At 31.9% G+C, this 72,089-nt stretch overlaps 1 protein-coding gene across 1 annotated transcript; it reads left to right on the forward strand.

Annotated features, from left to right (window-relative positions):
• The first annotated feature begins 11,194 nt into the window (after window positions 1-11,194).
• mirr (iroquois-class homeodomain protein mirror) lies at window positions 11,195-47,771 on the forward strand. The gene is made up of 5 exons (XM_075305378.1): window positions 11,195-11,984; window positions 24,868-25,569; window positions 39,402-39,505; window positions 43,626-43,924; window positions 44,645-47,771. Exons 1-5 carry the CDS (start codon window positions 11,943-11,945, stop codon window positions 45,580-45,582), a joined length of 2,085 nt encoding a protein of 694 aa, XP_075161493.1. The 5' UTR covers window positions 11,195-11,942; the 3' UTR covers window positions 45,583-47,771.
• Window positions 47,772-72,089: the final 24,318 nt, after the last annotated feature.

The following is a 72,089-nucleotide window of genomic DNA, read 5'->3' on the forward strand; positions in this document are numbered from 1 at the left end:
TGGCAGTGTTCATTGCCATGTTCATAAAAAATAAACAGAAAATGTCGTCGGCTCAAGTTTAAAATATTTTTTGTGTATACGAAGCAAAACAACGTATTCGCATTTTAAGGACAAGAAATATTTGACCTCCCGGCAATATTTTTTTAGTGCGGACGAAAAAGACTGTTTTTCATATGTTTGGGTGTAAAAATTATATGTTTGGAACTCAAATTTTTTAACACAAAATTTTTAAGTGCAAGCATATAATGTTCATAAACTAGCATAATATGTTTGGACCATATATGTTAATATGATAGAAGATCTTATGTTTGGGACATAAAATGTTTGCAAAAATAATATGCTTGTATGCAAACATATATTATATAGAAATAGTCTATAAACATATATGTGTTTAGAAAGAGAAACCTTGAGAGTATGCTACAAGTAAACTAGTAGAAGTAACCAATTGGCTCCTTAAAAATATATATACACAAAGAAAATTTCATAAAATTTTTTTCTACCAGTGTATGTAGGTGAAACATAATATGTTTTAACAATACAAACAATTATTTGTTTGGACCAATCCTGAAAATATATATGCTTGAAGCAAAATGTGTTTGGGGCATATGTTACAGAAGCGATTTTTTTAGGGTGTATTTATGCGCTTCTAATTTAGTGTTATGTTGGAAAATCCGAACATACTAGTAGTACCCACTTTTCTCTAGTTCTAGTTAAATTGTGTTAGTTAAATTTTTTTTATTCTCATATGTGTACACTGAAAAAAATATTGACCTATATGAAAGATAATGCAACATAAATTTTAGGACACGTGTATTACAAAATTTTAAGGACAATTTTCTTTGAATAAAGAAACTTTAATTTTTTATATTAGTCCAAATCGATTACTTTACATATTATTAAAATTCTAATACGAGCTAATTGGACATGAATATTAAGGAATTGGTATTATTCAAAAGAAAATGCCAAATACCCATCTTACAAGCCTGATTATACATATGTTTCAGTGTTGGCTAATAGACATTTCCATAGTCTTCCATAGTAAGATCTGGCTGGGTGAGATGATTCAATTTGGACATTATATGTTAATTATGAAAATTACATACGAGAATCATTTCTCCAAAGTTGAACCATCTTTACACCACCTCTGTGCATCATCTTCTCATATAGCTGCAATCCCTTAATCTTATTGTTTTCCTTCCATTTTTAAATATTATACAATAAACTTCGAAATTTGCGTTCCTTTGTTAAAATCGTAGGTCTTTGAAGTAAGGTATATTTTCTTTAAAGTAAAGAAACCATTTTTGATTTAAAAAAATATTCTTTAAATTAAGTGAGCTATTAAATCTTAGAATTAAAAAAAAAAAAATAAAAAAACTTCAAATATAGGCTAATATTTATTTTTAGAATTTTGAATCTTTGGTTTTCGAAATTAAGAAAATATTTTTTTACTTTGAAGTATCTGTCATAATGTTGAGTTTTTCACTGACTTTTGGTTGTACATGAATAGTTTTGTTAAAAATAAATAGCAAAAAGTAAATAACAAGTATATACGGCCGTAAGTTCGGCCAGGCCGAATCTTATGTACCCTCCACCATGGATTGCGTAGAAACTTCTACGAAAGACTGTCATCCACAAATTTCAACTCACGTGGTTGTTAAATATCATATACTACCACCACTTACCAAATTTCAACCAGATCGGATGAATTTTGCTTCTCCAAAAGGCACCGGAGGTCAAATGTGGGGATCGGTTTATATGGGAGCTATATATAATTATGGACTGATATGAACTAATTCCTGCATGGTTGTTGGATACCATATACTAACATCACGTACCAAATTTCAACCGAATCGGATAGATTTTGCTCTTCCAAGGGGCTCCGGAGGTCAAATCTGGGGATCGGTTTATATGGTGCCTATATATAATTATGAACCGATATCGACCAATTTTTGCATGGGTGTTTGAGCCCATATATTAACATCACGTACCAAATTTCAACTGAATCAGATGAATTTTGGTCTTCCAAGAAGCTCCGGAGTTCAAATCTGGTGATGGTTTATATGGGGGCTATATATAATTATCGACCGATATGGACCAATTTTTGCATGGCCATTAGATACCATATACTTACATCATGTACCAAATTTCAGCCGGATCGGATGAAATTTGTTTCTCTTAGAGGCTTTGCAAGCCAAATCGGGGGATCGGTTTATAGGGGGCTATATATAATTATGGACCGATGTGGACCAATTTTTGCATGGTTGTTAGGGACCATATACTAACACCATGTACCAAATTTCAGCCGGATCGGATGAAATTTGCTTCTCTTAGATGCTCCGCAAGCCAAATCGGGGGATCGGTTTATATGGGGGCTATATATAATTATGGACCGATGTGGACCAATTTTTGCATGGTTGTTAGAGACCATATACTAACACCACGTACCAAATTTCAGCCGGATCGGATGAAATTTGCTTCTCTTAGAGGCATCGCAAGCCAAATTTGGGGGTCCGTTTATATGGGGGCTATACGTAAAAGTGGACCGATATGGCCCATTTGCAATACCGTCCGACCTACATCAATAACAACTACTTGTGCCAAGTTTCAAGTCGATAGCTTCGGAAGTTAGCGTGATTTCAACGGACGGACGGACGGACGGACATGCTCAGATTGACTCAGAATTTCACCACGACCCAGAATATATATACTTTATGGGGTCTTAGAGCAATATTTCGATGTGTTACAAACGGAATGACAAAGTTAATATACCCCCCATCCTATGGTGGAGGGTATAAAAATTATATAAATGATATTTTTATCATAATTGAAATTTTATGGAGCCTACACTGATAGAAAAAGTTTCATTATATTAACGAAATGTGTCATTAAAAGTGAGCCAATGAAACAAATTCGTTAATACAACGAACAATTTCGTTATTATAACGAATTTTCTGTTAATTAACGCAACGTTTCGTACTATTAACGAATATGTTCATTGTATTAATGAAAATGTTTCATAATATCAATTTAAAGTTTTCGTTGGCTCAATTTTAATGAAATTTTCTTTGTGTGTAGATTTTAAGCTAGCTAGCTTCCTAAAAATTGTCCTTATTTTAAAGAGGGAGGGACCAAATCTTGGGATCGAAGTAAACTCTTTTTTGAGTGTACCTATGTCACATTTGTTGTTAAGGTAAACTGTTTTATAGGAAAAATGAACTACCTCGTGAGTAAATTGAACTAAATTGCACACCACTTTTTGAGATTTCCACATTCTGTGGTTAAAATAAAGAAAAATTAATAACCTGGTATACCTTTTAACTTCAATTTACGAAAATTCGCCCTCTCATCGAAGGAAGGCGCTGCTTTAGTATTTGAACCAAAATATTGGTCTTTATTTTATAAATAATTGATAGTCAAACCATATCTACTTTCGTAGGAAGTAAAGCTAAAACGCGAGAGTGACAAAGTAATGATTTTTCTTTACTTTTAGTTAATTTTCATTGGTGCCAAATCAAGACCATTTTAAGCAGTCATTCTTCCTATTTTTGAGAATCGTACGAACATATTTTTCTAATTTAGTTTATGTTAATCTTACGTGCATGGTATTTGAACTTAATACCTATAGTTAGTTCATAAAATTGTTAAGACATACTTGGGATAAGAAAAATTGCATTGGCCTGTGGAAAATTCCGATAAAAAAAAATGAAATTGACAGTCTATTTCTGCTATCCGAATTCTAGTCTTCGTTCGCATACAAAACGAAAAACAGCTGATTTTGGTTTCTCTAAGGGGTATCTCAACGAAAATCGAAACGAAGGTCAATGCGAACAAAAACGTAACGTAATCTCTAAAATTGGGTTTCTCTAACTCGAGCCACCGTGGTGCAATGGTAAGCATGCCCGGCACTCAGTGATAAGAGAGAAATTCGCCAATATGGTTCACAATGGACTAAATAGTCTAAGTGAGCCTGATACATCGAGCTGCAACCTAACGTAACGTAACCGTAACTTGATTCATTCGCATTTTGTCGAACTGAATTGTCAAAACCACTCACTTGGTAAATACCTTTCGTTTTGTGGAAAAAAGCATATATAAATAAGGAAAAATTTAATAAATTGATAAATTGATTAAAGCTTTTTATGTAAATACGTGATAAAAGTGATTTACATCGATCTATGTTTTCTTTATAACCACCATAGAGACCGTTGAAGGGAAAGTCTAACACGAACAAACACATACATTTCGAATGAAACACTCATTAAAAGGAGAACTGATCTGTAATTATTGTAGAAATATGCAAACACAAATCCTTATCTCTCTACGCGGGCTAATTTGTTAAAAAAAGATTGAGCTAAACCAAATATCAGATTGAATTTTATGGAAAATAATTTTTAAAATGTATGGGCCTTTTTCAGGAAATTGAATTAATTGAGTTCTGGAATGCTAGCATTTGACAGTAACGTAAGCCATGCGAACGAACGAAAGGAAGTTAGAGAAACCCAAATCTAGAAGAAAGTGAGTGACTACCGTTCGTTCGCAATTGCTTTCGTTCGGATATCAGAAATAGGCTGTGAATTACAAACAAATACCCAGCAAACAAAAATTTGGAAGTTCTTCCAAAGGCACAACTTTACAAGCACTTCCAGAAGATGCACTCCCAATGATGTTCTTTATTTTAACTACCCAGGAAGTTCCTTTAATTCAATTTTTTATAACATGGTTTTTTTCATACTTTTAATGGATAATTTTACCTTCTTTTTGTTTCAAATAGGTTAAAAACAGTGTAAGAATTCATAAAATAAGACAAATCATTTAAATTTTGTCGAAAAAAATGCTAAATCCAATCTGAAACAAGTAAGGAAAATCTAAAGTCGGGCGGGCCGACTATATTATACCCTGCACCACTTTGTAGATCTAAATTTTCGATTTCATACACTGAAAAAACGGTGAACCCTTTTCCATTGCAAAATGAACTAACCTGTAGTAATATTGACCATGATTTAGCCCTTAAGATTTTTTTTCAACTTGTCTAGTTTATAATTTTCTTAAATTTTAGTTCATCTATAACATTGTAGTTTAGTTCATTTTTACAACACCATAAGATTTATATACCCCTACCAAGTTAAAAGGTCAGTATTATTTTGGTTTACTTGCTTATTTTGTGGGAAACCCGATAATAAAAGTTGGTTAACAGTCTCTTTAAAATGTCGACGACTAGACTATTTTTAAATCAATCATTCCACAGTACAGAGAAATTAAATAATTAAAGGAACAACAAACCGTTTTACTATTATGAGAATTTTCATACATTAAAATTAAACTATCTTTAAGCAAAAGTACTTTATTATAAAAACTTATGATGAAAGTTCTTAATACAATGTTTTTTGTGAATAAAAATTATGACCACATGGAGCAGAGAGTAGTTCATTTGAACTCGCTGTTTGGACATTTTGACTTATCCTTTTTTTATTCATCGTAGGTAGTTTTTTCACATATCTTGCTGGAAAAAATGGAAACAAAAATGAAAATTGTTAAAAATTAACACCATGTAATGAAATATAATTTTTAATTCTTCATTTTAGCTTGTAACTTACCATATTTGGGGCATTTTATCAAATGGTGTAAAGAATTCAACTTTTCTTTGGAAAACGTATCTCATAAAATGTGTACCTGAAACAATTAGAAAAATAATGAAGTATTCTATATAAACTCATAAAACTGTGTTGTTATCGATGTGAAGGATATAATAAAATAAATATTCTAGTTGAAAGAAAGCCAAAGTTTTAATATAAAACTTACCAATTCTCTATTAAATTGTACGCTGAGGGGAAATATAAAAAGTTGTCCAAATTTATTTGGGTTACTCTGAAATTAAATATTAAATAAAATTATTAAATAAGTTTTCAAAAAATCTAATGGAAAAAATAATAATATGCATTAAAAACCAAATATTCTTGATAACCCTAGACAGTCATCATTCGTCAAAATGACGACACGTAATTTAATTTTCGATTTAAAATGCATTTTAGTCTATTGGGAAATGGTGAATTTAAGTTATACTAATTCGACCGTTTTATGAATTTTTGTTTTATACTACTTAAAACCAAATTGAATAAGAAAATAAACTCAAGTTTGGTTCACTTTTTCGCTCACGATGAAAATTTTAGCGTCTTGAAATGAGCCGTAGTCAAAATGACAAAGTCTGACGTTAATGTACAAAAAATAAGGATGACTGCCCAGGGCTAAAAGAAAGTTAAAGAATCCTTACCAATTCACTTTTAAATTACAGGCAAAGCAGTACTAAAAATTTGTCCAAATTTTAAGGGGTTATTCTGAAATTAAATATTTATTTTTACATTAAAAATATTATATTAGTTTCCAAAAAAATTTGATTAAAGAAATACTAAAATAAGGTATTAAAAACCTGTAATTTTGATTATAAAAAGGTCATAAAAACGTAAATATTCTAGTTGAAAGAAAGCCAATTTTTAAAAGAAAACTTACCAATTCTCTATTTTTTAAATTTGTTCGAATCCATCTGGAGTTGCTCTGAAATTAAATATTGTTTTTACAACAAAGAAAAACATTAAACTGGTTTTCAAAAATAAAAAAAAATAATAATTAACAAATAATAATATACATAAAAAATATTCTTTTTAAAAGAAAGTCATATTAAAAAGATACTTACCAATTTATGAATAAACTATACGCTGAGATATAACAAACATTTTCCAAATTCATCTTGAATTGAATATTATTTTTTTACATAGAATAATAAAAATTTCAATACACTTTCAATTTCAACATATTTTCCTAAATATTCTTAATAACTTTTTTCTAAACTACCGATAAAATATTAATAATTTTCATTTAAAAGGTTTAATAAACAAACACCAATATATGTCTCAGAAATCCAAAATATTCCATGCCTTTATATTCCCTTGTTGCATACCTACTTAAAAGATGCAACATCCCACGCCAACTATACAACTGAAGCATGCCAAACAAAACCAAGCAAAGCCAAAACATTCCTACAACAACAAAAACACATGTGCCTTTATTGAAAACAACACCTCATCCAGCCAAAAACCATTAACGAATAACAAACACACACAAACCACTAAATGAACAAAAATAAAAACAACCCCACGCTCATGTATACACAACAAAACTCAAGTAACATCATCTTTACATTAATCACATTCAACTATTCCGATAAAGATCTCTGTACTATGCATTAGTTCATCGCATCTGCTGACAATTTACTCTAAGAATAATATTCGTAAAGACACACCAGTTTATGAACGATGAAACGTTTAACTTAAAATTTGCAAAATTTTCATGAAATGATATCTCCCATTTTTGACGAAAATATCTATAAATTTAATTACATGTGAACTAAAAATATTTCATTGTGTAATTTTTTACCAACAATTATTAACTATAGGAATTGTCAGTAAGAAATTTCTATCCACTTTCAAGTTCATTTTTCGTAAAAAAATATTTTCTCATACAAAAAAATCTTGTAGTAAATTGCACTTATTAGTTAGAAAATACTTTACATTTCACAAGTAGTTTTATAGCATGACAAACGAATTTTTAAATACCAGTTAAGAAATTTTTTGAGGAAATTTCCATCGTATTTTGTAGGCCATGAACTAAACGATTGCTACTTAGAATTTGTAAAATTTCCTTTCGAGTAGTTAATTTTCGTTCAAGACACGAAAAATGAACTAAAATTCTGGAAAATTCTTGTAATAAATTATTGTAAAAATCTTCTTAAATTTACGAGACACTTTTTTTCTGTGTATCACACGTCAAATGTGTTGGGGGCTATATATAAAGGTTTGTCCCAAATACATACATTTAAATATTACTCGATTTGGACAGAATTTGATAGACTTTTACAAAATCTATAGACTCAAAATTTAAGTCGGCTAATGCACTAGGGTGGAACACAACGTTAGTAAAAACAAATATGGGAAAATATTTAAATATGAAGCAATTTTAAGGAAACATCGCAAAAGTTTATTTATGATTTATCGCTCGATATATATGTATTAGAAGTTTAGGAAAATTAGAGTCATTTTTACAACTTTTCGACTAATCAGTGGCGATTTTACAAGGAAAATGTTGGTATTTTGACCAGTTTTGTCGAAATCAGAAAAACATATATATGGGAGCTAAATCTAAATTTGAACCGATGTCAACCAAATTTGGCACGCATAGCTACAATGCTAATTCTACTCCCTGTGCAAAATTTCAATTAAATCGGAGTAAAAGATTGGCCACTGTGGTCATATGAGTGTAAATCGGGCGAAAGCTATATATGGGAGCTATATTTAAAACTGAACCGATTTCAGCCAAATTTGGCACGTATAGCAACAATGCTAATTCTACTCCCTGTGCAAAATTTCAACTAAATCGGAGTTAAAAATTGGCCTCTGTGGTCATATGAGTGTAAATCGGGCGAAAGCTATATATGGGAGCTATATCTAAATCTGAACCGATTTCAACCAAATTTGGCATGCATAGCTACAATGCTAATTATACTCCCTGTGCAAAATTTCAACTAAATCGGAGCAAAAAATTGGCCTCAGTGAGCAAATGAGTGTAAATCGGGCGAAAGCTATATATGGGAGCTATATCTAAATCTGAAGCGATTTGGCTGATATTTTGCAAGTTTTGCGAGACTCATAAAATATTCGGATGTACGGAATTTGAGGAAGATCGGTTGATATACACGCCAATTATGACCAGATCGGTGAAAAATATATATGGCAGCTATATCTAAATCTGGACCGATTTTTTCCAAAATCAATAGGGATTGTCTTTGAGCCGAAGCAGGACTCTATACCAAATTTTAGGACAATCGGACTAAAACTGCGAACTGTACTTTGCACACAAAAATACATCAACAGACAGACAGACGGACAGACAGACGGACATCGCTAAATCGACTCAGAATTTAATTCTAAGATGATCGGTATACTAAACGATGGGTCTCAGACTTTTCCTTCTTGGCGTTACATACAAATGCACAAACTTATTATACCCTGTACCACAGTAGTGGTGAAGGGTATAAAAATTGTGAATTTTTGAAAACATTTGAGGTCAAACGTTTCCGACAAGCGTTAGAATCCATTAAAAATTATAAAAATTATTTTTTTATTATTTATTTGACAAAATATCACCAAATTTTTTAATTTACTTTTGGATGTAAATTGAATTCGGATCACACCTAAAGAAGTGATGCAAATTCAGTGCAACGGCTGTTGAAATTGAGGACTTCCGTCCTATGACAAGCCCACGTTAAATTCATCGCTTCTGCGTCAATTTTGCACCACTTCCGGATCCAAAAAGAACATTTTCAGTACTTTTTTGGCCGCCCTTATTTTGCTGGGTATGGTTTTATAATAAAAATAAGTTAAATTTTGCATTAGTTTAATTATGGACTTTTTCTATGCGCAAAAATATTCCTTTTATAAGAAGTAGCAGCAGGTTTTATAAAATTGTTTAATTCATGACCGTCCTACATTTCATATATAATATTTTTTTCTATATTGCCTATTGATTTTTTATATTAATCTATGCCCTGTTACTATTCATATGGAAATATTGTCGAATGTGATTTGTGAACCAACCAGCAAGTCAGACGACAAACCATCAAACCAACAAGAAAAAAGGCAAGCCAGCTAGTTCATTTTGACCAGCCGTCATCAGTTTGTGAACAACGAACGGTTGTCGTCGGCCGTTCAAATGGCACAAAAGGCGGCTGCAGTAAGAAGAACAACAAAAACAACCGTGATAAGACACTCATCATCCAACCAGCCAGTTAGCCAGCCAGCCATTGAGTTTTAAGCATGAATGAACTTTAATAAAACAAAACGTAACAACAACAAAACACATAAGGCACACAATACCACACACCCAAATAACAGCTTGATGTAGAGAGTAGTACGACGAGCTGTGAGTAGTTGATGGTGGCAATGCATGTTGTTGTTGTTCTTGGTACGACTGATTATTATTATCCGAGAAAGAAAAAAAAAATACGTCTAAGTATCTCACACAAATATTATGTTTATAGCTCGTGTGAGTTTGACTTATGTAGATGTATTTGTTAGCCTGTTAATACGATTGACTGTCTGTCTATCTAGCTGGCTGACTCTTTAATGGGAACATAACGAAGACGAACAGCAGTTGGAATGAAAGCAAAAACTAAAAGATACTTAAAACCACCACTTAATACCATACAAAACCTATCTACAAGATACAAATTGAATTGAAATTCAACCGAGAACAAGAAAAAGATGAACAAAATATAATAAAACTTGTTTAGCAACATGCATCGGCCGGCTCTCCCTCTCTCTTCGTATATTCAACATTTTTTGCAAGCAGTACTCACTCTCTCGCTCTCTACTCTCTGTCTCTTTTAAACCTGAAAAAGCATAAAGTATCTGAATCCCAGATACTTTGAGATTATTAGGTAAAATAAAGCGAAATAGTTAATCTATGGTTGTATTTCATATTTCTTCATAGTTGTTTCAACAAAAATTTTATTTAACAAACCATGTCAGCAACAAACCCAACATGTCTATGGTCATTATTAATTCACGAATTCACCATATGTGAGTATCTTGTTTTGGTATTGATCTCTCAGATAATCTTGCTCTCTGCATTGCCACCACTCATACAACACGGTGGCACTTTACTGTTTTGTACTATTGGAAAATTGGAGGGCTGGCCAGTTTGTTACTCATACCACAAATGGAGAAAGAGAGTAAGAGAGGAAATTTCATTCATTTCCCATTTAGCTATAATGCACAAGTAGTGTGTGTTTGTGTGTGAGGTGTTGTTGGCTTCGTTAACACTGTCGATAGACGGATGGATGGATGGATGGATGGGTGAATGGTGGTGGTGTTACTGTATGTTTTGTATACATGTTTGTATCCATGTCCCCTTGTTCATGTATACATTCATCGCATTGTATCTCCTCGAAGACCACTGTGTTGTAGTTGTTGTTGCTACTCTTTCTGATTGCTATACGTATGGCAATGATGATGACGACTACAACGACGACGACGACGACTACTATGTTGTTGTATATGTGTTGTGTGTCGTGTTTGTCGTGTAATTCCCATTTGTTGTACACCACCACTTTGTACATGCTCAAGTAACCCATGTTAGTCTACTTTTGACTGTTACGCAGATTGTTCGTTCGTGTCGTCCGTTTGTTTTCCGCACGCCGGGACACCGAGAAAAGAAAACTGGTAGTAGAAGTGCAAGAAAAAAATTTTCTCATATTCATGGAGGAAAAAAATTACCGTACCACACATTCACACAACGCACGTAAACCCGTGAGGAAATTAAAGCATACCGCCGTCGCCGTAGCTTTTTACTTTGTTAAGTGAAACGATGCAAAATTCGTAAAAAAAAATTCTACCGCTAAAACGGATTTTATTTTGAGCAAAAATATTGTGCAACACTTCTTTTTGGATTAACAGTTTAAAATTGAAGAAAATTTTTACCAAAGATTATAACAGCAATTGTGCATTACAAACTCGCAGAGAAGCCTACATTTAAAAGAAAACCTGCCTGAAGTTGTGAATTTACCGCCGGCAAACGGTTTTTCGTATTTTAATAACAAAGAAAAAACAAGTGATAAGAAAAGGGCAGAAGAAAATTATTATTGTGTTAAATAAAAAAATATAGTAATGCCCTGCAAAGGTTAATTTAAATAACCGAAATAATTGTTCGGCTTCAAAAAGTAAAAAAAGAAAGAAAAGAAGAAAACAAAAAAGTTTACATTTGCTATACAACAAAGTTTTTTTTTTATTTGCCGAAGGAAACAAAAATTTATTTTTTTGTTTGCTTTTGATTTTGTACTGCGATTATAATAGGAGTTTTGTGTGAAGTTTGGAAGAAAATCTCCATCCAATTAAATGACAGTGCACAGTAATGACAGTGGTGTGTGTTTAGTAATGGTGTGTATTCAAAAAATTTTCTTTTATTAATTTATTTATTCTATTGTGTCTATATGTAGATATAAAAAAATAAAAATAAAAAAATTATGGGACATAAGATTTAAGCTTTTAATCAGGATTTTTAAAGTTTTTTTTTTTTAATACCATAGAGGTAAAAAATTATGAAATCTTAATAAGATTCAAATTTATACTGAAAGAAACTACCGAAATATTATTTTTGCATCCGGAAAGGCAAAATTTAGTCCTGAATTCATTTTGTAAAATAATGACTTTAAATTCTGGAATTTTGCCGCCATTAAGATGACACCTTGAAGATAGTTGTTGCTAAACTTTTTTTTTTTTAATTGGGCCAATGTTTTTTTTTTTGTTCATTGTGTCCATCAAGTATTTAATTGTATTATGGAAACATCATTACAACAACGAAAACTTTCATTGTAATTATGAAATTTTTTTCGGCTATGAGTGCATATATTCAACGTTAGTCAAACCTAGACCATCAACTAACAATAAGAGCTGCCCGATTTACGATGTTATTTGACCCTAAATTACAACTCAGCAGTGAAGTCGTTTGTATGTCACTACTTCCGCTTCCATAATTCGATCTATGATAAAGGATTTACTTCGTGCGATACACACAAGTTTTGCTTATCCATACCGGGTAGTACATGTAAATGTATGTAGTATGAGAAATGTGCCCAAACAGAACTAAGCATTAAGTATTTTCTGTTAATATAGTACTCTCAAAAATGTGTCTTTGGATACAGACGTGTAGGCCATTTTGGTATTGTATTCCAGCAAACAACAAAGCTTCCTTAATATAGAGAAAGTTTGAGCAAACAAAGCGACTGTAAATTTAAATTTAATTGAATCAAAATTAGGATACATATCTCATTCATTGCACGTGTCATTTTAATTTTGAAATACATTTAGGAAACTACTTTGGAGTGAAGTTAATGTCATATTTTTTGAGCGATTTATGTACATATGAAATATACAAAAATTTCAAATGATTTCGAGATAGGAATAGTTGTGGTATTATTTTGCACATTTGAGGGGATTCTAAATGGTAGCAATCCAAAACAACAGTAGACTAGCATGGATACCATCGAAAATCTTAATTATATATTTTTACCGAGAACTCCTCTATGTATGTATGTGCAGTAAAAACATTCAATCTTGGATATTTTGAAATGTGGTCATCTTTAAAAAGTGCACAATGTGTTTGAGACAACTCGCATAAGTGCATTACTCTTAAATGTGGATAATATTGAAAGAAATATGTGTGTCTAAATATACACTGAAAAAACAGTGAACCCACAAGGTAGAAAACTTTCGGTTAATTTTAGAAATTTTTGAATATTTGTATAAAATTTCAACTAAACAGTATTACGAACGTTAGCATCACGCCGATGTCATAAAAATAAGTAAATTCAAGAAAATTTATTAGACATAACTAAGTTTTTTCACTTGTTAAAGAAAATTTTGTAGTTTGAAGGAAAAACTTGGAGTTCAAAATTGCAAGAATGTCTTTAGTGACATACGAAGTTCATGATGGACGCATTTTTGATAAAATTTACAAATTTAAAGAAATTCTGAACTATTTCGTGGAAGACATGAATTCAGTTAATCTTTATGTTTCATTTGAGTATATTTTTTTCCTCGGTATTAGTTAATTTAACTAACGTACACAAAAAATTATTAGAGTAAAGGAAACTTCCTCCAAACATGATAATTCCATGACTTAAAATAAAGTTAAATTGGCTTTAGTGAAAAAGTTAACCCTCTAGGGCACTGAAGCCAATTTAACTCCATTTTGGTTCTTGGAATTTGTAAATTTTTGCGTATATTAGTTAAATTAACTGAAAAGGGATAACAAATTAAAGTGGGTACTATGTTCGGTTTTCGAGTTGAAACTCACTTTATTTTCGCGATTACTTTTCCTTAAATAATCGAAATTATAAATGAAAACAAACTTATTCCTGTAAAGTCTTGTCGAAACCTAGAAAAACAACAAACATCGCATCAATTGAGTTAATTTATCTGCTTTATATTGGAATGTTTTAATAAAGTAACCACGAAAATTTCAATGCGAAAAGCAAACATAGTACTTACCTTTATACGCAAAAAAAAAAAAAACATACAAATTTACTAAATTTGTATTTTAGATTTTATCACAATTGCGCTCATCTTGAACTTCGGCGTTAAAGACATTCTTGAAATTTTGAACTCTATTTTTTTTTCTTTCAAACTAAAAATGTTCTTTATCAAGAGAAAGAAAATAATTATATTCAATAAATTTTCTTCAATTTATCGAAAACATGTTTATTTATTTTTGAGATATCGGCGTTTGTAATAAAAATATTCTAAAAATAATCAAACTTTTCTAAAATGAACCAAAACTTCCCTTCATGATGGGTTCACTGAGTGTATGTTAAAAGAAAAATATACAAAAAATTTTACAATTAAAATTTTAATTGAATATTCTATTAAAAATATGTACATGTACAAATTAATAAAAAAATTAAATTGTGTCAATTATTTTTGTATACTACTATAATTTCTGTGATTGATGAAATTTCAATGAATAATTAATTGGATGAATTAATTATTCATTGGATGAATTAATTATTCATGAGTGTATGTTAAAAGAAAAATATACAAAAATTTTTACAATTAAAATTTTAATTGAATATTCTATTAAAAATATGTACATGTACAAATTAATCAAAATATGAAATTGTGTCAATTATTTTTGTATACTACTATAATTTCTGTGATTGATGAAATTTCAATGAATAATTAATAGGATGAATTAATTTCGTTATTGAAAAAAAAAATCAATCTAAGCCCCTAGCTGATGGCCACTCTCTATTATTCCTATACTCATTTTATATTTGTTATAGGTTTAGTATAATTTATATAAATAAATAATAATCTCAACCAATGAATATAATCGCAACCTTCAATGGTAGTGTTTTACTTCAAAATTACAACAAGCTTAATTATTTGATGGCATATATTTACAAAAATTCCTTATGGCAATCCTATTAAATTTACATTAAATTTGAATTTAAAAATTTAGATATTATTTTCTCAATCAAAAACCAAAGGGACACTAAAGCCAATTTAACATAAAAATTTCATCATAAAAATTATTATGTTTAATTTCAAATATCACCAATATGAAAAGTGTTGCTTCACTTTAAAATTTGTTGTTATTTTGTTACATGAACTTTTTTAGATTTTATTAAAAATTTCCATTATGAACTCTGTATTGCGCTAATATCTTTTCTGTAATACAATTTTTACAAACCCTAATTTTTTGGTTTTCTTCAAATCCGGAAATTATCGTAAATATAAAAAAACAAATATTTTTAGTAATTTTTCTTGAATATGCAGATTAATATTAAATTTTTGTTTTCATATCACAGATTGCATTATAGTTAAATTGAACATTTTCATCTTGAAATTGGTATGATGCTACAGACTTTTTTTATAAAAGAATTATTACAAATTCTATCTCTTATTTTGGTTTCTTCAAATAAGGACATTTATGTAAACATACCATAGGTTTAAAAATTTTTCTTGAAATTTATATTGAATGTTTTTTTTTTATCATAGAATATAGTTTGGTACAAATGTAACCTCCATAACTTTTCCTGGTGGGTTTAATTTTATTTTTGAGTGTCGATATCCTATATTAAAATTGTAATTGTATTTCAATTACAAAGTAATTTATTTATAGAACACCGCAGCGCCTTGCCACATCTCAATAAAATCGAACACATGCCTTAGATATTGATGTCACATACAAAAGCCAAATGAATACCCTATTCTTATGGCCTTTTGCAATTGGTTTTGGCAAAGTGTTATAAAGGGTGATTTGTTAAGAGCTTGATAACTTTTTTTTAAAAAAAAACGCATAAAATTTGCAAAATCTCATCGGTTCTTTACTTGAAACGTTAGATTGGTCCATGACATTTACTTTTTGAAGATAATTTCATTTAAATGTTGACCGCGGCTGCGTCTTAGGTGGTCCATTCGGAAAGTCCAATTTTGGGCAACTTTTTCGAGCATTTCGGCCGGAATAGCCCGAATTTCTTCGGAAATGTTGTCTTCCAAAGCTGGAATAGTTGCTGGCTTATTTCTGTAGACTTTAGACTTGACGTAGCCCCACAAAAAATAGTCTAAAGGCGTCAAATCGCATGATCTTGGTGGCCAACTTACCGGTCCATTTCTTGAGATGAATTGTTCTCCGAAGTTTTCCCTCAAAATGGCCATAGAATCGCGAGCTGTGTGGCATGTAGCGCCATCTTGTTGAAACCACATGTCAACCAAGTTCAGTTCTTCCATTTTTGGCAACAAAAAGTTTGTTAGCATCGAACGATAGCGGTCGCCATTCACCGTAACGTTGCGTCCAACAGCATCTTTGAAAAAATACGGTCCAATGATTCCACCAGCGTACAAACCACACCAAACAGTGCATTTTTCGGGATGCATGGGCAGTTCTTGAACGGCTTCTGGTTGCTCTTCACTCCAAATGCGGCAATTTTGCTTATTTACGTAGCCATTCAACCAGAAATGAGCCTCATCGCTGAACAAAATTTGTCGATAAAAAAGCGGATTTTCTGCCAACTTTTCTAGGGCCCATTCACTGAAAATTCGACGTTGTGGCTCGTTAGTACGTCTATTCATGATGAAATGTCAAAGCATACTGAGCATCTTTCTCTTTGACACCATGTCTGAAATCCCACGTGATCTTTCAAATACTAATGCATGAAAATCCTAACCTCAAAAGAATCACCCTTTACATACAACAAGTTGAATTTAATTAAATGAAAATATTTAAACAATAAAAAATTTGTACAAACCTTTGAAAGACATGTGCATGGTATGATGTTCTATAGTGTGGTGGAAGATGTCTTTTTTTTTTTTTTTTTTTTTTTTTTGTCTTCACTTTTGATTCTGAAAAGACGAGCCACGGGGGTATGTAGTGGTGTATAAAATAAAACCGCTACACGTATGGTTGCTGATGTTGTTTTTTTAGTAGCATTTCAAAGGAAATCAATTACGTTGAAAGCACCCATCAATGTTGCCAATACTATGGATTGTAACAAAAAAAAATTAACAAGAACAAAAACAATTGTAAACAATTTTAATTTTTTTTTTCATTGTCTGTCTTGCTATTGGTAGTAGATGAAAAAAAAAAAACATTCGCACTGACAACAATAAGAGGCACGTAAATGCTACTGTAGTTGACAATCTGCTATGCTGCTGATATAGAATTGAGTCTGTTGTGAATCGTGCAGTCTTCTTTTTTTTTGCCTCAATATTTTTATGATCTATCGAAAGACGAAAACATTCAATAGAATTGAATTGCAATTGATGATGTTGTTGGTGTACTGGGTGTATATGTGGCATATGTCGTTCCTTGAACACTGATGCTGATAACAAATGTACTTAGAGAAATTTTTATGTAAATCATGGGAAATAAGTCTATTACACAACCAGTGTATCTATGTCTCTGGCGTTGTACGAAATTCAAGGCAGGTACAATTTTAGTGAAATTTACTCATTTTAAAGACCTATGAACCCAGTTTTAGCAAACTTCTCCCATTTTGGGAAAATACGAACTATTTTATTTTTTAGTAAAATTGTACACTATATTTGTATACAACATGTTTTCTTATTTTTAGTTCACGTCATTAAATTTAGCAAAAAATTACTCAAATAAGAAACATTGGGCAAAATTTAACTAAAATCAATTAATCTTCATGAACTAAAATAAAGTTCAGTTGGCATTAGCGTTTATAAATCGAAGCATACATCGTATGAAACGGAGAACAGACGTTGTCAATACGATAGCCATTGTTCGTGATCTGGAAAGATACTGTAAACGAAATGATTTACATACACACAAAAAAAAAAATTTTTTTCTGATTCAATTACGAAATTAATTGATCCAATTAATTTTTTATTGAAATGTCTTCAATCACAGAAATGATAGTATCAATTAAAAAATTAATTGAAGGTCAATTAAAAAGTTAATTGATCCAATTAAAAAATTAATTGATACTATTATTTTTGTGATTGATTTTTGTTTCAATTAAAAAATTTGTTGAATCAATTACATTTTTAATTGAATATTTTTTAAAACTCAATTAAAATTTTAATTGGAAAAATGTTCGTGAATTTTTTTTGTGTGTAGGGAAGGGTCATACCGAAAACAAGTCCAATCCAGTCTCGGAATATTGTTTTTTTTTTTTAATTTGGATTTAAAGTTAATTTCCTTAAATTTGAGCCGACGCTCCAAAAAAGAAAGAAACCCCACCAGGAAAGAAAATGGAGACTACTTTTGAGATAGTTAAAATTAAACTGTATTACAAACACCGATCACAAAACTACATAAATAGTTTTCAACAAATTCAAGAAAACTTATTAGATAATATTATAAATATTTTTTTTTTCACTTGTTAAAGAGAATTTGTAGTTTGAAGGAAAAAAGTGGAGTTAAAAATTGCAAAAGTACCTTTAGTGAGATTTAAGATGAAAGCATTTGAGGAAATATTTTCAAAAATTTAAGAAATTCTGAAATCTTTTAGCAATTCTTTATGATTCATTTTTGTTTAATTGTTTTCCCCTTTTTAAGCACACAAATTTTTTTTTTCTGATTCAATCTCGAAATTAATTGATCCAATTATTTTTTTAATTGAAATGTCTTCAATCACGAAAATGATAGTATCAATCAGAGTTTTAATTGGGCATAGAAACAATTCTTGATTAAAAAATTAATTGATTTCATTACCAAATTTCAATTAATTTTTTAATTGATTCAATTAAAAATTTAATTGATGTTGATTGCAAAACTCAATTAATTTATTAATTAAAAAAGGTAACTATTTTCAATTACATTTTGAATTGGCTTAGAATTTTTATATGGATTAACAATTGATTGTTTGAAAAAACAAAATTAATTAAAAATTTAAAAAAATGTTCATCACTTTTTTAACTGACTTAGTCTTCCGAACTTGATTAAAAAGTAAATTGTATCAATTAATTTTTTAATTAAAAATTTAAAAAATTTTCAATCATTGACTTGATTAACTTAATGTTTCTATCATGATTAAAAAGTTAATTGTATCAATTAATTTATTAATTGAAAAAATTTTCAACTTCAATTAACTTTTTAATTGGAAATATTTTGGTGATATTTTTTTCTGTGAGTGCATTTGCCCAAGTCCAAGGAAACTTTCTTATATGGGAGAAATTTTAAATCAAATATAGTTGAATTGGTTTCAGTGCTCTAGAGGGTTATTTGTTTTTTTAGGGTACGAAACATTCTTATTGACAAAAAATTGTTCATAAAAGCTATGAAAATTTTCACTAATAGTATGAAGCATTTCGTTGTTAAATAAAAAAAAAATACTATTGTTTTGTAAGCTCAATTTTAATGATAAATTTTGTTGATATTACCAAAACTTTTTCTGTTAAGATTTACAAAGTAGTCCCTATTTAAGCATATTATTATTTCAAGATTTGTAACTAAGGCATTTCCGGCCTTTCCAAAAATAAATTTTTGATAAGATTTGGAGTTTTAATTTAAATTTTAGTATTGGCTGTTTTCGTCATTTTTTCTTATGACTAGGACTCATTCATAACATATATGTGCATATGTTTCGCAAATTGCTAAAAAAAATCCCCTCTTCTACATATCGAAAAACAGACAACGTATTAAAATTTCCTAGACATTATGGTTTTATGATAAGAAATAATCTTAAATTCTTTTATGATTTTAATCTAAACAATGGAAAACATTCATATAAAACCAAGTTATTATGTGTGTTTCTTACTCCACATACGAGTACGAAGTAGAAAAAACAAAAAAAAAAACATAAATTAAAATTAAAATTTATATCTCACCCCAAAACAGAAAAAGACAAAAGCCATGGTGATTGTTATTTCGTAGACAAAAAAAAAAAAAATAAATACCTGGTTAAGATTTGGCAAAATGGCGGAATTATCAAATGCCTATAAATTATGATATTTATTTTAAGTGCGGAAGAAAATCACCAGAAAAATATGAACAACGAAATAACAAAGAAAAACAAATCCAACAAAAAATTCGCTAAAAAACATGGGTTAAATAATACTTATACACTAAAAAGATCATTAAATACCTGAAAAAAAAAATTACCAAAAAATATATGGTCCCACAAGTGAATGGGGTGGTTTTGAATGTGGTGATTATGTCGGTTTTTGTGTCTGTTTAGTTTTGCGACACTTCAATGCTAGCTACTCAATAGAGCTGTCTATAAAAAGTAACGCCCCTTTTTTAGTGTTTTTTTTGCAACAATTTTTGTTGTACACACACACATACATATGATTAGTATATTAATTGTGTTTTTATTTATGTCAATATAGAAAATTGGGGATTTTAAATTATAGTTCTCACTTTAGAGGAGAGATATGAGCATGATTCGAAATTTAAATTTCCTTCATTAAGATTTTTTAACCATTTTATTTATGGACATTACAGTCCACAAATAAACTGGTAGATTTCAATAAGTATCTAATTTGTATGTAGAGGCTATATCCGATTCTGCATAGAGTTCGACCAGTAGTATTTGGATTTTATACTAAAAAATCCTTGTGCCATTTCTCAAAGAGTTTGGTATTAATTCCAAGCCAAGAGAGCAATTCTTTTTATAACATAGGTTGTAAAAAATGGAATTACGATCTCTATTCTCAAATATTATATTTTACATTCGAAATATATTGATAAAGCTTTCTCAGAAACAAAAACAATCTAAAAATCTTAAAATCAAGAATGCAACATCTATGGATTTTATCATAGGCTATATTTGAAGCTTTTTTGCTTTAATTAAATATCTCAATTTATTCAAAGACGTTTTTTTCAGCAAATATGTTTTTTTTATATTAAACAGATTTTGCCTATCTTCAAAGAGGGACGTAAATTTTAACGATGACTATCTCTGATTTAATGAACTAAATCTTTAAAATAATTTCTTCTGAGAAATCACTAGAAAAATGAAAATTCCTTTAGTGTTTAAAGGGTGATACGGTCAAAATTTGGTCTAGGGAAAACGCGTGTAAATCGGTGAAATCGTTTATTTAAAAAATCAAATTAAATTTCTTTTTCAAGTTCAATTAGTATAAAATTCAGGAAAAATATTCAGTTACACTGAAAAAAAGCATACTCGGTTCCAAAGATTTTGTCTTTACTTTAAAAAATTTGGTATTGATTCCGAGCCAAAGAAGCGGAGAATACAAGTAAGGATACTTTTAAGACACAATTCTCTTTTAAATTTAGGTTTTGTGTACTTGCTTCTAGGAAGCAAATTTTAATTTTTCGCTTTCTCAGCTATTTTTCTTCATATGCTATCAAAGTCTCTATGATATATGATTGAGTTTTGAAAGTTCGAAAAATATGAAAAATAAATTCCATGTCAATGTTTCGAATGATTTGCGAAAACTTTTCTTAAATTAATTTAAAAAAATGGTTTGACTTAAAATTTAATTTTTTTGTTCAAACAAACCCTGACATCTGGACTTTCGTTTTTTTTTCTTAACAAAACCCCTCTATAAATATTGATGATTTTTTGTTTTGTGTTTTTTTTTTGATATAGCAGACGTTAAGTCTATGAACTTCAAAATTAGTTAATTATTTATTTAATTCATTTTCCTTGTATCTTGAAAAGGCAATCTTGTATTAACGCTGATAAAGATGACAAAGACCCTTTTATTTAGTCCCCATTCAATAGCACTCTCTAAATATTTTCGAAATATTTGATGACGGAACACCCAACCAAATGAAAGAAAAAAAAAACAATCTAAAGGGTTTTGATGTGACACCAAATGTGTAACTGATTGATAATAATAAGGCGGCGGTTTTTGTTTGGTCTTTTTTTTTTGTTTTTGGATTTGTATGTATCTCTCTCTATATATATATACTGTGATTTTAAATGAAGAATTAGTGTATCACTTTATCGTAACTCTAGATCGGACTAAAGATTAAAATTAAACAAAACGCCGGTGTTTATTACAGAACAACAAACGACTCAAGCCTTTTTTACGGGTAAATGTAATGAATTGAATCGGTAACAAATCTCAAGAATCTCCCGCACCCATTTGTTGTAGTAGCAGTCATTGGAAAATTATACAAAAAAAAAAAAAAATAGCTGAGAGTGATAGGCGGAGTGGGGGTTTGGGAGAATTTAAAAACGAACAAATATCCATAAAAATGTAACACAAATTTTTTTTCGAAAAAGGGGCAATAACCAAAACAACTAAATAATGGTAAACTGATAAAAATCATATTAAATGTAACTACCAAAAAAAGTATTGACAACAGAAGGCAATCAATGACTGCTATCACTATTTAACAATGTTGCTCTAATGCCGGTAGGTTTTTTTTGTGTTTCTTTGGTCTAGCGTCAAAACGTTTTGCCTTTCTTTTGTTCGTTTATTAACCACTTCAAAATCCAAACAAGTTTATGCATACGCATATTGAATCCAGGTATGTTTAAATTGGGGCCTTGGTTAATTAACTTGAACACTTTTTTTACGCCATATCGCATTATTTTGCCGACGGCATTAGTAAAACTAAAAATGTATTTAGAATTTGCTGTAAACATTAAGTATGTCGATAAGGCAGTTTAGTTAGATTATTATCATTCGGGAAACGGTGGATAATAGTAGAAATTATAACAAGACAAATGTTGAGTTTTTCTTATGATTAAAAATTGCAAAAATTTTGTGGCCGTAATGGTTACCCATAAACAAAGCTGCAAGAGCTAAAATTAAATTAATATTTTAATTGGCAAAGTTTTTGTGATATTTTTCTAATAGAAAAAAATTAATTAATCGAAATTAATTGATATTATAAATTTTTGGGATTGATTTCTAATTTAATTTACTTTGTTTTTATTTAAGGAATTAAATCTTTAATTAAATATTTCTTAAAATTCAATTAAAAGAATAAATGAAAAATTGGTAGTGATATTTTTTTTCTGTAAATGCAATAGATAAGAAAGTTAAGTTAAAAATCTGATAAAAAGCAATGCATTTAAAACATGTTGGTTACAGCCATTTCTTCAAGCATCCGTGTCATAGATTTTGAATTGATTTTTAAGATAAATCTTAGACATTTTAAATTTATAGATACAATAGAGTAAGTCCAATGGTTTCTACACCTTCACAAAAAATCGCTTCTGTAACATATACTCCCAAACATATTTTGCTTCAAGCATATACATTTTTGGGTATTGCCCAAACATTTATATGTTTGATCTCTTCCAATATATAATATGTTTGAAAGCATATTGGTCTAAACAATATATGTTTGGGTAGCCTAAGTTCCAAACATTTTGTATTTTTACATCCAAATTCAATAATGTTGCCTTCCAAAAAACAATATGTTATTATGTGAACATATAATATGTTTGGAAGCATTTTGCACCCAAAAATATTATATGCTTAAAAAAAATTCGCCCAAACAATATTGTGCTCAAAATTTTATTTATTTATTTATATATTTACAATCATAATGAATTACGAAAATAAACAGGTAATATAGGTGCTAACAATATAGGTTTTTGACCTGAATGCTCAAAATTTTGTTGCTGCCCAATTGTATATTGCCCGACATCTTTCTCACTTCCACGAGATTTTTTAGTTCTTTGCACCTTTTTCTGTAATACAAACATTGTAGAAGAAATTATTTAATTTTATGATTTTTTTATTTTAATTTTACCTTTTGCCGGACGGGGATTCGAACAGCGGACCACACAGTTTGTAAGGATCAAAGAAGTAGCTGATAAATTGCCCAAGGAAAAATAAAATGTTAATTTTGTAATAACAAGCAACAACCACCAACTTAATTCAATATCGCTCCCTGTTAAATAGCGCTCCAAGCTACTAAACACATATATGTTTATAGGCTATTTCTAAATTAATATATGTTTGCATCCAAGCATATTATATTTACAAACATTTTATGTCCCAAACATAATATGTTCTAACATATTAACATATATGACCCAAACATGTTATGCTAGTTTATGAACATTATATGCTTGCACTCGAAAATATTGTGTTTAAAAATTTGTGTTCCAAACATATAATGTTTATAGCCAAACATATGAAAAACAGTCTTTTTCATCCATGTAGATGTACTCTCAAATAATAATGTGTTCCCGATATAGATGTATTTTCAATCAATTCGCTTCTCTAAAAAAAGGCCCCTCCCCAGCACCGCCTTGAACCCCTTCAGTGCTCTCATTGAGGTGCATTGTAATAACAAAAATCAATCGTTGTGTAATTTTAAATCATGGATGTCAATCGTTAAAGCGGACAGACGACCACTAAAAGTACACAGGTTTATTGTGCTTTTTTTTTTTTTTTTTTGAGGCAATAAAGCGAGGGCTATGTCATGTATATACAGACCACCCCCCCGTCACACTCTCTCTCTGTAGCTCTTTGTTGCTGTTTAATTTTCATTTTCTGATTAGTGACACATGAACATAATGTGTCGGTTTACATGAAAGACGAAATGTAAAGAAACCAGAAAGTCGTTATTGTCAACGATTAAAGGTATTGATATTTATATTTGTTTAGTGGCCACTATACCACCGTTTTTTTTTTATGGTCGTCAATCAGCTCCAGGGGAATGATGAAGCCCTTACCTGTGAATGATAACCCAATGCAGAAAGATAAGTGTACTGGTAGTTAATTAAAAAAAAAAAAAGAAATTGAAATGATTTCATGTTAGAGGAAAACTTGTAGATTATTGGTATCTGTAGCTTTTATAAGCCGCCTTTAAATTTCTTTTTTTGTGATTTCATATTCCTTTTCGTTTTTGCAGAATGCCGTTTCAACTCGACCAAGTGCATCGCCCACCGCTACACAAACACCTCTACACCAACAAAGCCTGCAAACACAGCCCACAAATCTAAGCACCTCCAGCCATCATCATCATAATCATCACACACAACATACGGCGTCTTCATTGACCCTCAACGCCACAGCCGTTGCCGCCGCCGCCGCTGCAGCAGCTGCTGCTGCCGTTGTTGCCGCCGTGCCGTCATCAACCGCCTCGTTAACCACGCCCTCTGTTGCCAACGCAATGGCAGTAACATCAACCGTACCGCCGGGCGCGCGTTCCATTTCCCCCGCCACACCATATAGCACCTCATCATCGGTGTTGTCATCAACGGGACCCGGTTCCGCAGCGGCTGGTCCACCACCACCTACATCAGTATTGCCGGGTCCCTTGGCTCCTGGTTCAACGGGAGCTCCACCTCCACCACCATTGCCTGGTGCTCCAGGTTCTGGGCCCGGTTCGGGTAATCGTTGCTGTGATACGGGTCGTACGATATATACAGATCCTGTTAGTGGTCAAACAATATGCTCCTGCCAATACGATATCTTAAGCTATCAACGATTAGCTGCTGCTGGTGGTTTAGTTGCTGGTCCTGGTGGTGTTCCCATGGGTGTTTACCCAGAGGGTATGTCAGCGTATCTATCGGGTATGGGTGCTGAACAACCGCCATTCTATGCGAATCCGGTAAGTAATTATTGTTGTATATATGTTTTGTTTTTTTTTTTTGTGGTGAGAAGAGGGAGAGAGTACTTCGTATAAAGTTGTAAAAGTACACGCAGAGAAGGAATATGATCACCTCAACCATGTTTCAAGAGCAAAATGTTATTTTTGGATGGTGACCATGTAACATGTTCATGGCAAAAATGTTCTTTTCTCGCCAAAAATAATATGCTTGCCGAAATCAGACACATAATCTCCGAGAAAATAACATGGTTGCGACAAACATGTTACATGGTCACCATTCAAAAATAACATTTTTCTCTTGAAACATGGTTGAGGTGATCATATTCCTTCTCTGGGTGTATTGGGCTGTTTAATGAAGACGGACAGCTTTAGCATTTTAAATGCCTTAGTATGGAGCGATAGAAAAATCGGTATTTCGACTAATCCACTATTTTGTAATTGCCTTATTTTCGATTTTTTTTAAATGAACACGGGCGTCTCTATATCAGCCTTGTCCCCTAAGCAAAGAATTTATTTCCTAGATATTTATGGTGATAAAGGAGAATACAAAAATCGAAAATCGACATGTTTATGTTTTTTTAACTACCTAAGTCGACATTCGATAGTGACCAAAATCAACTAATCGAACAAAAAAATTAAATATAAAAATTTAACAAAAAATTTAAAAGTCGTCTTTGAATTACAAGGGGCTGACAACTCACCAAAAATTTAACTGTTCCAAATTTTAAAAAAAAAAAATCATTCCAATCCCCAAACGGAAATCGATATGAAAATGCAATGGAAAACATTTTGTTCTGTCCATTTCATGTGATTGAATGTATACGAAGGTGATAGGGTACAACGTAGGGTATTTTGCAAATGGGGTATATCGATAAAATTTGGTTTCTGGGATGCTTAAATATACCAAATGTTCATTGATACGTATAGTTAACATATGCACATAGGGAATATATATATATATATGGCTCGGCTACTTAATTTACTAAATCATTAAGCAGACAAATGAAAAATAATTTCAAAATATTTTCCAAGAATTTATCACAAAATGTCTTTCTTTGGAAATACAACAATTTAGAATTTTCTCTTTTCCCTCAAATCTATAAAATGTTCCTTTGACTGGTCTCAACTAAACCTACCAAAATATTTATTTTTTCTCAAAACAACAAATAAGGACATTTTTTGTGGTCATATGTTTGACTTGTTCTGTTCATTTTGAAGTGTTTTTTGTTTCAAGGAAAACTCAAACATGTGGCTTGATTTAGACTCTTAAGAAAACAAAAAAAAATCCAACCACATTTGGGCACAATATCAAAGGGAATTTATTCCAAAAAACTACAGTTTGGTTTTGTTGAAGTTTGAGAAAAAGTTTATTGTCTTTGGCCCCATAACAAAACTGTGACTTAATATAAACCAATTTGTTTTGACATTTATATCCGTCCCTCAATACAAAAAAAAAAGACGAAGAAAAAACATTTAAAACATAAAATACTAATGAATTTTTAAAATCCAGGTGACAACATTAAGATTTTTGTTTGCCATTTTCTATATGACAATGATTTTACTAATATGATAGACTCATAAATCTTGAGATTTTTGTTTTATTATTATTATTAAACCTGATTTGGGATGAAAGATACAAGCTTTGTTCAACAAAACAAAAAGAAACAAATTTACTGGCGTCTGTAGTTTTATGACCCTCAAATTAAAAAGAGAGAGGATTTCCAAAAAAAAATGGAACAACGAAGACTTGTGTGAATGTAAATATCAAGCAGATTGATGTTAACGTTTTTTTTTTTATAAGAAAAATTTATTTTATTCACTTATTTATATGAGGTTTTTCCGGAGTTTTATGTATTCGTTATGGGTTTATTTTATCTTAAACATCTTTAATCGGTTTATCGCATCCAACTTAACAATACTTAAGCATTTATGCATTTGAATAGAGCTGCAGTAAATTAAAAAAAAAATTTTGATTGTCTTTATTGATTAAAATTTTTATTGCAAAACATTGTATATTCTACCTCAGGGGATGAAGGTTATACTATATGCTGTGTTATTTTGTATCAGTATCAGGATACTGAATTAAGATCCTATACATAATATATATTTGTAAACGTGGCCAATATTTTGATCTTCTTTTTTCCGTTCGTTGGTTGAAATTACAGAAAAAAAGGACCGAATATATCTGATATTGGCTTGAATTTACGAAAACTATTTTATTTTGAAAAATAGATCAACCATATCAGGGTACATTCCCAATACTGAATTAAGATCCCATAAATTATATATATATATATTTGTAAACGTGGCCAATATTTTGATCTTCTTTTTTCCGTTCGTTGGTTGAAATTACAGAAAAAAAGGACCGAATATATCTGATATTGGCTTGAATTTACGAAAACTATTTTATTTTGAAAAATAGATCAACCATATCAGGGTACATTCCCAATAAAAACCGATTTTCTAATTTGTTTTTTTTTTGTATAGTCCTCACAAATATTAATCCCAAGAGTATGGTACAATTTGGATGTGATCTTTAAAAAGCCAAAAGGAGTTTATTAATATGATCGCATATATTCCGCATAAAAATTCTTTTCCAAATTTATCTTGAGTTTTTCAAAATTTATTGTTTGTGGAAAAAAGAATCCAAAAATGTTCAACAGCGTTATTGGTCCTCCCAAAAAATAGTTCAATTAAAATTTTAATAGATTTGTGATTTTTTTTTCAATTAAAAAATTAATTGACCTAAAAATTGTTTTAAATAAAGCAAACATCAATTCCTTTATGGTCTCTTTTTTATAAGATTTACCCAAATTTTGATGGCATTGTCCTTTGTATCTTCATATGAGGATGACCTTCTCTATTATCAAAAAGCTCTGTCCCCGCTCCAGGTTAGCCAATATTTTTGCAATTAAAATACTAATTATATTAAATATAAAACTATTGTTAAAACTTACTTGATTCAATTTATTATTTAATCAAATCAAATATATTAATTAATTGAAAAAAGAAATTAAATTTAAATTTAATTTTTTGAACAAATTAATTTCGCGATTGGAGCCAAACACTATTTTTTTCTATTGTATTTTCCTTCATTTATTTATTCACATTTTTATGCATTAAATTTGTTATGCAAATGTTCAATGTGATGTTTAGTGGTGTTTTTTTTTTTTCTTGAACATAATCACTCGCAGCGCCAACAAACCGCAATGCGCTCTATTGACTACAATGACAGTAAAAAACTGCATAGATATAAAAATAAATGCTATTAACATTATAGCGACATACGGGCAATTTTTGTTTTATTGTCTAACAAGAGTCGGTTTAGTTTTTTCTCTTTTTGTTTTTTGCATTCTTTCTAATGCGATTTGCAAAGAAACGAGTTTTGCTATGCTTTAACTACGAGGGTTGAAAAAGTAAATCACAGTCATTATTATAACTCCACTTTTGTTATACCATTTGGCAAGACTATAAGCGTTTTTAGTGTTAGCTTGAAGTTTTAGTGTGGAGTATTTATTTGAGTAAAATCAACGAATGTTTGCAATTTTATTCTATGCGATTTCTTTTCTCCTAAATGAAATTTTAGAACAACGAAACTAAACTAGATAGAAGATAAACATGTCAATGGTTACCATAAACTAAAATTTATTTGATTTTTGAAAACACAATAAAAATACAGTCCCTCCGTTAGAAGAATCCTCAGAATAGTCAACGAAAATTTTAGAAAGCCAATTTCAAGAAATTTAGTTTGCTCCACTAATATTTGAAAAAAATACAACAGAATAATAGAAAAGAAAATACTTTATAAGAAAGGGGAACTTCGTTTGCATACACAAGGTCGTGGGTTCGATTCCTGCTTCGACCGAACACCAAAAAGTTTCTCAGCGGTGGATTATCCCACCTCAGTAATGCTGGTGATATTTCTGAGGGTTTCAAAACTTCTCTAAGTGGTTTCACTGCAATGTGGAACGCCGTTCGGACTCGGCTATAAAAAGGAGGTCCTTTGTCATTGAGCTTAACATGGAATCGAGCAGCACTCAGTGACAAGAGAGAAGTTCACCAATGTGGCATTACAATGGACTGAATAGTCTAAGTGAGCCTGATACATCGGGCTGCCACCTAACCGAACCTAACCTAATCTTCGTTTATCCAAAAATTTTGTTCCCGAGGAAAGTATGCTTTCTTTGGGTGCACCCTCGTTTCAATTTGGACTTGACAACCGCTAAAAGCTTTGTTCACTTATATGGCAGACATTTTGACTTGGCTTCAACTAGTCCTCAGGGATAGTCTTTATAAATTTAAGATGTCATCCTTAAGCCAGTCAAAAGAACTTTTTTATTTAATTGAAGCAAATATTGGTCTGACATTTTTCACTAGTTTTGCTTAACAATATTAACATTTTCACATTTTTGTATAGAACTTATTTTTTTTAATTTTTAATTCTTAAGGGCCATTTTCTTACATATACTAAAATGAAGTTAAATAGGCTATAGGAAATTTCGTTGACTTTTTTTTTTATCAGAGGGTACAATTTTCTACAATAAACTTGTATTTTAATGGTTTGTTCATTTTTCTTTAGTGAATGAATTATATTTCTCTCAGTGGTCTTAAAATTGTTTTTGTTTTTGCTTTGTTCACCAAAAACGCTAAAGTTTAACTCTCCCCCTGTGTTTCAAAATCTATTTTGACTAAACAATCGCTAAAAGCTTCCTTCATTTATTTGGCAGACAGTTTGTCTTGCCCTTAACTAGTCCCCGGGGATAGTCCTTGTACATTTAAAGATGAAATCAAGCCAGTCAAATGAACTTTTGTATTTAGTTTAAGCAAATATTGGTCTGACATTTTTCACTCGTTTTGCTTGACAATATTGACAAATCACAAATTTTTGTCTTACGTTTTTTTTGTGGCCTTCGAGTTTCTTCTTCACGAATTTTCAAGTATCAAGAAAGGTCCTTAAGGTATACAAACAAAGGAACGTTACATAAATTTACTAGCCCATTCAAATGAAGACAAGAAAAAAAAAAAGCATGGAATAGGGGTTAGTTATAACATTTTGCGCTACCATAAACCATAAAGAACATGAATATAGACAACCAACATAAAGAGGACAAAATGGCAAAAAAAGGAGGAGTTTTCTTTGCTATATGTTAGGGGTATGTTTTTTTTTTGTTTTTGTGTTTTTGGGTGGATGATGGCAGAAAAGCTCCCTTAAGGACCTCACGTGTTTATAGATACATTCACATACATATGAATGTGGGTATATATATTTATTTTTATTTTTTCTTTCTCTCTCTCTCTTTCTCTCTATCAATTTGCCCTAAGAAAATATTTATGTTTAACTTAAAGTAACTTTGTTTGGAACTTGGAACAAAATAACAAAAGATTCAAGTGTATTTTGCTCAAAATTCTTTTGTATCTGCTTAGAGGGAAGCAAAAAGTTATTCCCCCAAGATCTGGGGAAAACATTATAAATGGAAAAAAGAAAACAGATAGGTTATAAGCTATTTTCTTGTAGTTAAAACTAAAACAGGGAACTCTTTAAAGCGTTGATGGAATTATGACCAAACAAAAATGTTCGCTAACCTCTTAGATAGCAATCTCTAGATAGACCTTATGGCCTTAAGAAATTTGGGCGCCACATTAGTATACCAAGCTAAGTGGTGTTTCTTTAGCCTAAACAAAAAATCACACATTGGCCTAACTCCCAACTCTTACAGACAGAGAGCGAATGCCCAAGAGTAGGTGTTAAAAATAACATAATTTTATATTCAAATCAAAGACAAAGATCCTTCAAAGCACAAAGAGGAGAAACATTGAAAAGAAAACCACCATATGGTAATACCAAAAGAATACTTGAGATTTGGGTGGTGTTGATCATCAGACACCAGCAGCATCTATATGGGCATGGATTTACAGGGAAACGAAATACTGTGTTTCTGTGAAGTGTGTGTGTGTGTTCGTGTGTGCACCTCCCCCCTCCTGATAATCCAGATCCATATACACATGCTGTCACCGCTTGTTGTGTTGACAAATTTATTAATAAGGCTTTAATAGGGCATAAGGCAAACCAGACAGACTAATAGTGAAAATCCCCTTTAGAGACTCATCATCCAGCGTAAACATAGAACATACGATGTGGCACACACATGTGGGCAATTCAAGTGGGCAATTACGTCCAAAAAGAAGATCACTCATTTACAGATAAACCATAGCACCCAGAATTATCTTTAAATTATTTTCCAAAAGGCAAAGCATTTTTTTGTTTTTAATTTTTATCATGACTTGATTTCGATGGCAAGTTGATTGTTTATGTTTATTTATTTGTTTTTTGCTTTCGATTTTTTTTTCTCCCCAAAACTCCTCATTGATTCACTTTCATTTATGTGATGGTATGTACCTTCATTGTCGGCATTGTCACTTTTTTGTGACAGATAATGTCAAAGTAATGACTTCTTTAAGCCTCCCTGACATTTTGATAATGATGTACGCCTGGCAATAACGCGCGCGTAATTCCAGACGAGTTCTTTTGAGTTCAAGCAAAGATGCTTCATGAGCGAGTGCCTATTCAAATTTTCATTTCATGCTGGTAATGAAAAATTGTTCCATTTTCATTTATTAGTGCTCCCTCACACACACACAGATAATCGCATTTATTTTCCTTCTTCTCCACCCTCACCCTCGTCAAAGTCTTTTTGTATGATTTTGTGGGGAAAATATTTCACAGTTTTTAAATGACTAATTATATGGTGGCATAGTGGTACGCAGAATGATTTATAATCGTTGGCGGCAAATACTCTAGGATGACTGAATGAATGAATGCGTAGAGCCAGCCTATGGCCAAAAAGACCCCAGATGATATATATATTATCCAAATTAATTAGTTATGAAGTGCTAGTGTCAACATGGTTGATATACATCAGTTCAACTAGATAAAGTAGCAGAGTAGAGTTCAATCGGCAAGCAGGGGCAAACAAATAATGAAAGCGTAATATCACCATAGGCTTAAATATAGAATATCTATGAAAAAAAAAAAAAAATATTATGAAAATTGTAGTAAGAGGGAAACGGAAGGAACATGAAGGAACGGAATTGAAGCAAAAGATTTCGAAGCAAAAACAAATTTATATGAATCTTGAAAACCATGCCATAGCGCTTTAAGGAATATATTGACTTACTTGACATTTCGATAAACGTTTCAATGAAATTGAAATTAATATTAGATTAAAAAAAATTACAATTAATATTAACAATAAAATTAAAAAAAATTACAAATGAAATTCAAGTTAAAATGGAAATTAATTGAAAAATTAAAGGGTGATTTGTTAAGAGCTTGATAACTTTTTTTTTAAAAAAAACGCATAAAATTTGCAAAATCTCATCGGTTCTTTATTTGAAACGTTAGATTGGTCCATGACATTTACTTTTTGAAGATAATTTCATTTAAATGTTGACCGCGGCTGCGTCTTAGGTGGTCCATTCGGAAAGTCCAATTTTGGGCAACTTTTTCGAGCATTTCGGCCGGAATAGCCCGAATTTCTTCGGAAATGTTGTCTTCCAAAGCTGGAATAGTTGCTGGCTTATTTCTGTAGACTTTAGACTTGACGTAGCCCCACAAAAAATAGTCTAAAGGCGTCAAATCGCATGATCTTGGTGGCCAACTTACCGGTCCATTTCTTGAGATGAATTGTTCTCCGAAGTTTTCCCTCAAAATGGCCATAGAATCGCGAGCTGTGTGGCATGTAGCGCCATCTTGTTGAAACCACATGTCAACCAAGTTCAGTTCTTCCATTTTTGGCAACAAAAAGTTTGTTAGCATCGAACGATAGCGATCGCCATTCACCGTAACGTTGCGTCCAACAGCATCTTTGAAAAAATACGGTCCAATGATTCCACCAGCGTACAAACCACACCAAACAGTGCATTTTTCGGGATGCATGGGCAGTTCTTGAACGGCTTCTGGTTGCTCTTCACTCCAAATGCGGCAATTTTGCTTATTTACGTAGCCATTCAACCAGAAATGAGCCTCATCGCTGAACAAAATTTGTCGATAAAAAAGCGGATTTTCTGCCAACTTTTCTAGGGCCCATTCACTGAAAATTCGACGTTGTGGCAGATCGTAAGTCTATTCATGATGAAATGTCAAAGCATACTGAGCATCTTTCTCTTTGACACCATGTCTGAAATCCCACGTGATCTGTCAAATACTAATGCATGAAAATCCTAACCTCAAAAGAATCACCCTTTAGTATTAATATCCCAGCAAAAAAGGCACAACTTTAAAAGAACTTCCAAAAATGCCCTCCCAAATATGTTCTTTATTTTAACTGCACAGGAAGTTAATTTGAGAAAATTTTTTATAATCCGCTTTTTTCATATTTTTAATGCGAATTTTTTTTTGTTTTTTTTTTTTCAAATCAGTTTCATTAAGAATTAATAAAATAGTACAAATTATTTAAATGTAGCCGAAGAAAATGTTAAATCCTTTATAGAAAAATTACGAATTTTTGAAAATATTTGATGACAAACGTTCCAGACAAGCATTAAAAATCATAAAAAAAAAATTAAAAATTATTTATTTGTCAAAAAATCACAAAAATTCTTAATTCACATCCAAAACACCAAATTCACCTCACACCTTAAGAAGTGATGCAAATTCAGTGCAGCGGTTGTTGAAATGATGGACATCCGCCCTATGACTTGGGCTTGTCATAGGATGGAAGTTCTCCATTTCAACAGCCGTTGCACTGAATTTGCTTCACTTCTTTAGGTGTGATCCGAATTCAATGTTTTGGATGTAAATTAAAAAATTCTGTGATATTTTGTCAAATAAATAATTTTTATAATTTTTTTTTATAATTTTTAATGGATTCAAACCCTTGTCGGAAACATTTGACCTCAAATATTTTCAAAAATTCAAAATTTTTTCAGATTGCATTTTGCATTTTTTTCGACAAAATTTAAGTGATTTGTACCATTTTATGAATTCCTACTCCGTTTTTAAAGTATTTGAAACAAAAAAAGTTAAAATTACCCATTAAAAGTATAAAAAAACCAAGTTATAAAAAATTGAATTAAAATAACTTCCTAGGTAGTTAAAATAAAGAACATCATTGGGAGTGCATCTTCTGGAAGTGCTTTTAAAGTTGTGCCTTTGGAAGAACTTCCAATTTTTTTTTTGCTGGGTGGGATTAATAGCAAATTTAAAAAAATAAAATATTAATTAATTGATAGCAAAATTAAAATTGAAATTAAAAGTGCATTTAAAATTGAAATTTAAATTTAAATGGAAATTTAAATTAAAGTTCATATTATAATCAGAATTGAAATAGAAGAAAATTAAAATTGGATTTCAAATAAGAAATTAAAATTGGTTTTAAACTAAAAATATAAAATAAAAATTAAAATTAAAATCGAAATTCAAGTTAAACTGGAATTAAAATTATAATTGAAATTGACAAATTAATATGAATAGCAAAATGAAAAATTACGATGTTAGTTAATTAATAGCAAAAATAAAATTGTATTTAAAATTTATATAACTAAAATTAAATTTATTACGGAAATTTAAATTAAAATTCAAACTTAAATTAAAATTACAAAACTAAAATTTAAACTTAAATTAAAATTACAAAACTTAATTTAAAATTAAAATTAAAACTGGAATTAAAATCAAATGTTATAATTAAATTTTTAAAAATTAAATTTAATATTGAAACTAAAATTTAAAGTTAAAATTAATAGTAAAATTAAATTAAACAAAATTATAAGCAAAATAAAAAAGTTAAGTTAAAAGTTAATTTAAAATTGAAATAAAAAAATGTCACCTTGCCAGACTTAATATCGGTTCATAATTAAATGTAGTATTGCGATTTTGAAAAAGCGCCTTTAGTAGAAATTCATATGCCATCCATGGTGATGGCTAGATACGATTCAATGATGCAGCCATTAAGTTTTTCTTCTTCCAATCCGGATATCCATGGTATTTACTTGGTGGATATTGATAAACATCTTTTGTATAACAAGTATTTGTTTTTCTCAAACTAATGGTTTTTCCTAGAATCTAAAATCATTGCTTCATTCTAGATGTAGTCAATAAAATTGCGACAGTCTCAACCTATGACCACAGACAGAAAACATAATTATTATTATTATTAATATTAAAATGACCCAGACACTAGCACTTGTGTTCTCATTTGAGACGGAGACCAATAGACAATGTCTGCTTGACTGTCCTTGCTAGCCACTGTAGATATGTCCGTCCTTTTGTCTGTCTGTAGGGCATACATATTTCACACATAATTTATGGTGATTTTTTTCTTTTCTTTCGTATGGGTTTAGAATTTTGTAATGCCAAATATCTTATTTAATAGATCTTATTTTTGTCAGGCCAACTATTTGACAATTGTTGTACAAATAAAACAAAACAAAAATAATTTGAAATGAACATTTTCTTGTTGGCTATCTAAACTGCTAATGCTGGTGGTATATCGTCAACATCAACATTGTTGGAGTACGACGACCCTCCTGTAGTTTTGTAGACGACGTTTGTAATGACGTCTAATGTTATGACGAGTATGGGTAATGGTTAAGAATGTCTGTTGTTGTGCTAACCTGTGGCATGTTGGCTGGTTGCAAATGTTTGTCTGGCCAAGAGTAGAGTGTGAAATGTTCACAGCTTGAGATCTCCAGACTCAAAACGATAGAGAACATTTCAGTTTAGTGTGGTTAATGTTTCTGGATAGTCTTATAAAAATTTAAAAGATTATGTATGTTTTTCTTTATTGTGTAATTTAAGCAAGTAATTCTTTAAGTAATTCTTTATTAATATTATAAAAAATAATAATGCAAGCAATATTTAAGCCCTGGATAAATTAGCTTTTTTACTTTATGTGTATAAAAATTGTCATAGTTACTAAGACCCTTTTTTTAATGCAGGAACTAAATGGCCTTATAGCATATATAGTGACTTCATTCAATTTGAAGTTGAAAGTTTGTTTTTTTTTTTATTTTATATGAAATATCCAAAATATTCGGAATCCCAAACATTTTCTACAAATGAAACCATTATCACCTTAAACATCTTTTAAATAATTTCATTTTCAACCGTTTGTATATCTGTATATCTGCACAGTTTGTATGATTTTTGTTTTCGTTTTTTTTTCTGTATTGTTGTTGTTGATTTTTAAATGTTCGATAACATAACATGGTCTTGCTTTTTTCTTTTCAATTTAATTTTGATTGCGTGTACGCAATTTTTTGGTTGCTACCACATTAAAAAAAAACAACAACATCACCTCCACTGCTACTGCCAGCTCCCAAGCTTTAGTATCCCCATAATGAAAGAGAAAAACAAACACAAAAAAAAAATTAAAGAACCAAGAAAAATGTATCGGAAAAAAATTGGAAAAAGATATGACTTCTGTTTAGCAGTAAATATTGTGTTTAACACACGTGATTTGTAGTTGTTGTTCTTATAGCTTTATGTTGTATTCGTGTGGTGTTGTTTTGAATGTTGTTCAGATTTAATATCAGACATTAAGTTATGGTTGCACGTACACCTATTTGAAATGTTCTCGCCATTCAATTGTTATATATTGTTTTTTTTTTTTTTTTTGTGCAGAATTACTTTTTCACCATTTACTTTGGAGAAAAAAAAAAAAAAAACATGATTATAAGGGCAGATGGTAGAAAAGGTGTGATAAATTGTGAATGGTGGGCAAACACACGCAGAGAAGGAATATGATCACCTCAAACATATTTCAAGAGCAAAATGTTATTTTTGGATGGTGACCCTGTAATATGTTTGTCGCAAAAATTTTGTTTTCTCGCTAAAAATAAGATACTTGCCGAAATCATATACATAATTTCCGAGAAAATATCATGGGTACGATAAACATGTTAAATGATCACCATCCAAAACTAAGATTTTGTTCTTGAAATATGTTTGAGATGATCATATTCCTTCTCTGGGTGCAGGTTATGTTCCTTGTATGGTATATCAGTGTCGATACAATTGATTTATTAGTACTTTTGGGATACCCTATATCATACCATGGCTGAATAAGGAGGTTGAATCACGATAACAAAAACAACAAATTTCAATATGTTGTTTACAATTTTAAGAAGTCAAAATCAGCTATAAAATAATCGTATGGCATTGGTAAAAGTGGCAATTATTTATTCTTTCAATTGTCCTGAAAAAATAATTCAAATCCAGAGAAAAATAAAGGTTCAAATTTAATTGCGTCACCTATGAGTGATTGTGAAGTGGATAATTCATCTGAGGAACGCCGATATGAGACAAATAAGACTATAGTACCCACCAAAGTTAAGAATGGAAGTCACTCAAATGGATCTTCGTCATCTATTAACAAAAACTGTTTATGATGCAGTTTAAAAACTGATGTGCGTGGTATTGTGGGTCTGGAATATGTAATCAAGATACTCAAGTCATCTTTGAACAATTCTCCAGCTATGAATGCGCGAGTTTGTTTGAGATGCATTTGCTATGCAGTGTCATTTGGAGAGCTTCAATCCCCATAAACATATGATTTTGACATCTTAAAATTTTGTCGAAATAAAAAAATTGTAATCATATGGGCCCATATATACTGTTTTGTAAAAATCTTATTTATATGCAGGGTTCTTATAATATGTATAAGTCTGGTTGAATTTGCATTATAATAGAGTGGGGTATAGAGGAACAGCACATATAGCACAGGGCCATCTAGATAATATGCTTGGGATATACCTGTGATGGAGATCACTTTTAAATAACTTTATTTTTAGTTATACATTTATTGACTCTTCAATTTTTCCCATTATTTAAAAATAAAATGTATGGATGGGTATTAACATACACCCATTAACAATTGTCTCAATAGCACTTTTTTCTATAGAAATCTCCAGATAATTCAATAACCTTGACATTGATTTATTATTTTAAAAATGTTTAGTTGTTTTTATTATATGTTCTTCAAACATATGTATCTCCTAAACATATGTTATGGGTAATTCTAATTAGTTGCTAGTTCATTGTTTTCACAAATTCCATTTAAATCAATTAAGAGTGATATTTTAAATGGACAAAAAAAAAGGCAAAACATAAATCGCAGGTCATAAATGTCATTCATAATTCAATGATATTTTGTGCGTAGTTTGTCATTCTCTATTGTTTTAATACTTTTAATAATTCTTATCATCACAAAACAATATATACATATATGCGTTTTATTTTATTGAGCATCTGAGGGGCGAACATCTCGTTTCAAGTAACGGAACGTGAGGTTGTCTTGTTATTAACATACGAATGTCGGAGGAGGAAGCCAATTACAATATACTCAGTATTATATCATCTGCTTTGCCATCCTCCATTATCTTGTATAATATGTATTAAATTAGCAGAATTAATAATCTTTTGTTTCAAATGTAATCATTGTATATTTCTTCTATGACAATTATACTAGGGCAAGTTTTTTCCAACATATACTGACTCTACTAGGACAAATATGTAAGTGATAAGGTCTATTATTTTATTGTGAAGATTCCAATAAAATCTTGGAATTTGTGAAAACTACGTTTCATTTTTTCTCTCTCTCTCCATATTTCAATAAGCAACTTCACATCATCTTATCACATTCCACATATATTTTTCGATGGATTTATTTTTAATATATATATGGCTATAGCATAGCATTTTTAATTATTTGTTTAACATGATTATTTTATAATTTAAGTTCATGGTGATAACATAGAAATTAAGACAAGAATTAATTTAATTGATTTATATTTAATATGTTTTGGTTTTTTTCTTTCTGGTTTGTTGATTTCAGGGTGGCTTAGACTTAAAAGAAAATCTGGTGGCCGGTGGAGCCCCATGGCCTTATCCCTCAGTATATCATCCATATGATGCTGCCTTTGGTTATCCATTCAATAGGTAAGTCCAAAAATAGATAACAAATAAATTAGCAAATTAAATTAACATTTAATTAAGAAAAATTGAAATTAAAGGACCTGGATGGATTCTTGAATTATGTTTTATTTTTTTTATAGGACAAATTTTCCATTATATTTTCCAGCTACCACAACAGTATTGTTCCCTTTGTGGGGATGATTTTTATATTCCATTATAATGGATTATTTGTTAGTGACACATGAACATCAGTTTGCTTTTAAAGCCAGTCAGAATTTGTTAAGCAACAGATTTTGTGTTAATGAACAAGTGTAATCCAAGATGATAAATTATTGAAAGCCTCAAATCAAAATCACCCTTAATATCATGCAAAAAGCATTGTATTCAACATGCTTTAAGTTACAAGTCCAAGGACACATGTTCAATTATTCTGACTGTGTTGGAAATAATGGGGGGAAAATATGAAGACAGGACAAACAAGCATGTATGACCGAACTTTTCAACTCGCCGAATATTAAGAATCCTACACCAAGGATAGAATACAAGATATTTCTATGAAAAAAAAAATAAGATTTGAAATGGTAGACTAATATTGTGCTACAGCTATAAATCCCAGTATTCATTTAACTTGATTTATTTTTCCATATTGCACTTCTCTCACTAGTTCTTGAAGAAAAGTGATATTTTATGATATTTATGAAATTTTCTCTTCCATATAAAAATTCATTCGATTTATTGGCAATTTCGTTTTTTTATTATTATTTTTTTTTTTACTTTATTGTCGCATTTCTAATTGATTTTCCATAATTTTTTGTATTTCGTGATCATGTGGAGGCGCCTGTAATGCAACAAAATTGTCCATTGTAGACATCATATATGCAAGTTATTTTATGGCCTTCTTCCACCCAAAGACCATGTAAAACATGACTGGCATGACATATGTCGAAGAGAATGTTAAGTGGATTTCAATTGTTGCTCATTTCATATTCTAAGCCGATGTTAGATAGTTTATGGCAGCGATAAAACAATACAAATATTAAATTTCAATAAAAGCCATGAGAATATTTTTTGAAGACTGCAGAGGAAGAAGTAGTTAAATGCGAATGCATTAGAATGCAATTCTTGAGAAGTTATATGCAGCAGATCTCTTAGTGGTAAATAAATTAGCAAATTGGTTATCTTAAAAAAAAAACAAAAAAATAGTAATAAATAAATCAAATAAAATTAAAAAAAAAAATAAAATAAAGTATCATTAGGTTAATGCCAGTTTTACGAAGCCCTTTCTACTTTATTTGTTCATATTTCACTTTTCTCATTTGCTTGGAAAGTTAAATTCTCCAACTCCCAAAACTCAAAAAACAAGAAGCTAAAGCCAATTTATGTTTGTTTTAGTTAACCGAAATTATTATTTTAGCTTTACCTAAATTAATCATACAATTTTAGTAAATTTGAAAAATATTTCAGAATTTCCTCAAATATTTAAGTTTTACCAAAAATGCTTTCATCTTGAACTTCGTAACTTCGCACTAAAGAATTTTCTATTATTTCCAATTTAAATTCAAATTTTCTTCAAATTACGAAAATTTCTATAATATGTGTAAAAAACTTATTTATGTCTAATAATTTTTTTTGGAATTTATTTAAAAATATTTACTTACCACCGTGGTGCAATGGTTAGTATGCAAGCCTTGCATACACAAGGTCGTGGGTTCGATTCCTGCTTCGACCGAACACCAAAAAGTTTTTCAGCGGTGGATTATGCCACCTCAGTAATGCTGGTGACATTTCAAATCTTCTCTAAGGAGGTCCCTTGTCATTGAGCTTAACATGGAATCGGGCAGCACTCAGTGATAAGGGATAAGTTCACCAATGTGGTATAACAATGGACTGAATAGTCTAAGTGAGCCTGATACATCGGGCTGCCACCTAACCTAACCTATGTTAACCTAATTTGATTATATAGGAGTTTGTAATATAAAAGTTTTATTTTTTAACGTCTTTTTCTATCAATTTCTATTTATTTTTATTGACATTTGAATTCTTCCAATTGCATGAAAATTTTAATTCTCCAAAACTAAGACATATAATGTTCACTTTTTCGTTAGAGATTTTTTTTGAAGACAATTAAAAGGCAAGAATTCGCCTTTTTTCGTCCCCATGGAAAATAAATAATAAAAAAATTTAAAAAAAAATCTTATTATACTATTTACAATTTTTTTAAATTTTTTCGGAGGAATACAAAGTTTTTCTATGTATACTATATTATTCAATAAATATTATTTATTGTAGAGTTTTTTTGTTTTGTTTCGTACATTTGAATTAATGTTATTTACAATTTTCGCCTTTTTGCCCTTTTATCATTAACAACACATGCTGTTTGTGTAACAGTTTTTTTTGTTTTTGTCACACTTATAGGTTGTTGCAATTTTTAATTGCCTACCATTAATAACCACTATGATAACTCAGTTTTTCATGTACGATGAGTGAGAGTGAGAGAATGAGAGCGAGGGAGTGTAAGTGCAAATGTATTTAAGCTTCATTTATACCAATAGGATGAGAGAAATTGTTGCCATATCATTGTTGTCCTTATGCTAAAGCTTTAATGTATGTTATTGTATTTTAAGGCATACAGCATATGAGAATATTGTTGTTGTTGTTGCAACAACTGCTGTTGGGCAATATTACTGGGTTTACACATGCTTTTATGTTTGGTGGTCAGTTTTATAGAGCAATTATGTGGCTTTTAACCATTGCAAGGGCAGTATATAGTGGTCAATATACCAATAAACGAAACACTTCATCCCCCAAGGGCCCATGGTAGTGGATAGGTATTTGGTTGGTGGATATGTTTTGGCTTGTTGCAAAAATGGATCAACAATTTGACCATTCCAGACAACATATCTACCAAAAAAGGCTGTTGCATGAAAAACCATACCAAAAACAATTAATACACGCACACACACGCACACAATGACCAAATCGACCCCAAAAAAATTGTTTTTTAAAAATTGCCATAAAAACATGGCATGGACATATGCGAATAATAGCCCGAAAAAAAAAAAGTGTGAGAGGAAATGCAAGTGGCAGGTTTGGCCCTAGTCTTAATACTTCCCCTTGGTTCTTAAGGAAGGAAGAGTGCATGAAAGACAAGGTTTTCAATTAAAGAAAAAGGCTTTTTAATAAACACCTGCATTTTTTATGCCATCTACCCGTCGAGTCTTTGAACTTCTATATGGGATACAAACATAAAACAATGTCTGTGTGGTTGTCTACTGCCTTGGTCGCTTGTTTTCGATCTATGACTCAACTTTTCATAAAATGCAACGAAAGGAGTATACATCGCGTTTTTGACTTTAATTAAATTTGAAACTTTTTTTCTTTTTGTTTTGCAGTCATAGCTTTTATGGTTGTGTGTTTCTCGCGTCTCTTATACGTGACGGGATGTTTTAAATTGTTTAATTGCCTTCTTAAGCTGGGAATTAATAAATATTTTTGTGTTTTCTTAAGTGTGTCTGCTTGTTATTGCCTTGTAGCTTAAACAAATTATTACTGTTATTTAAAATGCAATTGCCAACCTAAAGGAAGTAATGACCAGTTTTTTGTGTAAGCGATCAGTGGTTGTACTGCAAAAAAAAAAAAAACGACAATGCAGTATATATTGGAATATGGACAAGTCACCTCATAGACAACTTGTTGAAGGAAAGTGTTAATGTGATTTTTTAATGCTGATCGATTTGTTAGCTCTATACTTTAGTCCATACTTCAATTCAATTATAGCAATAACAATAATTGTCCAATACAAAACGATGACGGGGTTTGGACACAAGCGCCAACAATAAAATTCTGGCTGGGAAAATTATTGAAGAAAAATACAAATTGAAAGTGCAAAGTTATTTCAAATCGATTCAGAATAGAAAATTCAGTTATATACAAAGAAACATTGAGACAATGATATAGTTTTATAATGAACATTTTCAGTACATGTATGTAAATATTTGGTTGGTTTCATTTTAATGAAAAATGTCATAAATATTACGAATCATTATTTACCCATTTCAGAAACTTCAAATTAAATATATATTTATATATAAAAACATTTTTTATTATAATCTAAAAAAATTATTTTCCAATTTTCTTCTTTTAGTTATGGCATGGATTTGAATGGTGCCCGTCGAAAAAATGCCACTCGAGAGACAACTTCAACCCTTAAAGCCTGGCTCAATGAACACAAAAAGAATCCCTATCCCACAAAGGGGGAGAAAATTATGTTGGCTATCATAACGAAAATGACTTTGACTCAAGTATCGACATGGTTTGCCAATGCCCGTAGAAGACTGAAGAAAGAAAATAAAATGACCTGGGAACCACGAAATCGGGTCGATGATGATGATTGTAATTTGGATGATGATGATCACAAGAGTACCGATGATAATGATGTATTAGGTAAGTTGACAAGAGCAGCAAAAAAAAGAAATTTAAAGTAAATATATATGTTTGAAACTAAAGCACCCAAGGATTTTATACAAGAACTCGTTCTACAGAAAAGGAAAATTCTATTAATTTTTTTGTATCTTATGTAGAGGACTTTTGTTGTTGCCAATAACCGAAAATCTGTTAATATAGGCTCTAAAGTAGATTTTTGTTAGAGAGAACCAATAAAATAAAATTTACTCACGTCGGTAAATAGGCCATATTGCTACACAGAAAAAATTCTCTTCGTCAAAAGAACGAAACATGCCATTGTCTTACAACCAAAGAAATGAAATTGTCTTCGTAAAAAAATGAAATTTTTACGAAGACAATTCTTTCCGTGTCTCCCATAAAATGTAGGGTAGAAAAAGACAATTTTCATGAAATAAAGGCGATTTTTTAACACCCTTAGAGAGAGCATTTTTATTTTTTGCTTATTATCCTCCTAATTGACCAACATTTCAGAATTATAGCTTCGTTATTAAGTACAGATGGACATCGCTATTGCCTTAGAATGCACTATTGACTTGCAATTCAAGATAACCGAACAATATTTTTTTTTTTTTTTTACTACAACAATCTTTGAGCTAACTTCATAACTTGCTCATTTTCCTTTTGGGGTAGAGAGATCTCTTAAATTCTAGAACATTTTCTAATTTTTCCCTTTCCTTTCTGTTTTCTCTTTTTCTCTAGATGCCAAAGATTCCGGATTGGGTTCTAACGAGGATAAAGACAATCGTTTACCTGGTGAAGGCAATAATAGCGAATGGTCTGGTTCTCGTCCTGGATCTCCAAATGGTTCTCCAGATTTATACGACCGCCCTGGCATGATGCCAGGCGGAGGCCATCCTCTTTTCCATCCTGCCGCCTTACATCATTTCCGGCCACCAGCTGGTTCCCCACCCGATATTGCTGCCTATCATCATCATCAGCAACTGATACAACAACACCAACAGGCTCAACAGAATTCTTTGCATGCTGTGGGAGGAGCGCCAAGTAGTACAGCTAGTCTTGTAGCTAAACCTCGTATATGGTCTTTAGCCGATATGGCCTCCAAAGATGCCAGCAAAGAGTCAGGTAACAAGGATAGTCCACCGGGTAGTGATTTACCACCAACACATCCCGCATTCTATGGCCATCCTGGTCAACATGCTAGTCCAGGTAAAATTCTATCTCCATTGGCGGCTAGAATACCAAATTACTCACCTTATGTGCGGCCCGATTTGTATAGAGGGTTTTATGGGCCTGCTGCGGCAGCGGCTGCTCATCTTGGGGCCCCTTCACAAGAATTTCTGGAACACCAAAGAACATTTGGAGCCAGCCTGGCGGCCCACAATGGTCTCGGTATGAATCCTTTGTTGTGGAAAGCTGCAGTCACTGGGGCAGGAGGACCTCATTTTAACCCGCTTAGTTTAACCACAGGACATCCCCATAATCCCGCCCATCAAGTCCCCCCATCAGGTGCCTCACCCTCTGGATCTAGTACAACATCCTCTATGGGTTGTGATGTAGTGCAAACACCGCCCTCAAGTCAACCCAGTTCTCATCATAACATAGGACCAATTTCCCATAATTCCAATTCCTCATCGTCCTCATCGAATTCAGATAAACTATCACCCGGTAAGCCATGACAAACACGTTCAGATTCACCGGTACCAACAACTAGAAATACACCAACGAGCAATAGTGGAGGCGGTAAACCAAATAATCTGGCAACAACTTCCCCACTCTCAGCATTTCGCTCTCTCATAGCATTTCGTGAGCAACACTTACAACAACAAACGCCGAAACTCTCTTTGAGACCTTAGATTTTTCAAGTGAAAAATGGAAAACAGAAAATGAAATGAAATATTTTGGACAATAATTTAAAATGTGATGTGAGAAATTAAAAACAAAACATTTATAAGAAAAATTAAAACAGATAGAATTTAGTTTTTTTTTGTTGATTTGTTTTTGTATTGATGAAGAGCGAAGTGTCGTCATCACACAGATAAATGCTATTTGTAATAGACCTGAAATCAGCAGAGAAATAGCGGAAGAGAGAAAGCCCAGAACCGATTTGTTCAAAATAAAAAGTCAACAAATTCGAAAAGTAATTAAAAGAAACACTTATGCAAACAGAGCTTATAGAGTAATTAAAGGATAAATATTAAAGGGAATGTTTTTTTTTTTTGCAAGACAAATAAACCAAGTAAGGGAATTTTCCGGCAGGGAATCCGTACGAAATCCCTTATGTATTAAATTGTATATAGCTACTAAAAAAATCTAAGGCCGGACTAAGGACTTTTCTTGAGGTTTTCGTAAGGTTAAAACATATCAAAGCATAAGTAAATTAGTTTGGTACTATCAATGATTGTATTTTCTTTTCTTTTGTTTTTTTTTTTTTGAAATAATTTATAGGTTGTTTTCTATGTTCTAAGTTAAATGAGTTTTTTTTGTCTGTTCTAAGAAAATATATTTTGTTCCTGTATAATAGTAAAAATATTTTTTTTTGTTTAAATAAATCCTCTATGCATATTGTAGTGCAGTACATATATATACGTATTTATTTTAAAACAAGCACAAAAATTGATTTAAAAAGGTAAATAAGACCTTAATGTTTTTCAACAATATAACGATATAGACATTAATATATATTATATAAAAAAACTATGTGTAAAATTTAAGGTAAGTTATCTGTATAATGTGTATATGTATATATAAAAACAAAAAAAAAATACAAACAACAACAATATTAAATATAAATCATATTATTATATAAATATAAATAATTATGCATATAAATGAAAAAAAAAACACACACACATATATATATAAATAATTTTGTAAACTTTAGTATTAATACAAAGAGAAAACACACATATTATTTGAAAAATAAAACTAACAATAAATTAAACCATATATATTGTAGAGAAAATAAACAAAAATTGTAAGCTTAAACCAGAAATTCATATAAAAATTACAAATTCCCCATAAATGAATTAAACAATAAAAAAAACTGTTGCTATAAAAATAAAATCTACATATTTTCAATTCAAGTAAAAAGCAAGGGTTTAAGGCTATTCAAATAAACGGAAGGAAACGAAACAGCTGAGGTAAAAGAATTAAGCAAATTAAAAAAATAAAACCATAATGAATGAATGTAAGTACTTATGTGTAAAAAAAGAACAAATAAAATTTTCACAACAAAGAATCATAGGAGTAATAATGATTTCTTTTTGTAAGTAGCCAGTTAAAAAATGCATAAAATTTTCTAAAGACATGATGAAACAAAAAGAACAACATAAAATAGACGAAAAAAAATGAACAAAAACGAATAATTCCAGAAAACGAAATAGTTTCTAAAGCATATAACAAAAACAAAAATAAAATAAACTGGACAACATTAAAAAAGAAAAATACAAAGCTATACCCCTTTGATTTTCCAACTAAAAATCCTCTCCCTAAAATCCTTTAATGCCAATTCCCATTTTTCCCACGTAATCTGGCAGATATTTATTGGAAATATAATATCTGTCTGTTCAACTGCAAACAGAAAAAACGAAATGAAAATAATATCGTTTATATAAAAACAAATAAACAAAGTACATATACATAAAATAAATAATTACAATCACACAAATACAAAAAGAAAAAAAAAAAAAAAAACAAAACATGTTAATAAATTATATACGAAAAAATAAACAAAAAATTATTATTATATACATATAAAAAACACAAAAACAACCACAAGAAAACTTAGTTGCAATAAAAGGAATAAAAAATGAAACAATTAATCCTTAAATAAATAATAAAAAAAATTATTAAAAATATCAAGAAATGTGTTTTTTTTTTAATTGCAAGAATACATTTACATATTCCATAAGCTTCAAATGGTGAGTATTCCCAGTTTTTATACCCTGCATTACCACAGGGTGGAAATCCGGTAGCGGAGTCCAAAACGGCTTCTTATGTAGACATTTCGCTCACAGAGAACATTTTTGTATCCATGACAAATGTTGCCGCGAATGCTATTAATAATATCATAACATGAAACTTTTTGGCAACAGGAATAGCTTATTTTTTTCAATAAATAAATAAAATTCCTTGAAATTCATTCAGAATCACTACAGGGCTGATTGGTCGCAAACCGAGAGAGTATGCTGCAAGTAAAACAAATGCAAGTAACTAATTGCCTTAAAAAATATACACACAAAGAAAATTTAATTAAAAGTTTTTTTATACCCTCCATCATAGGATGGGGGTATATTAACTTTGTCATTCCGTTTGTAACACATCGAAATATTGCTCTAAGACCCCATAAAGTATATATATTCTGGGTCGTGGTGAAATTCTGAGTCGATCTAAGCATGTCCGTCCGTCTGTCCGTCTGTTGAAATCACGCTAACTTCCGAACGAAACAAGCTATCGACTTGAAACTCGGCACAAGTAGTTGTTATCGATGTAGGTCGGATGGTATTGAAAATGGGCCATATCGGTCCACTTTTACGTGTTAGAGGCTTGTGGAGCCTCTAACAGAAGCATATTTCACCCGATCCGGCTGAAATTTGGTACATGGTGTTGGTATATGGTCTCTAACAACCATGCAAAAATTGGTCCATATCGGTCCATAATTATACATAGCCCCCATATAAACCGATCCCCAGATTTGGCTTGTGGAGCCTCTAAGAGAAGCATATTTAATCCGATCCGGCTGAAATTTGGTACATGGTGTTAGTATATGGTCTCTAACATTCATGCAAAAATTGGTCGACATCGGTCCATAATTATATATAGCCCCCATATAAACCGATCCCCAGATTTGGCTTGCGGAGCCTCAAAGAGAAGCAAATTTCATCCGATCCGGCTGAAATTTGGTACATGATGTTGGTATATGGTCTCAAACAACCATGCAAAAATTGGTCCACATCGGTCCATAATTATATATAGCCCCCATATAAAACGTTCTCCAGATTTGACCTCCGGAGCCTCTTGGAGGAGCAAAATTCATCCGATCCGGTTCAAATTAGGAACGTGGTGTTAGTATATGGTCGCTAACAACCATACCAAAATTGGTCCAATCACACAAAAATTGGTCCATATTGGTTCATAATCATGGTTGCCACTAGAGCCAAAAATAATCTACCAAAATTTTATTTCTATAGAAAATTTTGTCAAAATTTTATGTCTAGAGAAAATTTTGTTAAAATTTTATTCGGTTCATAATAAAATTTTCATCATTGTCAAAATTTTATTTCTATAGAAAATTTTGTTCAAATTTTATTCGCTTCATAATCATGGTTGCCACTCGAGCCAAATATAATCTACCAAGATTTTATTTCTATAGAAAATTTTGTCAAATGTTTATTTCTATAGAAATTTTTGTTAAAATTTTATTTCTGTAGACATTTTTGTCAAAATTTTCTTTCTATAGAAAATTTTGTGAAAATTTTTATTTCTATAGAAAATTTTATTTCTATAGAAAATTTTGTTAAAATTTTATTTCTGTAGAAAATTTTGTCAAAATGTTATGTCTACTTTGTTAAACTGAATTATATACGTATTGGATCGATCTTGTTTGATCCCCCGATTTGGCTTGCGGAGCCTAAAAGAGAAGCAAATATCATCCGATCCGGCTAAAATTTGGTACATGGTGTTGGTATATGGTCTCTAACAATCATGCAAAAATTGGTCCACATCGGTCCATAATTATATATAGCCCCCATATAAACCGATCCCCAGATTTGGCTTGCGGAGCCTCAAAGAGAAGTAAATTTCATCCGATCCGGCTGAAATTTGGTACATGATGTTGGTATATGGTCTCTAACAACCGTGCAAAAATTGGTCCACATCGGTCCATAATTATATATGGCGCCCATATAAACCGATCTCCAGATTTGGCTTGCGAAGCCTCAAAGAGGAGCAAATTGCATCCGATCCGGCTGAAATTTGGTACATGGTATTGGTATATGGTCTCTAACAACCATGCAAAAATTGGTCCACATCCGTTCATAATTATATATAGCCCCCATATAAACCGATCCCCAGATTTGGCTTGCGAAGTCTCCAAAAGAAGCAAATTTCATCCAATCCGGTTGTAATTTGGAACATGGTGTTAGTATATGATCTTTAACAACCGTGCCAGAATTGGTCCATATCGGTCCATAATTATATATAGCCCCCATATAAAACATTCTCCAGATTTGACCTCCGGAGCCTCTTGGAGGAGCAAAATTCATCCGATCCGGTTCAAATTAGGCACGTGGTGTTAGTATATGGTCGCTAACAACCATACCAAAATTGGTCCAATCACACAAAAATTGGTCCATATCGGTTCATAATCATGGTTGCCACTAGAGCCAAAAATTATCTACCAAAATTTTATTTCTATAGAAAATTTTGTCAAAATTTTATTTGTAGAGAAAATTTTGTTAAAATTTTATTCGGTTCATAATAAAATTTTCATCATTGTCAAAATTTTATTTCTATAGAAAATTTTATCAAAATTTTATTTCTATAGAAAATTTTGTTCAAATTTTATTCGGTTCATAATTATGGTTGCCACTCGAGCCAAAAATAACCTACCAAGATTTTATTTCTATAGAAAATTTTGTCAAAAGTTTATTTCTATAGAAAATTTCTATAGAAATTTCTATAGAAAATTTTGTTAAAATTTTATTTCTGTAGAAAATTTTGTCAAAATTTTATGTCTACTTTGTCAAACTGAATTATATACGTATTGGATCGATCTTTTTTGATTTAATATATACCACGTATGGACTTACATACAATTTAGAAGATGGTGTTAGGAGGTTTTAAGATACCTTGCCATCGGCAAGCGTTACCGCGACTTAAGTAATTCGATTGTGGGTGGCAGTGTTTAGAAGTAGTTTCTACTCAATCCATGATGGAGGGTACATAAGCTTCGGCCTGGCCGAACTTACGGCCGTACATACTTGTTTTTGTTTGTTTTTTATAAACTGACAGAGTATGACTAAGGTGAACCATAATAGATTTGAACAATACAAACAATATTTTATTTGGACCAATCCTGAAAATTTATATACTTGAAGAAGAATGTGTTTGGGGTATATGTTACATAAGCGATTTTTTTGACCTAAAGATTCAATATTTCAGTTAATTTAAGGACGATTTCTTTAAATAAATTTTTTTCCTTTACTTTAAGGGAAATTTGGCTTAGTTGAATGACATACGACTTTAATGGAAGGACGCAAATTTCCAAAATTTATGTCCTAAATGTAATTATTTTTTTGAAGCAAAACTTTTAAAACCTTTATTTTAATTAAATTATTTTTAATTTAAAAAAAGAAAAGAAAGAAAATTGTTCCTATTATCGTGTAATTTACGCATCCTAAAATTTAAATTGCGTAATCTATAATATTACATAAATATTTTTTTCAGTGTAACATCAAGTACCAAACTTCAACCAGATCCGATGTAAGTGTCTCATCCAAGAGAAAAATCTGGGTTTCGATTTATATTGGGGCTATATATACCCAGCAAAACAAGAGCTTCCAAAAAAGTAGTTTCGGTTTATATTGGGGCTATATATACCCATCAAAAAAAGAGCTTCTAAAAAAGTACTTTGGATCCCCAATTTGTGATCCCGAAGTAGTGAAAACTTGGATCATCTCCAATGAATTTTACATGGGCTTGTCATAGGACGGAAGTATTCCATATTTGGAGCCTTTGCTGTGCTTTAGAAGTTGTGCCTTGGAAGCTCAGGAATTTCACCTTTTTTATGAGTATTTTTTGTTACATTTGTATTTTCTTATTATCTAATTTCTATAAATTGAAAAACTTCTTCGTTTCCACCGGGGGTAGAACCTGGGCCTGTTGGTACTATAACAGAACGCCTTAGAACACTCAACCACAAATGCTATTGAACACGATGCATAAAAACGTCTATTCAAATGTTAGTGACATGAACGTAATATGACAACACTGCATGACATTCTAACTACTTTCTGAGATGTTCTTTATTATTATAAGTGACAAAATAAAGAACGCTGGTTTAAATCTCACCAGTGGAAATTTTTTTATTAAATTAAATTTTTCTAAAAAAGTATTTATTTTATATTATACATCGTTTTTATTTTGTTTTTTCATCCGGGACATATTTTTGTATAAATATATTTTTATACCCTCCACCATAGGATGTGGGGTATATTAACTTTGTCATTCCGTTTGTAACACATCGAAATATTGCTCTAAGACCCCATAAAGTATATATATTTTGGGTCGTGGTGAAATTCTGAGTCGATCTAAGCATGTCCGTTCGTCTGTTGAAATCACGCTAACTTACGAACGAAACAAGCTATGGACTTAAAACGTGGCATAAGTAGTTGCTACTGATGTAGGTCGGATGGTATTGCAAATGGGCCAGATCGGACAACTGTTACGTATAGCCCCCATATAAACCGACGCTCAGATTTGGCTTGCGGAACCTCTTGGAGGAGCAAAATTCATCCGATCCGGATGAAAATCGGTACATGGTGTTAGTATATGGTATCTCACATTCATGCAAAAATTGGTCCAAATCGGTCCATAATTATATATAGCCCCCATATAAACCGATCCCCAGATTTGGCTTGCGGAGCCTCTGAGAGAAGAAAATTTCATCCGATCCGGCTGAAATTTAGTACATGGTGTTAGTATATGGTATCTAATGACCATGCAAGAATTGGTCCACATCGGTCCATAATTATATATAGCCCCCATATAAACCCATCCCCAGATTTGGTTGCGGAGCCTCATGGATGAGCAAAATTTATCTGATTCAGTTGATATTTGGTACGTGGTGTTAATATATGGCCTCAAACACCCACGCAAAATATGGTCGAAATAGGTCCATAATTATACATAGTCCCTGATGGAACAGGAGTTTTTTTCCTAATTGTAAAGTGTGAGTCTAAATCCAAATTAAATAAAATTCACTTTTGGCAATTTAGTTTCAATTCAATTGACCAGCATCAGTAGACATCGTCGAAGTTTAAACAGCATCCAAGTTAGCAGCATATCGTTAATAGTATAACAATCAGAAATAAAGAGAACAAAAATAACAATTGAGAGTATCTATTTGCTCTTACATTGATGACCCTTTAGGAAATAGTGTAATTTGTGAAAGCCACAACAGCCCCCATATAAACCGATCCCCTGATTTGACCTCCGGAGCCCCTTGGAAGAACAAAATTCATCCGATTCGGTAGAAATTTGGTACGTGATGTTAGTATATGGTATCCAACAACCATGCAGAAATTGGTTCATATCAGTCCATAATTATACAGCCCCATATAAACCGATCCCGAGATTTAGTTTTGGAGCCTCTTGGAGGAGCAAATTTCTCCGAGTCAGTTGAAATTTGGTACATTGTGCTAGTATATGGCCGTTAACAACCATGCCTAACAACTATGCCTAATCGGTCCATAGATATATATAGCCCTCAAATAAATCGATCCCCAATCACACAAGAATTGGTCCAAATAAAGTTCATAATTGTATATAGCCCCCATATAAGCGACCCCCATATTTCAATTCTGGCTCCCTACGTACCGTGCACAAGTCCATAGCGATTCTTAATTATTTGTAGACTTACCTATACGTACGTTTTTTGTCTAATATGTTATATACCACGTATGGACTAACTTACAATTTAGAAAACGATTTAAGATACCACAACCCAAGTAATTCGATTGTGGATGACAGTCTTTAATACAAGTTTCTATGCAATCCATGGTGGAGGGTACATAAAATTCGGCCTGGCCGAACTTGCGGCCGTATATACTTATTTCCATTAAAAATCAACAAAAAATTAAAAAATATCGTAATTTGCAAAACCTTCTCAAAAGAACTTCCATGGAGGTGAAAAAGTCAAACGGTACAAGTTCAAATCCCAGCGGGATGATGTTTTTTTTTATTTTTTTACGTTTTTGATTTTGTGTACTTTTGTGGGAAATAAAATTCTTTATTTATGTGGGAAATTTAATTGTCCAAAACTTAAATTTTCAATTAAAATGGCCTAATTCCTTGCTTTCTAAGAATTGTCCAAAAGGATTGCATCGGAAGTGAAAACAAATCGATAGGAGATCCCGAGATGCGCTTTAAAAGAAATGTTTGTGGTACAACTTCCAATGTTTTTTGCTGGATATAGTTATGGACCGATATGGACCAATGCATGGAAGTTCGGAGGTCAAATCTGGGGATTGGTTCATATGGGGGCTATATATAATTATGAACCGATATGGGCTCTGATAGCAATAGTTTTATGTGCTAACATACAATATGATGCAAATAACTTGTTTGCTGTTTTGTCGACAAAAATGCTAAATCCAATCTAAAAAATTGTGAATTTTTGAAAATATTTGTGGTCAAACATTTCCGACAATCCAGTAAAAATTATAAAAAATTATAAAAATTATTTATTTGGCAAAATATGACACAATTTTACAATGCACATTCGAAACATTGAATTCGGTCATTAATAACTCAGCAAAAAAAGCGTCACCAAAAAAGTAATGAAAATGTTCTTTTTGGATCCGGAAGTGGTGCAAAATTGGCACAGAAGCCATGAATTTAACATGGGCTTGTCATAGGACGGATGTCCTCCATTTCAACAGCCGTTGCACTGAATTTGCATCACTTCTTAAGGTGTGGTCCGAATTCAATGTTTCGGATGTGAATTATAAAATTGTGTCATATTTTGCCAAATAAATAATTTTTAAATTTTTTTTATGATTTTTAATGCAATCTAATGCTTGTCTAACACGTTTGGCCTCAAATATTTTCAAAAATTTTTCTAGAATGGATTTAGATTTTTTTTACATAATTTTATTAATTTGTACCATTTTATTAATTCGTACTCTCTTTTTATCCTTGTAAAAACAATATAATTTAAAATTTTTTATTAAAATTTTCTATTGAAGTAAAAAAAAATCATTATATAAAATCGTTCTAACACTTGTCATAAATTCAGGTTTATTTGCTCTTTAAGAAAATACTTTATAATAAAAGGGAATTTCGTTTGTCTAAAATTTCGTTGCTGAGGAAAGTATTTTTTTCTTTGGGTGTAGATTCACGGGTTTATTCCTTGAATTATAGCTTTCTCCATCTCTCGTATATTTTACATTGTAAACTTTTTCAAGTACAAAGCTTTTCTATAGCTGAGTATCATTAGACTCAGCTATAGAAAAGCTGTATGTGGTCGAGGCTATATGAGCCTAATCCCGGCAGAACTTAATGCCACTCCTACTTGTTGTGATGAGTTAACTATTTTTATTTCAAAAATATTTAATAAAAAGAAATTTAATAAATATGTGCAACATGATACCGATTATGGTCACTTCATCAAGATATTCGATCCTACTTGGTGACACATAAATCTTCAGTTATTGAAAGAAACTCAATGCATTTTGGCATAAGTTTGAATGAATTTGTTTGTTCAATTAAAAATCAATGTCGTCTCTAATAACCAATAACAATAGCTTTAATGTTAACCATTATCATAATGACATGTGAAATCGACACCCTATGTAAATTAAGTATTGACACATACAGAAAAAAGTCCATTGTTAAACCGATGCCAAACCATGTGTGTGTGAAGTAGAAAGTCGGACGGGGCCGACTACATCTTATCCTACACCAGTCCTAATAAGTCCTGTAAGGATGCCAATGGTCTGCGACCAAAATGTTTGTTTGCACAGGGCTTCAATATTGTCTTTCCTTTCCCGATAATATTCGGCAATTACCAACTCCTTGTTATACCCTTTACCACTACTGTGGTACAGGGTATATATACAGGCATCTGTATGTAACGCCAAGAAGGAGTAATCATAGACCAACCTTTTAGTATACGGATCGGCTTAGAATTAAATTCTGAGTCGAGTTAGCGATGTCCGTCTGTCTGTCTGTCTGTCTGTTGATGTTTTTTTGTGTGCAAAGTACAGCTCGCAGTTTTAGTCCGATTGTCCTAAAATTTGGTACAGGGTCCTGTTTTGGCTCAAAGATGATCCCTATTTAGATATAGCTGCCATATATATTTTTCACCGATCTGGTCATAATTGGCGTGTATTTCAACCGATCTTCCTCAAATTCCGTACATCCGAATATTTTACGGGTCTCAAAAAACTTGCAAAATATCAGCCAAATCGGTTCAGATTTAGATATAGCTCCCATATATAGCTTTCGCCCGATTTACACTCATTTGCCCACCGAGGCCAAGTATTAACTCTGATTTAGTTGAAATTTTGCACAGGGAGTAGAATTAGCATTGTAACTATGCGTGCCAAATTTGGTTGAAATCGGTTCAGATTTGGATATATCTCCCATATATAGCTTTCGCCCGATTTACACTCATATGACCACAGAGGCAATTTTTTAACTCCGATTTAGTTAAAATTTTGCACAGGGAGTAGAATTAGCATTGTAGCTATGCGTGCCAAATTTGGTTGAAATCGGTTCAGATTTGGATATATCTCCCATATATAGCTTTCGCCCGATTTACACTCATATGACCACAGAGGCCAATTTTTAACTCCCGTTTAGTTGAAATTTTGCACAGGGAGTAGAATTAGCATTGTAACTATGCGTGCCAAATTTGGTAGAAATCGGTTCAGATTTGGATATATCTCCCATATATAGCTTTCGCCCGATGTACACTCTTTTGCCCACAGAGGCCAAGTATTAACTCTGATTTAGTTGAAATTTTGCACAGGGAGTAGAATTAGCATTAAAACTATGCGTGCCAAATTTGGTTGAAATCGGTTCAGATTTGGATATATCTCCCATATATAGCTTTCGCCCGATTTACACTCATATGACCACAGAGGCCAATTTTTAACTCCCATTTAGTTGAAATTTTGCACAGGGAGTAGAATTAGCAGTGTAACTATGCGTGCCAAATTTGGTAGAAATCGGTTCAGATTTGGATATATCTCCCATATATAGCTTTCGCCCGATTTACACTCATATGACCACAGAGGCAATTTTTTAACTCCGATTTAGTTAAAATTTTGCACAGGGAGTAGAATTAGCATTGTAGCTATGCGTGCCAAATTTGGTTTAAATCGGTTCAGATTTAGATATATTGCACAGGGCTTCAATATTGTCTTTCCTTTCCCGATAATATTCGGCAATTACCAACTCCTTGTTATACCCTTTACCACTACTGTGGTACAGGGTATAATAAGTTTGTGCATCTGTATGTAACGCCAAGAAGGAATAATCATAGACCAACCTTTTAGTATACGGATCGGCTTAGAATTAAATTCTGAGTCGAGTTAGCGATGTCCGTCTGTCTGTCTGTCTGTTGATGTATTTTTGTGTGCAAAGTACAGCTCGCAGTTTTAGTCCGATTGTCCTAAAATTTGGTACAGGGTCCTGTTTCGGCTCAAAGATGATCCCTATTTAGATATAGCTGCCATATATATTTTTCACCGATCTGGTCATAATTGGCGTGTATATCAACCGATCTTCCTCAAATTCCGTACATCCGAATATTTTACGGGTCTCAAAAAACTTGCAAAATATCAGCCAAATCGGTTCAGATTTGGATATATCTCCCATATATAGCTTTCGCCCGATTTACACTCATTTGCCCACAGAGGTCAAGTATTAACTCTGATTTAGTTGAAATTTTGCACAGGGAGTAGAATTAGCATTGTAACTATGCGTGCCAAATTTGGTTGAAATCGGTTTAGATTTGGATATATCTCGCATATATAGCTTTCGCCCGATTTACACTCATATCACCACAGAGGCCAATTTTTAACTCCCATTTAGTTGAAATTTTGCACAGGGAGTAGAATTAGCAGTGTAACTATGCGTGCCAAATTTGGTAGAAATCGGTTCAGATTTGGATATATCTCCCATATATAGCTTTCGCCCAATATACACTCTTTTGCCCACAGAGGCCAAGTATTAACTCTGATTTAGTTGAAATTTTGCACAGGGAGTAGAATTAGCATTGTAACTATGCGTGCCAAATTTGGTTGAAATCGGTTCAGATTTGGATATATCTCCCATATATAGCTTTCGCCCGATTTACACTCATATGACCACAGAGGCCAATTTTTAACTCCCATTTAGTTGAAATTTTGCACAGGAAGTAGAATTAGCAGTGTAACTATGCGTCCAAATTTGGTAGAAATCGGTTCAGATTTGGATATATCTCCCATATATAGCTTTCGCCCGATTTACACTCATTTGACCACAGAGGCAATTTTTTAACTCCGATTTAGTTAAAATTTTGCACAGGGAGTAAAATTAGCATTGTAGCTATGCGTGCCAAATTTGGTTTAAATCGGTTCAGATTTAGATATATCTCCCATATATATGTTTTTCTGATTTCGACAAAAATGGTAAAAATACCTTGTAAAATCGCCATTGCTTAGTCGAAAAGTTGTAAAAATGACTCTAATTTTCCTAAACTTCTAATACATATATATCGAGCGATAAATCATAAATAAACTTTTGCAAAGTTTCCTTAAAATTGCTTCAGATTTAAATGTTTCCCATATTTTTTTTACTAACATTGTGTTCCACCCTAGTGCATTAGCCGACTTAAATTTTGAGTCTATAGATTTTGTAGAAGTCTATCTAATTCGGTCCAGATCGAGTGATATTTAAATGTATGTATTTGGGACAAACCTTTATATATAGCCCCCAGCACATTTGACGGATGTGATATGGTATCGAAAATTTAGATCTACAAAGTGGTGCAGGGTATAATATAGTCGGCCCCGCCCGACTTTAGACTTTCCTTACTTGTTTTTTTTTTTAGTTTAACTTTTTTTGTGCATCGGGAACCCCGAACACTTTTTGGAACTGAGGATGGATTTTCCGACGTTTTCGCAATATGCAATATAATCGGGTGCACCCTCATATAGAGGGTGCACCCGCAAAAAAAGAAAATTCACTTCTGCAACATATGCTCCCAAAAATATTCTGATGACTCAAGCATATATATTTTCAGAATTCGTTCAAGCAAAAAATTGTTTGTACTGTACAAACATGTTATGTTTCACCATTGTTCCAAGTTCATGTAAATGTAAATTTCTGTTAAATAAAGTTCCTTACATCGACTCGTGGGCGCCCAAAACTATGCTATATAAATATAAATGTTTGACTGTTTGCTTTTCGTGTGTGTTGATGGCTATAGAAATAGTTTACAAACTCGAATAATTTCTTCTACAGTGTTTTTATTCACGAAAAATGTGCTAAGATCTAAAAAAACCTCGTGAAAATATATCCACACAAAGAAAATTTCATTAAAATTTTTTTCTACCAGTGTATGCCCTAATGTGAAACATAATATGTTTGAACAATACAAACAATATTTTGTTTGCACCAATCTTGAAAATATATATGCTTGAAGAAAAATGTGGTTTGGCGTATATGTGTTACAGAAGAGATTTTTTGAGGGTGTATATATTTTTATTTTATTTTAATTATTCCATAGACTGAAATAAATAAATACACCCAGAGAAGAGTGAACCTATTAGCGAGTTATTTTTTACTAACCAGTGTTAATATTGAACTTCGTATGTCGCTAAAGAAGCATGTACCCACACGGATGAAAAAGACTGTTTTTCATATGTTTGGCTATAAACATTATATGTTTGGAACACAAATTTTTAAACACAACATTTGGGACATATATGTTAATATGTTAGAACATATTATGTTTGGGACATAAAATGTTTGTAGATATAATATGCTTGGATGCAAACATATATTAATTTAGAAATAGCCTATAAACATATATGTGTTTAGTAGCTTGGAGCGCTATTTAACAGGGAGCGATATTGAATTAAGTTGGTGGTTGTTGCCTGTTATTACAAAATTAACATTTTATTTTTCCTTGGGTAATTGATCAGCTACTTCTTTGATCCTTACAAACTGTGTGGTCCGCTGTTCGAATCCCCGTCCGGCAAAAGGTAAAATTAAAATAAACAAGTATATACAGCAGTAAATTCGGCCGAGCCGAATTTTAAATACCCACCACCATGAATCAAGTATAATAGTTTACTATGAAAACTCTTCCTCGTAGTGGGTAACTTGATAATATATTGAATTGTAGGGAGTTTGATGACAAATCTTTTCCCAAACGAGCCAGCTCCCGAAGACAAACTTTAAAGATTCTACCTATGAAGACCAGATAAGATTCTGGATATATGAGAACCAATTTTGTTTGAGTTTTAGAGAAAATATAAACATGTCGTGTATATGTTGAAATTACGCCTTAATTTAAAATCTTAAATCTGTAGATTTTTCCGCGTTTATTTAAATACGATGAGAAAAATCTGGAACTTTTACTTTCAGTTTGAAGCAATTTTCATGATCAGTGCGCCTGCTATACCCTTAAAGAAGTGTTTTTTTTTTTTGAGAAACGTAATTTTGGACAAGCAAAGTTTTCTTTTGACACAAATTTTAGAGACAATCGTTGAATAAACGAAAACACTTTATAAGAAAACAAGTATATAAAGCAGTAAATTCGGCCGGGCCGAATTTTAAATACCCACCACCATGAACCAAATATGATAGTTTACTTTGAAAACTCTTCGTCGTAATGGGTTACTTGATAATATATAGAATTGTAGGGGGTTTGATGTCAAATCTTCTCCTAAGCAAGTCAGTTCCCGAAGACAACCTTTAAAGATTCTACCTATGAAGACCAGATCAGATTCTGGATTTATGAAAACCAATTTTGTTTGAGTTTTAGAGAAATTATAAACATATCGTGTATATGATGAAATTACGCCTCGATTTAAAATTTTAAATATGTAGATTTTTTCCGCCATTATTTAAATACGATGAGTAAAATCTGGAAATTTTACTTTCAGTTTGAAGCAATTTTCATGATCAGTGCGCCTGCTATACCCTAGAAGTGTTTTCTTTTTTGAGATACGTAATTTTAGACAAGCAAAGTTTTCTTTTGACACAAATTTTAGAGACAATAGTTGAATAAACGAAAATACTTTATAAGAAAAGGACATTTCGTTTATCTAAATTTTCATTATAGATTACTAATTTCCAGCAAATCGGATAAAAACTACGGATTCTAGAAGCCCATGAAATAAAGCCGGGAGATCGGTGTATATGGGGGCTACACCAAAACATGGACCATAGGCACCATTTGCTACTCACATATTTGCTACTCCAGATTTTCAATTTCAAACAAATCGGCTAGAAAATATAGTTTCTAGACGCCCAAGAAGTAAAAATCGAGAGATCAGTCTATATGGGGGCTATACCAAAAAATGGGCACCTTTTTCGGCACACCTTTTCGGCATACATTTTCGGCACACCTTTTTATGGTCCCAAAAGAACTCTAGATTTTCAATTTCAGGAAAATCGGATAGAAAATATAGTTTCTAGAAGCCCAAGAAGCAAAATCGGGATATCAGTCTCTATGGGGGCTATATCAAAACATGGACCGATGAGCACCATTTTCGGCACACCTTTTTATGGTCCTCAAATACCTCTAGATTTCCAATTTCAGGCAAATCGGATGGTAAATATAGTTTCTAGAAGCCCTAGAAGCAAAATCGGGATATCGGTCTATATGGGGGCTGTACCAAAACATGGACCGATACGGACCATTTTCGACACACCTCCTTACGGTCCTAAAATACCTCTAGATTTTCAATTTCAGACAAATCGGGTAGAAAATACTGTTTCTAGACGCCTAAGAAGCAAAATCGGGAGATCGGTCTATATGGGGGCTATATCAAAACATGGACCGATGGGTACCATTTTCGGCACACCTATTAATGGTCCTCTAATACCTCTATATTTCTAATTTCAGGTAAATTGGATAAAAACTACGGGTTTTATAGGCCCAAGACTCCAAATCGGGAGGTTGGTTTATATGGGGGCTATATCAAAACACGGACCAATGGACACCATTTTCGACACACCTCTTTATGGTCCCAAAATACCTCTAGATTTTCAATTTCATACAAATCGGATAGAAAATACTGTCTCTAGTCGCGTAAAAAGCAAAATCGGGAGATCGGTCTATATGGGGGCTATACCAAAACATGGACCGATACGGACCATTTTCGACACACCTCTTTATGGTCCGAAAATACCTCTGGATTTCCAATTTCAAGCAAATCTGATAAAAACTACGGTTTTTATAGGCCCAAGACCTCAAATCGGGAGGTCGGTTTATATGGGGACTATATCAAAACTTGGACCGATATAGCCCATCTTCGAACTTGAGCTGCCTGCAAACAAAAAACTAATCTGTGCCAAATTTCGGGACGATAGCGCCATTATTGAAGGCTGTAGCGTGATTACAACAGACAGACAGACAGACAGACAGACAGACAGACAGACGGACAGACGGACATGCTTATATCGTCTTAGAATTTCTCCCTGATCAAGAATATATATACTTTATATAGTCGGAAATCGATATTTCGATGTGTTACAAACGGAATGACAAACTTATTATACCCCCGTCACCATTTTATGGTGGTGGGTATAAAAAGAAATTTCATTTGTCTAAAATTTTATTATAGATTACTAATTTCCAGCAAGTCGGATAAAAACTACGGATTCTAGAAGCCCAAGAAATAAAGCCGGGAGATCGGTGTATATGGGGGTTATACCAAAACATAGACCGATAGGCACAATTTGCTACTCACATATTTGTGATCTTAAAATACCTCCAGATTTTCAATTTCAAACAAATCGGCCAAAAAATATAGTCCTAGACGTCCAAGAAGTAAAAATCGAGAGATCAGTCTATATGGGGGTTATACCAAAAAATGGACCGATATACCTCAATTTCGGCACTCTTATTTGTGGTCTAAAAATACCTCTAGATTGCGAATTTCAGGCAAATCATGCAATAAATACAGTTTATTGTAGCTCAAGAATTTCAGGCAAAGCGGCTGGTAAATATAGTTTCTAGAAGCCCAAGAAGCAAAATGGGAGATCGGTCTATATGGGGGCTATATCAAAACATGGACCGATGGGCACCATTTTCGTCACACTTTTTCATGGTCCCAAAAGAACTCTAGATTTTTAATTTCAGGAAAATCGGATAGAAAATATAGTTTCTAGAAGCCCAAGAAGCAAAATCGGGAAATCAGTCTCTATGGGGGCTATATCAAAACATGGACCGATGGGCACCATTTTCGGCACACCTTTTTATGGTCTTCAAATACCTCTATATTTCCAATTTCAGGCAAATTGGATAAAAACTACGGTTTTTATAGGCCCAAGACTCCAAATCGGTAGATTGGTTTATATGGGGGCTATATCAAAACATGGACCGATGTGGACCATTTTCGACACACCTCTTCATGGTCCCAAAATACCTTAAGATTTTCAATTTCATACAAATAGGATAGAAAATACTGTTTCTAGACGCATAGGAAGCAAAATCGAGAGATCAGTCTATATGGGGGCTATACCAAAACATGGACCTATATGGACCATTTTCGACACACCTCTTTATAGTCCCACAATACCTCTAGATTTCCAATTTCAGGCAAATCGGATGGTAAATATAGTTTCTAGACGCCCAAGAAGCAAAATCGGGAGATCGGTCTATATGGGGGCTATATCAAAACATGGACCGATGCGAACGATTTTCGACACACCTCCGTATGGTCCTAAAATACCTCTAGATTTTCAATTTAAGACAAATCGGATAGAAAATACTGTTTCTAGACGCATAAGAAGCAAAATCGGGAGATCGGTCTATATGGGGGCTATACCAAAACATGGACCGATACGGACCATTTTCGACACACCTCTTTATGGTCCCAAAATACCTCTAGATTTCCAATTTCAGGCAAATCTGACAAAAACTACGGTTTTTATAGGCCCAAGACCCCAAATCGGGAGGTCGGTTTATATGGGGACTATATCAAAACTTGGACCGATATAGCCCATCTTCGAACTTGACCTGCCTGCAAACAAAAAACTAATCTATGCCAAATTTCGGGACGATAGCGCCATTATTGAAGGCTGTAGCGTGATTACAACAGACAGACAGACAGACGGACAGACGGACATGCTTATATCGTCTTAGAATGTCTCCCTGATCCAGAATATATATACTTTATATAGTCGGAAATCGATATTTCGATGTGTTACAAACGGAATGACAAACTTATTATACCCCCGTCACCATTTTATGGTGGTGGGTATAAAAAAATCATAAAATTGAATAATTTCTTCTACAATGTTTGTATTACAGAAAAAGGTGCTAAGAACTAAAAAATCTCGTGGAAGTGAGAAAAATGTCGGGGAATATACAATTGGGCAGAAACAAAATTTTGAGCATTCAGGTCGAAAACCTATGTTGTTAGCACCTATATTACCTGTTTATTTTCATAATTCATTATGATTGTAAATATATAAATAAATAAATAAAATTTTGAGCACAATATTGCTTGGGAGAATTTTTTTTAAGCATATAATATTTTTGGGTGCAAAATGCTTCCAAACATATTATATGGTCACATAATAACATATTGTTTTTAATAACATATTGAATTTGGATGCAAAAATACAAAATGTTTGGAACTTAGACTACCCAAACATATATTGTTTAGACCAATATGCTTTCAAACATATTATATATTGGTAGAGATCAAACATATAAATGTTTGGGCAATACTCAAAAATGTATATGCTTGAAGCAAAATATGTTTGGGAGTATATGTTACAGAAGCGATTTTTTGTGAGGGTGCATAGCAAGTTCAACATTTTCCTATAGGTTAGTAATTTGTTTTAACTTTTGTCAGGTTCAAATTTAACTCTTCAAAAGTAAAAAATTAACTAAATAATAGATTTTTTGAAAACAAAAAAATTAATGATTCCGGGTGCATTGGTTTTTCGACAATCACTCTTGGATTCTCATTCGCCCAAATGCGGCAATTCTGTTTATTGACGAATCCACTGAGGTGAAAATGTGCCTCATCACTGAAGATGATTTTCTTGGAAAATTGATCATCCACTGTTGCCATTTCTTGGAACCATTCTGCCCATTCACGACGTCCATGGTTCAAATTGAGTAAGTCTGAAATAGAGAAATGTCAAATAAAATTCGGAAAAAACTTGGCGTTTAGGTGTGGTTCACATTCAACATCGGCCCTTACAATTTAACCACCCTTTTTTTGCTTCAGTCCATTTACGAACTCATTGGGAGTTCTTAACCATTTTGCTGGTAATGGCCGTAAGTTCAATTTACTTCCACTGAGTTAATTTTGTTCATCAATAGTTAAATTTAACTGACTGTGAGTAAAATTTTGAACTACTCAATATTATGGAATTTACGTTAAATTTTCTGAGTGTAAAAATAAAATAAAGAAAATAATCGGCACTTGCATTTTAATCGGTAAAATCATCAAAAAAATCTCCAATGTAAATGAGATTAAACTAAAACATATTTTTTGAGTAAAAACAAAACAAAGGTATGAAATAATCATATGCAAAACAGAAAATTAATATGCACGAAGACAATTTTGCTATGTAGTGTGGAATTCTTTCACGAATTATACGAATTTTCCAAATAAATATATGGTTGCATCCAAATATATTATATTTAAGAAAATGTAATGTTCTAATATGTTATACTAGTTTATGAACATTATATGCTTGTACATAAAAATAATGTGCTAAAAATTTACGTTCAAGCATATAATTCGGCCTGGCCGAACTTGCAGCCATATATACTTGATTCTTAATGCCACCGTTTGTTAAGCTGACATTTGTGAATATGATTTTGGTATGTGATTTTGCAAAGTGTACCTATTGATAGACTTGGTCTGTATGGTTGTATGAAGAGGATATTAAATATGAGGCACACATTTGCGGAAAGCTTGTTAAAGATACAAAAAACAAGAAAAACGCAGTGTGGCAAAAAGAGCGGGCATTTATAGTACATTGAAACGTACTACAAAGCAATTTGAGAAAGACAGAGGTATGAAATGGGGAAGGCGCAAAAATCAGCTTGAAGATATCAAATTACGCTCATGTTTAAGAAATTTGCAAAAACAATGTTGAACAACATCGCTGATTATGGTATTCACATTTGAATTTTTATATACATACATATTTATAAATATATACTGACATTTAGGTTTACTTTTCCTTGTTGTTATTGTTGTTGTTGAAATATATTTAATACAAGATTATTTGCTAAACAAGCAAACGCACCCAATCTACATTTTGTTCATTGGTTTGTGAACATTGCTTTCATTCTGCAAACAGCATTAGTAAATAGCAACAATAATAGTTATGGTCAATAAAACTTGTCTACCGATATTATTCCAACACTCAAAGAAATTTTTTAATAGATGCAGTAGAAAAATCGCCACCATATAAACCGACCCACAGATTTGTGATAGACTGAAATGAAATGACATATCCAGATTTGACCTTCGAAGCCTCCTGGAAGTTGAAATTTGGTACCAATATAAACTAATCTTCAGATTCTATTTCCGGAAGCTCTTGGAATAGCAAATTTCATCCATGTTGGTTGAAATTTGCTACGCGATGTATCATATCCAGATTTGACCTTCGAAACCTCCTGGAAGTTGAAATTTGGTACGGTCCACAATATATCACCAATATAAACCAATCTTAAGATTCTATTTCCGGAAGCTATTGGAATAGCAAATTTCATTCGAGCTGGTTTAAATTTGCTACGGGATGTATGTGTATGGCCTCTAATATCCATGCAAAAATTGATCCATATTGGCAAGGCCATAGCCAGGATTTTAATTCGGGGGGGTTCAACTTAAAAAAAAATATATTCATATAATCTCATGTGTAGAAAATTTTATTTATGCATAGGTATATATACAATATTTTTATAATATTAAATTGAGACGACGGGCTTTTTGGGCAGCAAATAAATCAATGACTTCTTCAGTCGGCACATTTATTCGGCGATGAACCGACATTAATGCCAATCCTTTGAGTCTACTCTCGCTAGTCGAATTTCTAAGATACGTCTTTAATCTCTTCTTTGTTGAAAATTAACGTTCGGATGAGCACGTAGTAACTGCAGGGATGGAAAATGCAGTACTATAGTACTTTTTTCAAACCTTTTTCACCCCGGTCAGTACCGTAGTACCCCCGCGAATGATTTAGTACCTTTTGTGTAGACATTTTTGAGTCGATATCAGATTTATGGTACAATAGCTTTGACAAAATATTTTAATATTTTGAGAAAGTCTTTATCAACCTTATTTGCTAATAGTCTTTTACAACTATGGCAAAACAGACATGTTCATGTGGGCAGAAAATCTCGATTTTGTAAAAGACATAGTCAAAAACAGGATTTTATTGAACTTCAAGAAAGTTTTAGTCGAAAAAAGAATGCGATTCTATATTATCGATTTTTTATTTCGGTAGAAAATTTTGTCAAAATTTTATTTCTATATAGCATTTTTGCAAAATTTTATTTTTATAGAAAATTTTGTCAAAATTTTTTTGCAATTGAAAATTTTGTAAAAATTTTATTTCTATAGGAAATTTTTGCAAAATTGTATTTCTATAGAAAAAATTTTGCAAATTTTTTTTCTATAGATTTTTTTTTGCAAAATTTTATTTCTATAGAAAATTTTTGCAAAATTTTATTTATATAGAAAATTTTGTCAAAATTATATTTTCTTTAAAATTCAGTCTCTTGACAATCTATATAGAATTTTTACAAAATTTTATTTTTATAGAAAATTTTGTCAAAATTTTATTTCAATTGAAAATTTTTTAAAAATTTTATTTCTATAGGAAATTTTTGCAAAATTTTATTTCTATAGAAAATTTTTGCAAAATTTTATTTTCTTTAAAATTCAGTCTCTTGACAATAATCTTCCAGTGAAATTTCCAGTGGCCAAACAAAGCGAGTCATGTTCACAAAAAGAACAACAAACACACATAAAAAGCAGAAATGCATTTTCCAAAAATGAAATTTGTGGTGCGAGAACAAAAACAATTTGTTTTTTTTTCGACCGTCGTTTGACGGGCTTTTCAACTAGTATTCTATGATTTGTGCAATTTTTATAGGTAAGCGTTTTTCAAAATAAAACCTCTAGCTTTTCTTCAACATCTTCGATAAGATTTTTCTATGCAGCTAAAAATATATATTTATTTATATAAAAATATTCATTCATTTCGGGGGGGGGGGGGGTTTGATCCCCCTCATCCCTCCCCTGAATACGTCCTTGCATATTGGTCGGTAATATGGCAGCCATATAAACCGATTCCCAGATTATACTTCAGTAGGTTCTTGGAACATCAAATCTCATGCTGTGGTGAGGTCTCTTCTCTAGCAATTCATTTTCCTTAATACTTCGGCATGTGAGACATGGGTAATCCACATTAAAAAAAACAAGTATATACAGCAGTAAGTTCGGCCGGGCCGAATCTTAAATACCCACCACCATGAACCAAATATTAGGGTTTCCTTTGAAATTTCAGGAGGGCTTAAGGACTTGAGGACACTTCCGATGATAAATTTAAAGATTTCATCCATGAGGACTATATCAGATTCTGGATTTATAAGAACCATTTTTGTTTGAGTTTTAGAGGAATCATTAACATCTCTTGTAAGTGTGCAAGAAAATTATAAAATAACGTCTTGATTTGAAATCTTAAATCTGTAGAAGTAAAATCTGGAAATTTTACATTGAGTTTCAAGCAATTTTCATCATCAGTGCGCCTTCTACACCCTCAAGAAGTGAAGTCGGTCTATATGGAGGCATTACCAAATGGACCTATAAAAACCTAATCCGATACACGTTTTTGTGAGCCTAAAATACCAGAATATTTACAATTTCAGGCAAATCAGATAAAAACTACTAGAAACCCAAGGAGTTAAATCGGGAGATCGTTCTTATGGGGGCTATACTAAAATATGGACCGATTCTCACCGTTTTCGGCACACCTCTTTATGACCCGAAAATACCTCTAGATTTCCAATTTCAGGCAAATAGGATAAAAACTTCGGATTCTAGAAGCCCAAGAAGTAAAATCGGGAAATCGGTCTATATGGGGGCTATACCAAAATATGGACCGATCCTCACCATTTTCGGCAGACTTCTCTATGGTCCTAAAATACCTCTAGATTTCCAATTTCAGACAAATTGGATAAAAAAATAAGGTTTCTATAAGCCCAAGACCCCAAATCGGGAGATCGGTCTATATGGGGGCTATACCAAAATATGGACCGATACTCACAATTTTTGGCACACGTATTTGTGGTCCCACAATACCTCCAGATTTCTAATTTCCGGTAAATTGAATAAAAACTGCGATTTCTATAAGCCAAAGAAGTAAAATCGGGAGATGGGTCTATATGGGGGCTATACCAAAATATGGACCAATACTCACAATTTTTGGCACACGTACTTGTGGTCCTATAATACCTCTAGATTTCCAATTTCGGGTAAATTGAATAAAAACTGCGGTTTATATAAGCCCAAGAAGTAAAATCGGGAGATCGGTATATATGGGGGCTATGCCAAAACGTGGACCGATACTCACCATTTTTGGCACACCTCTTTACGGTCACAAAATACCTCCAGATTTCAAATTTCAGGCAAATTGGATAAAAACTACGGTTTCTATAAGCCCAAGACCCCAAATCGGGAGGTCGGTTTATATGGGGACTATATCAAAACCTGGACCAATACAGCCCATCTTCGAACTTGACCTGCCTGCAGACAAAAGACGAGTTTGTGCAAAATTTCAGCACGATTGCTTCATTATTGAAGACTGTAGCGTGATTACAACAGACAGACAGACGGACAGACGGACATCGTTATATCGTCTTAGAATTTCTCCCTGATCAAGAATATATATACTTTATATAGTCGGAAATCGATATTTCGATGCGTTACAAACGGAATGACAAACTTATTATACCCCCGTCACCATTCTATGGTGGTGGGTATAAAAACAACAACAAAAGTTTACTTGGATCCAAAGATTTAAGGGAATTAAGGATTTTGGTATTGATTTCGAGCCAAAGATGCGGATTCTTTAAAATAAAGACAGTTTTTAGGTACCTATCTGGCTTTAAAACAAGGATTAATAAAATTATAATTAGCATATATATCTCATTTATCAAATTTTCATTCTCTTTTCGTGGTATATTAATCACGAACAAAAAATGCTAGTTTAAAAAATCCAAATTGTAACGGATACTTCCGTTACAATTTGGATTTTTTTGGATTTTTCAAGGTAAAAAATGTTTTCTTAATTCCAAAAAAACTTTAAGCCAAAGATGCAAAGTCCTCAAAATAAGTCTTAGCGTTTTTATCCTCACGATTTCTTTAAATTACAAATGTGTTTCTTTACTTTAAGGAAAATTTGTGTCAGTTCAAAGATACACGAATTTAATGGACAAACTATAATTTCCAAAATTTGTGTCCTAAATTTAATAAAAGAAAAATTTTGAAGAAAATATTATAAACTTTAGTTTGATTAAAATTTCATTATTTTAAAGAAATTTGTCCTCAATATTTAGGTTGCGTAACCTTTATTATCACCTAAATAGTTTTTTCAGTGCAAGAAATGTTTAATATTCACCGATATATCCATATTTCAAAATGTTCCCAATCTTTTAATACCAATAGATTTTACCGTCCACACCTCCATTGTGTATAGAACAACTCTACCAAAATTTGAAGAAATTTTTACCAAAAATCTATCAAATTAAAAAAATCTGCGTAATCATTTGTCGGATTGCAAATGTGTAGAATTTAAATTTTTTTTACAAATTTTATGCGCGAACGAGGGAAAGTTACTACTTCGACAAAAAGAGAAGAGAAGAGAAGAGAAAACTCACTCACCATTGGACTAATATTTTCAAAGACATCGATTTTATAAACAATTTTGACAAAATTTTATTTCTATAGAAAATTTTATCAACAATTTATTTGTAGAGACAATTTTTCAAAATTTTATTTCTATAGAAAATTGTTTAAAAATTTTGTTTTCTATAGAATATTTTTTAAAAATTTTATTTCTATAGAAAATTTTGTCAAATTTGTTATGTCTATGGAAAATTTTGTCAAAACTTTATTTCTGTGGAAAATTTTACCAACACTGAAAAAAATATTGACCTAATATGGAAGATTATGCAACTTAAATTTAAGGACTCGAAATTTACGAAATGTTAAGAACAAAATTATTTAAAACAAGTAAGGAAAGTCTAAAGTCGGGCGGGGCTGACTATACTATACCCTGCACCACTTTGTAGATCTAAATTTTCGATACCATATCACATCCGTCAAATGTGTTGGGGGCTATATATAAACGTTTGTCCCAAATACATACATTTAAATATCACTCGATCTGGACAGAATTTGAGAGATTTCTACAAAACCTATAGACTCAAAATTTAAGTCGGCTAATGCACTAGGGTGGAACACAATGTTAGTAAAAAAATAAGGGGAAACATTTAAATCTGAAGCAATTTTAAGGAAACTTCGCAAAAGTTTATTTACGATTTATCGCTCGATATATATGTATTAGAAGTTAAGGAAAATTAGTCATTTTTACAACTTTTCGACTATGCAGCGGCGATTTTACAAGGAAATTGTTGGTATTTTGACCATTTTTGTCGAAATCAGAAAAACATATATATGGGAGCTATATCTAAATCTGAACGGATTTCAACCAAATTTGGCCCGCATGTCTACAATGCTAATTGTACTCCCTGTGCAAAATTTCAACTAAATCGGAGCAAAAAAATTGGCCTTTGTGGTCATATAAGTATAAATCGGGCGAAAGCTATATATGGGAGCTATATCTAAATATGAACCGATTTAGCTGATATTTTCCAAGTTTTACGAGACTCATAAAATATTCGGATGTACTGGATTTGAAGAACATCGGTTGATAAACACGCCAATTATGACCAGATCGGGAATAAATATATATGGCAGCTATATCTAAATCTGAACCGATTGTTTCCAAAATCAATAGCGATTGCCTTTGTTCCAAAAACCGACTCCATGCCAAATTTGAGGACGAGCGGACTTAAACTGCGACCTGTACTTTGCGCACAAAAATACATGAACAGACAGACAGACGCACCCTCACAAAAAATCGCTTTTGTAACATATACTCCCAAACATATTTTGCTTCAAGCATATACATTTTT

This window comes from Haematobia irritans, chromosome 4 (assembly GCF_050003625.1).
Source record: "Haematobia irritans isolate KBUSLIRL chromosome 4, ASM5000362v1, whole genome shotgun sequence".
NCBI lineage: Eukaryota > Metazoa > Arthropoda > Insecta > Diptera > Muscidae > Haematobia > Haematobia irritans.

Coding starts and splice junctions, on each gene's coding strand:
- mirr (XM_075305378.1), top strand. CDS start 11,943: ATGACAGTGCACAGTAATGACAGTGGTGTGTGTTTAGTAATG. Junction 11,985..24,867: donor GTGGTGTGTGTTTAGTAATG/GTGTGTATTCAA, acceptor TCGTTTTTGCAG/AATGCCGTTTCAACTCGACC. Junction 43,925..44,644: donor CGATGATAATGATGTATTAG/GTAAGTTGACAA, acceptor CTTTTTCTCTAG/ATGCCAAAGATTCCGGATTG.